Source organism: Cupressus sempervirens, chromosome 4 (assembly GCF_028749045.1).
Source record: "Cupressus sempervirens isolate cs-2001-9-10 chromosome 4, ASM2874904v1, whole genome shotgun sequence".
Lineage (NCBI taxonomy): Eukaryota > Viridiplantae > Streptophyta > Pinopsida > Cupressales > Cupressaceae > Cupressus > Cupressus sempervirens.
In genome coordinates, this window is record NC_143121.1 from 756,105,512 (window position 1) to 756,177,600 (window position 72,089).

At 32.7% G+C, this 72,089-nt stretch overlaps 1 pseudogene; it reads right to left on the bottom strand.

The window, feature by feature from the left end:
- Positions 1 to 33,320: 33,320 nt before the first annotated feature.
- On the bottom strand, positions 33,321 to 36,144 carry LOC149563567 (inositol-3-phosphate synthase-like; annotated as a pseudogene).
- Between the last annotated feature and the right edge of the window lie 35,945 nt (positions 36,145 to 72,089).

Genomic DNA, 72,089 nt, shown 5'->3' on the forward strand with positions numbered 1-72,089 from the left:
AAATTTCAAATATTTATTTTCTTTTTGGTATTATTTTTGGTATTGATTTGTCATCAATTCTAAATAGGGAGGCTATTCATATAAGATTGATTTTAAGTGAAGAACCTATAATGGAACAATCATTATTTTGTTAATGATGTCAAACCTACTACCTTCTGGTGAGACAATTTATTTTTGGTCCAAAAGCTATCATTTAGTTGATTGATGAAGAGGATTTGAGGAGAGGAGATAATAATAACACCTAGAAAAATGTAGAGTTATTTGGTATGTAAACAAAGTACTAAGACTAAGTAAGACATTGATTATATAGTTTATTATTTATCTACTTATAGTCCAAAATGAAAGAGTACTCAAGTTAAGAATCAAAGAAGGTCAAGTATGAAAAGTGTTTTCCAAGCCTTGCCAAGTAGTTAGTGCAAGCTGATCATAAATTAGTAGAATTCAAGTGAAAAAAGAAGTGGTGCCAAGGAAAGATGGAAAAAAGTTCAAACTGAGTGATTGTTAGTATATGCTGAGTAAAGTTTAGTTGATGCCAAGAATTAGTAAACTTTAGTGTTTACCAAGTGTACTAGTGTTGGCCAAGTGAAAGAATAGTATAAAAGATGAGTGAAAACCCATTGATTCTAAGTATCGGGTTAGATCAAAGATTTGACAAATCTAAGCTGATTATTTTCTTTCCTTAAATTGTGTGAAGCATGTGGAAGATAACTATGATTAGTTGGTGGCACAAAATTTAGGTTAAACTATTTTGATGTGAATTCAAGGAAGATTTAAGAAGAAGTTTCTAGAGGAATGAAATGAATAAGTGGGTAGATTCATTGTATCCTACCTATTCCTACCTAACCCTAAAATTGACGATTATAGTTAAGTGGAGAAAGATTTCAACTCTATCTACAGAGAGAGTTGGTTAGAATAAAAGGTTCTCATGTGCAAGAACCTCAGAAGGCTAAGGAGTCTAGGGTATTGCCTCATTCAGTGGTTGAATAGAAGAGACTACAATTGCCATGCAAAGTAATAAGGCTTAAGAGTATGAATGCTTGAAGGATGAACAAGCTATCAAAGCTAAAGTGTGTGAATGCCAAGTGGAATGGAGGATTGAAATAAAGATCTATAAATTATATGTGAGTTTTAATTTGTTATCAGATCCAACCTTACCATTACTTTCTAATAATTTTTTTAGTCTAAGGGTAAATCCTTTAGATTAAGGCTAACCTAATAGTCATTTGTAAATCCTTTAATCGACTGACATTTTAATAGTTCTAAAGGCCTCTAACAAGACTCACTCCTAATAGGGTGATTGAAATCATCTAAACAGGTCATTTAACAGTGTGTATTATAACCTATAATAGAGTTGGCCTTTTATAGGGAATCATTTTAGAATAGTCAGAATTAGTAGTATATTACTGGTGGTTTTTCCCAAAAAAAAATTCCATGTAGAATCTATTGGGACTCCAAATTGAAGCCCTAATTTTGAGTACCATTTAAAAAATCAAGCCCTATAAGTGCTTTCTAATGCATATGTAACCAACTAGCATTTCAAGGCCTAGGTGGTATTTCAATTATTGAACATCCTTCATTTAGTATATCCATGTGTTTCATATTGTTATTTTTTCATCTTGATTGATTCGATGAAGTCCTGTTTTGAGCTAGTGTCATATTGCACAATTTTGGCTATGTCAAATAGTATATAGTAGCCCAATTTTCCTTTGAATATCTCACACCTAGTAATATTTTATGACTCACTACTTTCAAATTGTTTATTGTCCATACTAGAGAACCTATGTTTTAGATTTCAAGTTGTTTCATTATGTTTTGACTAGGTTTTGAATGCCACAAAGTCAATCATTTATTGTTGTCATGCTGATATGAAGTGCTTAGAATTCTGGGAGGCTATGCTTGACCAGTTATAACTTTGACCTAGTTGACCAAAATAAGAAATTTCCTTTTGCATTACATTCTAGAGGTTAGAAACTTGTTATGTTTCTGATTTGAGCTGATGAAAAATCCATTTGATCAATTTTTTAACGCAATTCCATATGCAATTTATAAATTTTCACTAGTGTCAAGAAAGGAAAATTGGTCAGTACCCTTGTTCACAATATCATATCTCTAAATCCATGATATGTGAGATCAAATAGATTGTACCAATATGTTTTACTCTAAAAATACTTTAAGTGTACCAATTTTAAAATCTTGGCAAATCTGTCTGCACACTTTTCCATGTTTATTTCATTTACAAAAACCACTTTTCTACTAGTGTTTCCAATGTTGCAAATTTGAGTAGCCTAATTTGACCACTTGCCAAATGCACCCAGTTATTTTTCATGAGCCCAAATCCTAGATGTATGTTTTCCTCATGATAGAGAACCAGTACCCCAAATTTTGTGTCCCTAAGTGTTAGTTTACCCAATTTTCGAACCCAAATCCAAGCATGTTTTATGGTTTTCTGACATGTTTTCTTGTAGGCAATTTTGAAAAGGCAACTTTGATAGTCAATATCTATTGACTGAGAATTTTTCATGAGACAAGATTTGATAGGGTAAGGGTATGTGGAGAAGAGAATCAGTGTGTTTGATTTTAGAGCTTAATCAGTTGTTTTGGTCAACTTTTTAGGCCAATCAAAGGACCTCCTAACACAAAGTTGACAAGTTTGCAGAAAGATGTAAAATGATTTTTGAAATTGTTTCCAGTGGTTAAATTTGTTTCAAATCAGTATTAGGCAATTAGTGGATCAGTTTGAGAGGTCATAGGTTTGAATTCAATTTTTTTTATAGCCAAACCCACTTTGGGGTCTGACTAATCATGTCAGAATAATAGGGGATTTTGATAAATGCAAATGTTTTGATTTAGTAACCCATCATACATGTGTCATTCATCAAATATTTGATAGCCATATATGATTTCACATACAATGAAGGTTGCCAAAGGTCTTCCCATAGCTATAATTAAAACTATAATTCAAACTAATATAGCTCCTTAAGTGGTTTCAAAGGATGAAAGCAACAACAAATATGCATAAATCGGTTACCGATGAAGGGGCATGTGAAACCAGATAACCTTTTGGATGGAAAGGAAAAAATCCTTATAATATTAGCAATGAAAGGAGTGATAAAGTTATTTAATGTGAGTAGCAAGGCACATAGTGTGCAGAGCACATTTGATCTGTGAAAATCCAAGGGAGCAACAACATCGCAAGATTATTCTCTTAAAAAGGCTTTGTTCTTGACTCTAATTATGTTAATTTAGATGGTAAAATTGCAAGAATAGAGTTTCTTGTCACCTAGAGGTGAAATCAGAGATAATGTCACATATATTGATATTGTTTCATCATCACACTTGTCAAATAGTGCTTGTCATTCAATATTATTAAAGCTTGTTAGTGCAATTCTCTAAAGCAAGTCCTCTGAAGTATTGCAGAGACATCAATATCAGATCATGTTGTGTTATTTCTAGTATTTTCATGTCATACTTGATCTAGATGTGTCTTTAGGCACAATGCATGATTTGTTGATTAAAGGTTAGGATGGACACTGCCCCTATTAGACAATGATAGAGGGTTTGAGAGATGGTTCATTTCTATTGACGATGGATAATTTGGATAGTTAGGATAGGATTTTAGTGGTGTTTCTTTCATTATAAGATAGGGCACCTGCTATTAGAAGGTAGGTCACTTGTCATGCAATGGAGATTGGAGTTCCCTTAGCCTAAGTGGTGGTCATGATCACAAATCCCCTTTGAATATCATGAAAGTGGCAAGAGGATGGTAGCTAGATAGTAGCTCTATGGTAGAAGAGGAGGATGATGATAGAGGAACATTGACCTCCATGCAAGAGATAACATCCCTTGCTACAAACTTCACTGAAGGGTCTAAAGGATAGAGTTTATGTCTTGCTTGATTGCTTTCTATCATTCATTGATTGAGGAGAGTGCATAGAAGAGGAGAGTACCCCATTTTAAAAATGAAAATCATAGCCATTGAATAGGAAACATGTCCAATATAAGCCTGTGAAGCCATAGGTTAAGAAGTAAAAGAACTCACTGTGAAGGAGGGTCATAGAGATGTGTTCAAGAGAATTAATCCAACCTTTTTCATGTCTAGGTTCTTCTAGGTCTTTAAATATAACAATGTGCAATAGACTAAGTGTCTTGAAAGACACATGCTTTTGAAGCTCCTAAGGAGGGGCCTATCGTGGCCATGTGGAACCAAAACCAATGATTTTGGCTAGCTAGAGGAGCTCACTGAAAATGTTCTAGCTTCCAAAGGATGTTATGTCACCACTAGAATATCAAAGGTTTTCATTGATAGAGACATGGTGACCTCCCAAAAAACCTAAAAGGAGGTGGGAGTTTTGGGGGCCACTCACCATTTGACACATGGCATTATCTGAGCAGTTAAGGGAGGTATAAGGAGATATATTTTAATGACTTTTTTATTTCTAGTTTTGAGCATTCAAATATCCATGTTTAAAAGATTTGTTTTAAATGGTGATTTTTCTATAGTTTTGACTATATATATTTAAATTTTTTCAATTTTATTCTTTTAAACTGTCCATTTTATAGCCATGGGCCAAATTTTCAAATGGTTGCTAAATAGGTGAAATCAAATCAAAATATGGACTCCAATATAGCATTGGAATCAGAAAGAGATGAGCTATCCATTTTTGGAGCTAGTTTTTACATAGGTATTAAGGGATAGTTGTTATAGGGGGTTGACAATTTCTAGTGTGAGACCACATTGTTGGTTGGAGAAATATGATTCCACCATATTCTTCAACATATTTTCTCTTGTAGAACAACAATATTGAAGATAATATAGTTATATATAATATTTTATGCATTTCTATGTTTTAATTTCATGCATATGAATGTATAGTTTCAAGGATATGAATACAAATGAGTGAGAATCACTTTAGTTTCATTTTGATTCTCATCTACTTCCTCTATTGTCTACAATGTTTTGTGTGTAAGAAAAAAGATCTTAAAATCATTTGGAATCCATTAAGGTTGTATGTCTAGATAGGTTTTCTATTGGACAAAAGAACCAAGTAAATGCTTATTTACCTTGGGAGGGTTTCAAGTTCCACCAAGTGGATATTGCGTAAGTATGAGAGTTTTTATGAAGATAGATGTCTATTTACAAGGTGAATGGATAGATTAGATATCTTAATACATGAGTATATCTTAGGTATCAATGTATATATTTTGACTTAGCTTATGCCCAGTGGATAAGGCACTAATTAGCTATAGGATAAACTTGTTCTTAATGCTACATATTTGGGGTTTTTCTGAAAATCAACATCATTAATCAAATATCTTTCCCTTTAATTTTGAAAAAATGAAAAGGATTTCCCTCACTTAGCTTAGTTACTTATTTGACCATGTTATTAGCTATTCCATGTTTGAGACTTCTACATAACTGTTAGAAGATTTAGGTTTTTTATATGCTTTATCAAGATTCAGGTGTATGTTTTAGCATTGGTACCATATAAGTGAATTTGAGGTTCACCCACTTAGATTTTGTAGAACCTGAAGTAGAAGAAGGGTCTTTCCTTATAGTTGACCCGATGTCTAAAAGGGTATGTTGAAGATGGGACATAGCTTCTCCTAGATATATCTTGTTCTCATCAAGGAAATTTGAAACCATAGCATTTCAAAACACCAACAAAATCCTTGTGTCAAATGTGTTATTTACTCTATTATATTTCATTTTTACATTTCTATAAGTTGCCTTGACCTAGGATAGTAACCTATAAAGTTTAAGATTTGTATGATCTAATAGATACATGCATAATAAGGTTTTATGGATATAGGTCTACTAAGCATTAAAATTCTGTATTTGTACATTTGGACCTTGGATAATAGATTCACTCCCCCTCAATTATTCTAAAGAATTCCAACAAATTTCAACAGTCTTTCCTCATCCTAATCTTCCTCAAGTTTTGGATTAGTTTTTTCTTTCATTTCTTCATCATCACTCACAACATAAAAATGTACTCCTCCCCTTTGGGCTATCTCCAAAGCATCTAATATGTCTCCAATTTTTCTCAACACATCCATAATAGCAGTGTTAGTATTTCCTCATTCTCAAATAACCTTTACAAATAGGTTCCTGCAAGATCATAACCTCTACAATTTATAGGTCAAACCACTAGTTCTATAGCCCTACAACCAAATCCAACTTAGGGGTATACATGATCCAGTCTCCACAAGAACCAACATTAACCTCTCATACCATTTGATAAAAGAAGGAAAATGAATAACTAGGGATATAGGCACACCTAATTATCTAACACCTTGCTAAGTAACATAATGGAAGAAAACAACATAAACAACAACACGAGGTAGAGAAGAAATACTAACACTATATTGATTCATCCAACTATCAATATACATGCATAGTTTTAGGGTCTTTTGGGTTATGACTAAATACAATATAGCTTCAAGGTTGATGATCCCACTTCAAATTCATTTCCCAAAAATATTAGCTCTGAACTCTCTAATTTTGTACCTACCCTAAATGAAATACATGTATTTATACTTTCTAAAATGGATTAAAGAAGATTCAATATCGTTAGATAATAGAAAGGTTCACCTTAAAATGGTTTGGATACATCCCAAGAAAATATCTTATCATTAAATTCATCATCCAAATTATATACATAAGTCAACTCAAAGTAAGAGCGAATTACATAAAAACTTAATCAAATAAGGAATTAAGTATCAATAAATATTCGGTTCACTCTTCATATGAAGGAACACTTAGCCAACTGTAGACAACTCGACACATGCTAGAACTTGATAGCAACTCAAACTTGATAATAACTTGAACTTGGCAATAGTTAGAACTCAAAAATAACTTCTGTAATGAACAAAAGGAAAAGGATTCTAAGGTAACCTAGGATGATCCTACATCAAAATGATCCAATAATCAAAAGTATCTAGTTAAAGATATTGACCCTATTAAGAGTCTATTACATGCACATAGTGTCTTGGTCCTTGTTAGAGGACTCGGGCCATGTTAGAAGCCTCGACCCTATTAAGAGTTGTTATATACAAATATAGAATGTGTGCAAGAAGATCCCACTATGTTAACATGCAATATATAATGTAATTCCTTGATACAAAATATAGATATAAAAACCTCTTTGCTTGCTTTTGATATCTTCAATATTTAATAAAACACTTCCTCCTCTTTACAAAAACTCACAATCCTCTAATCATACGTCACAATTTTCATCACAAAAACTTTATATATTCTTCCTAAGAAGCACACTTTACTTCACATATATAAACTTTCCTTTATACCTTTTTAATTCATAAAACATTGTCCAGTCGACCTTCAAGCCTTCATGGGCCTTATAAAATTTATTATCAACTCTTACACTCTTAGGTTTAACATTTAGGATATCATCCCTAATTAGTAAAGTAATTATTTTGTTAAAAATAAAAAATCATTAACTCATAATTAACCATTTCCTATCATGCTCTATTATGTCTATATATTGCAACAACTTGTAGAATTGTCATATCTTCTTCCATAAAAACCATACTAACTTGTGCACTTGAACATGTTATCTTGACATCTTGTCCTATTTACACATAACCATGCACCTAAAAATAATATTTCTGTCAACTTCACACACTAAAAATGTATCTTCTCTTCAAGATAAAATAATCAATCCTTAGACAAATTTCTAAGAATGAATGTCTTAACTTCATCGCCAAGGTTTACCTATTTCATACTGAAGATATGTTTCCTAAAATGAAAAAATTAAACATCTACCTCTGCCAAATTGCCAACATCGTACCCAACTCATATTGAAGGAAATCTATGGTAAGATTGGCTAAGTCCCAACAAATTAAAACATCAAAACTTTACTAACATTAACAAAATTGGCCTTAACAAATTTTCCAAAATTCAAAACTTATGGATCATTAAATTTTAACCATATTTTATTATATCTCCTAATTAGATTTTACAATTCCATCGTTGACTTTAGTTCTAACTAATATATTACACCCCTTATCATATATCACAAATATAACTATATACAATTTTCCATATCTCCTTCCTTTGCCATCAATGAAAAAGGTGTAAAAAACATATATAATCAATTTAAAATTTAGATGTATAGCTTTGCATTAGATAGATAGTTGTGTCATATAGTCATCAAAACTTTTCTTTAGAATCTTGAAGTGATTCTCCCATGAATTTCTAACTCCCTTTGATAAACTCAGAAGGGTGCAAAGTCCATAGGATGCAATTTCAACTGCATTCAAGTTTGAATAGACAAACTTCTCAAATGATGTCTTAGCCTTAACATATTTCTCAACTTTCCTTTCTAGGGTTTCTATTTTGAAAGACATATTTTATATAAGAAGTGAAAATCTTTTAGCATTTCTCTCCTTTTTCATTTCAATAAGACTTTCCAATCCTTGTCTCAATATCTTCAAATTTGTTATTGCACTACTAGTCCTGATTTATCAGTAGTTCAAGTTCTTCATGTTTCTTCTTTAGCTCTTCATATTTTCCTTTACTAAACTTAAATATTAATGCACACTAGGTACAAAGTGCTTTTCCTTCTTGTTTGCATCTTCTTAGCTCCTTCATACACGTGTCAAAAACTATCAAGTTATTTATGATATTCTCACAAAGAATGTCAAACATCTACACATTTTGTTTACATCTTGTACTTTAATAGCTACAATTTTAGATGGGTTGGTGAATTCCACATCAAATGTACTATATATTTTTATTTGTCTTGGGAATGTAATTTAGTGATCTTTACAATCAAGGTTTTATGCAATCTCTATGTTACCTCCATTAGAGAACTTTTTAGACACATTAGCTTTTTGTTTTTCTCAATGAACTTGTTGATGAATGAGAATACCCCAGTCTGATCATCATCATCTAATCATGTTAATGTCACTAGGGTAAGGAGCATGCCAGATGAACTAGTGAAATGTCCCTTTACTGGTTTTGTATGATATTTCATGCCTCTAATCATATTTTCAAGATCAAATAACTAATATCACAAAGATCCACCAAATTTCTCAAGAAACCCCAAATCGGGTATACTGAAAATAGTGCCAAAAGCTTCACAACTTCACAAATTATTAATAAATCTGAAAATGGAAATTTTTAAAGAAATTTAATCAGCATAATATCATAGAAAATGAAATTTCCAAATCTTTATGGCCTTTACACAACAGCTCACAAATGTAGGACAAAAACTATGCTCATCGTGCTCCCAAAATTAACACAAAAATGCCTGGAAATACCACAAAAACACTAATAATCTATCTCAAAAGTTTAATCCCATCTCAATACATATATTCAGCTCTATTTTAACACCTTAAATTCTGAAATACAGCAGCAACCCAAACTGATATGAAATACTCAACTGAAAACACCAAACTCATACAAAAAACACACCCGAAAACTCACAAATCTGCACTGTTCAGCACAAAGGCAAACTCTATATGAGCATGCACATGGAATGGCTTCAAAATCCCATCCTTAGCCTTCCTAGAAACCTAAAAAATCCCATTCTTGGGTCTCCTTCTCCACAGGTTTGGCAGCCTCTGAAGAATAACAAAGAATGAGCAAAAATCAAGTTCTGGAATCAGCCCAAAATGCCTCCAACCCCTTAAAAGAGGGCATAACCGTAACTCACATCCAAGAGAGTTTAATGAAACATATTTTAATAATAATTTTCATTTATTAGTCCAACGGTTTCCAAAGATTAACCTCCTTTTTCTGAAACTTCACTTTCTTGGGCCTGCCTGCCTTAGCAAAGATTATTATTTTTTAATTATTTGAAAAGGGGACATGAAAAGTCCTCCCCTCCCAAATATTGCTTGTCCTCAAGCAATGGCTGAATGATAAACCAATCAATCCACCTGGATCCCAAATGTAGTCATGAACTATACTACTACCAATTAACACAGCCTCCTGCAATATCCTCTGCAATATGACCAAGAGGAATCCATAATCAAACTGACAATTATAGCTCAACCAAACTCAAAAATCACCACTACCATAGTCAAAAAACCATGAGACACAAACTCTTAGAACATCAGAACCCAAGTAAAGTGGACAAATCAAACTAGCAACATAGTAAATACCATCAACGCATCCCACTAGTCTATACGAAATGTACAATCCAACTCTACAACAATGGTGAATGCTCTCAAATGAAACTGTACCAAGTATGGAGAATCCACACACTGTACAACTCTTGCAGTCAACACAACTCTGCAAATCACCGGCCACTGTCTCATAACGATAGCTCCCATGCACCCCTGATGGTAAAAAACCATCACAAGATAAACAGCAAGAAATGGAACCCAACCCAAATTTTCCTTCCATCAACTCCTCAACACAAGGATCAAATGCTAACTGATGTACATACCCTGCAATATAATGTTGATAAAAAAAACCAACCTTAGTCAACAACTCACCATGAACAAGTGATACAACCCATTGTGATTGATCACCAGCTAAGTCAGGAGATGTCATAGCCAAAGGAGTAGAATCAATAACAACACCCGCTAAAGCATCACTCCAAAACTCCTTCTCTAAGTCATGTATTATCAAGCAATCAACTACAGAACCTATTGCCATGTCATGCCCATCACAACTCTCATCTTGAGGCATCAAATTGTCCCATAACTAATGATAAGCACTAGGAACCAAAGTACATCTTTGTATCATCATCTCATCAACATGGTCATCAAAGGTAAATTGATGAGCATACCTAACAATGTAATGCCGATAGAATTCACCAATCTCAGTCAGTGGCTCAGACTGTAATCTAGATGAAGCTAACTACAATTGATCATTAACCATGTTGGAACTGACTACTACCTTCGAAGATATCACCAAGGGAGTAGTATTACTAGCAAGAACCATGCCAACTACAGACTCACCAACATCACACATGATCTTTGATACATCTCTAGTCTCCATGCCATTAGTACTAGAGGCCATCACCATGTCAGGCATACAACAATCTGCTACAACACCCAACTCAACTGAACCTGACTCTAGTGGGAATGAACCTGATATGCCAATGTTAGTATCAAGGATGGATGCATCCCCATCTCCATTGTCTCTGAAAATCTAGGCCATGGACATCCTTGGATCACCAAACACCACATCTTGTGACTGTATAGAATCAGGTAAAGACTGTAGTCACTCTAACTCCATGGTCACCTTAGCCAAATGAAACTGTGACTCCTTGAAAGCCAACTGTGTACTCTCAAGAATCTCAGAAGTCACCTCAAGCTGCTCAGTAAGCTCACTCACCTCATCTTCCTTGGCCAACAATGCATCATATGTTGTACTGTCCCATGCCATAAGATAATCTCTGTCGGCTACCAACTGCATATAATTCTGTCTCAAAATCTGAATAGCCTCCCATAAAGAGTGGATCTCTATCAAGAAAAGATAACTACCTTCCCGCTCATCACTAGTAGGAGAACCCCATCCATAAACTGCTAACAACTGAAGAGCAGCATCGAAATGCTGGCAAGTGATAGCAATGTCTCGGTCACTAACTCTCAACTGATTAGACACATGATGGCACTAGCTTGACTATCTCCTACAAACCTCCTCTAATGCACTGTCTAAAGGAGTATCCTCAAAGTTACTAGTCTCTAGACTATTACCATCCATGTCTTGTGAATCAACTCTAAAGCTCATATCAACATACAGAGTATCAAAAACTGTAGCACTACTGTCCAAATCCTCTATACCCAAAGAAACTAAGTCTTCAAAACTGCCCACTACATCCTCTTGGATGTCATCAATGCCAATATGATCCTAGGACTCATCTGTACACACTGCCAAATATGAAAGATCATCAACACATTCCAGCAAGTATGGTCGACTGGATATATGAACAAAGCCCAACACCGATGTATAAAAACTAATACCAACATCGGACAAGCTGCTAGCACAAGAAAAGACAACATCGTGCAATCTACTAATCAAATCCATGATAGCACCCAAACAAACACTACTACCAAAAAGTGTTAAAGATCTCTTGTCAACTGAATCCCAAATGCCAATATAACAATCTTAAGTCCATATCTGTAAACGAGAATCAACTGGTAACTCAAGAAAAATCCTCACTTGAGTAATATGACCAATACCAACTAACTCCACATACCTATAATGATGAGATAATGAAGTCAAAATACTGTCTTCACTCACCTTCAGCTGGCAGGATAAATCATGTGAAGTACTACTTGCCTCAACCTCATGTGATGAAGCATCTAACTGTGCCTGGTACTCTTTCTCAGCAAAGTCATGAATGCTCAATGTCTGCTCATCTCTACCAAGTATCTCACCATCATGCACAACAACATCCTCATAATCATCATCTAAACCCACTACCTCCTGTGGCAGAGTAGAATTTGAGACCTCTGTCTGGCTATAAGCTAGTTTCTCAAACTCCTCATGCAAGTTCTTGGTAATTGTGTCGTCTGCCCTATGAGAAAATCTGCCAAATAGAAATCCAGTCAACTTATCCACCTTAGCTGGGTCAGACAACATGTCATTCATTATACAGTGGTGCTCAACCAACTATTCAGACATGTTATGCCTTATTTTTATAAGTTTATCTTGAATGTCTAAATAACCATCCTTTCTACTGTTTTGACTCTGGATATCAATTGTCCAAGATCGTGTCCTCTCAAACTCTGTACTATACCTATCCATTCTAGATAAAGTAGAGTGTAACCCCAATAGGATATAACTTCTTCAAACACCAAGAACTAACATGCAAATGATTAGAAGTAGCATGCAACCATAGATTTTGACATGCAACTGATTAGAAGCAACATGCAACCACCAAATTCACCAAGAACTAACATGAAAATGATTAGAAGTAGCACGAAACCATAAATTTTGACATTCAAATGATTAGAAGCAACATGCAATCATAAATTATGACATGCAAGATTTGGGTAGTTGTCAAAACTGACATGCAAGATCTGGGTAGTTGTCAAAACTGTCATGCAAGATCTGGGTAGTTGTCAAAACTAACATGCAAACTTCTACAACCATCAAATTCACTAAGAACTAACATGAAAATGATTAGAAGTAGCATGGAACCATAAATTTTGACATGCATCTAATTAGAAGCAACATGAAATCATAAATTATGACATGCAAGATCTGGGTAGCTGTCAAAATTTACATGCAAGATCTGGGTAGTTGTCAAAACTGACATGCAAGCTTCTACAAACCCTCAGGCTGGCAAGATCATGGATCTGATACCACTAAAATGTCCCTTTACTAGTTTTGTATGATATTTCATGCCTCTAATCATATTTTCAAGATCAAACAACTAATATCATAAAGATCCACCAAATTTCTCAAGAAACCCCAAATCGGGTATGCTGAAAATAGTGCCAAAAGCTTCATAACTTCACAAATTATTAATAAATATAAAAATGGATATTTTTACAGAAATTTCAGCAGAATAAAAGCCTAAAAAATGATATTTCTAGATCTGTATAGCCTTTACAAAACAGCTCACAAATGTAGGACAAAAACTATGCTCATCGGTCTCCCGAAATTAACACAAAAATGCCCAAAAACACCACAAAAATACTAATAATCTATCTCAGAAGTTTAATCTCATCTCAATACATATATTCAGATCTATTTTAATACCTTAAAGTCTGAAATACAGCAGCAACCCAAACTGATATGAAATACTCAACTGAAAACACCAAACTCATACAAAAAACACACCCGAAAACCCACAAATTTGCACTGTTTAGCACAAAGGCAAACTCTGTATGAGCATGCACATGGAATGGCTTCAAAATCCCATCCTTAGCTTTCCTAGAAACCTACAAACTCCCATTCTTGGGTCTCCTTGGAAACCTGCAAACTCCCGTTCTTGGGTCTCCTTCTCCACAGGTTTGGCTGCCTCTGAAGAATAACAAAGAATGAACAAAAATCAAGTTCTGGAATCAGCCCAAAATGCCTCCAACCCCTTAAAAGAAGACATAACCATAACTCAAGTCCAAGAGAGGTTAATGAAACATATTTTAATAATAATTTTCATTTATTAGTCCAATGGTTTCCAAAGATTAACCCCCTTTTTCCGAAACTTCACTTTCTTGGGCCTGCCTGCCTTAGCAAAGATTATTATTTTTTAATTATTTGAAAAGGGGACATGACAACTGGGTACACTTTTCTTTTTCTTATATTCCTCTTTTTTCTTCATCTTCTCTTCTTATTTTCTCTTCTTCTCTTCTTCCTTCTTTCTTTTTTTCTCTTCTTCTTCCTTCCTTTTGTCCACTTCTTCTTGCTTTCTTTTCTTCTCTTCTTCTTTTTCTTTCTTCTCTTCTTCCAACTTCTTTCGTTCCTCCCCAATTTTCTTCTATTTTTCCTCCTTCTTCTTTCCATATTCCTTTTCTTTCTCAAGATTTATTTTCTTTTCTTATTCTTCCCTCTCTTTTTTTCCTCTTTCTTTTTCTTCTTTTCTTCCTCTTATTTTTCATATCTTTCTTTCTTCCTCTTTTTTGCTATCTTTTTTTTTTTTTCTTCTTCTTTCAATTGGTTAATGGCTGAAGCCTAAATTAATTATGTTATTATTATTATTAATTAATTATTTCTATCTGTTAAGCAAATTTGAACCCAAGACCTCTCACATGAGAGGCTCACAAGTTACTGTTGTGTTATAGGCTCTTGCCTAATCACTTTCTTGCTTTCTTCTTCTTTCCTTAGTATTTCCTTTTTTTCCTCCTCTTTTATCCATTCTTCTTCTTCTAGCTTCTTCTTTTCTTTATCCTCTTCTTCTAAGCTAGTATAGGTGGTTAATTTGCCAACATTAGGTCTATAATCCTTAAATGGATCTTATGTTGTGTCAATTGTGACCTTTGTTCTATCGATCTACATTGTGTCTATGCCAATGGTAATCTAAGTTGGTGTTGTTTCATTATTTAGATATTTCATCATTTGTATTTTGGATTTTTTTTTTTTTTTTTTGACTTCTTGATAGTTGTCTCACATAATCAATATGCTTCTAGTCTCTTTCCTAAGGTAGATATCAAGACTCTTTAGAAGACTTGCAAGGTTCTCCTCATTGTCAATCTAACATAATTTTCAAAGATAATTTTATCGTATTCCTTTGTTTTCATCTACTACTATTTTTCTTATGCTTATTAACCTCTAATAGGGAACTTTAGGAATCTCATCCTTAATGTCATGAAATCTTTTATTAGACAATATCAAGTGCATAATAATGAAATTATCAAGCTCCAATCTATCAATTCCAATGTATACATGATAAATCTTGTTTAATTTTAGAGAATTACCTTCATCAATAATTGTGTTCTTTATCTTCTCAATTTTAGGATTCCCTTCCTTTCTTCATATGCTCATAGCTTCTAATTGCTTCTCTACTATATTTTCAAGATTTTTTTGACCTCAGATCTTCTTCTTAGGTATATTTTTCTTTCTTCCTCATGTCTCTTTCTAGATCCTATTACAAAAGATTTCATCCTTTTCTTCCATGAAAAATGAAGGGATTTTTTTTTATTTCAGCCAATATGATTGATTTTACTTTGACCTTAACTACCTCCACTTCTAGTTCTTTTACTTCTTTAGATGGCTTAGATAGTGGAATGACATGTATAATAGGTGATTGATCCTATGATACAATTGCATAAGGTTCTATGGGTGTAATTATAGATGGAACTCCAATGGTAACACTATCAGATGGTTCAATTGATGCCAAGGGTGGTACATACATTGTCCCTTGCTGACTAATCTACATTATCCCTTTTATGGTTCTCTTCATAGCACTTATTTATTCTCCAATCATTCCTTCTTTCAGCATTGACTTCTTTAACACCCAATCAACTTTCTTTAAATATGACTTCTCTAGTGATGTTTGACCTGTTGATTGTATCAATTCCTCATATGTTCTAATCTTGTCAAACTCTTCATCCTTATCAGATTTATGGATTGTTTCTGGATATCCCTCAATTTCTTCTTTTATCACTTCATATCCAAGTGGGTCAACATACATCATTCTAGACTCAACTACATATATATATATATATATATATATAGATATACATATACATATACATATACATATATGACTTCTCTAGTGATGTTTGACTTGTTGATTGTATCAATTCATCATATGTTCTAATCTTGTCAAACTCATCATCCTTATTAGATTTATGGATTGTTTTTAGATATTCCTCAATTTCTTCTTCTATCACTTCATACCTAAGTGGGTCAACATACATTATTCTAGACTCAACTACCTCTATATATATGTATGTATGTATGTATGCATGTATGTATGTATGTATGCACATACATACATATATATATATATACATACATACATACATACATACATATATATATATATATATATATATATCTATATATATATATATATATATATATATATATATATATATATAGATATATATATATATATAGATATATATATATATATATATATATATATACATACATACATACATATATATATATATATATATATATATATATATATACATACATACATACATATATATATATGTATGTATGTATATATATATGTATATATGTATATATGTATGTATGTATATATATATACATACATACATATATACATATATACATACATACATATATATATATGTATGTATGTATATATATATATATACATACATACATATGTACATATATATAGATATATATATATATATATATATATATATATATATATATATATATATATATATACATATATACATATATGTATATATGTATATATATGTATATATATGTATATATATATATATATATATGTATATATGTATATATATACATATAATCAAGTATTAAATAAAAATTATATATTTACTTCTCTACCATAGAGGGTGGAACTTTGTATCTTCCTTCGATTTCATTCTAAAAGGTCATCATGGTAAGGTTTGCATTGTGAATGATCTTATCAGTACGATGTGTATTATGCATCTCTAATATATTCTCCATTGTACACTTGTCACCATTAAGTAACTTAGCTACTAACATCAAAAGAAATATTTTAATCAAATGGAAAAACATGTGAGTTATCAATAATTGAGAACTCAGTTGAGTACTCTTAACATTTTTTATCCTTTCAAGGTTCTCAACCAACTATGCTCTTAGAATTTTTTCTTAAATTAACTTTTCGTCTCTCACTGCAAGCTTTCTAGGCTAGTACAAATTTGGTTTCCATATCATTAGTTCTTGAAATAGAACATAACTTTATTGAAATAATTCTTATTGCATCATCTTATTTCATTTTGACTATCATTATTCAAGTTCTATTATAGATAGATTTAGAGTTATCTATTGGAAGATTGGAAGATTGGTTTGACGATGACATGGTACATTCATGACTAAGTTTTTTATTTATGTCACCGTAGCATGTTTGATGTCTTATGTGGTATCTAACAGAAGAACATCAGAAAGATTAAGTTGGTATCGATGGCTAGTTGAGCATGATAACAACTCGAGGTTATGGCAGATACTTTGGAGTATTTAGTATATATAGTTAATATTAGAAGTAGAAAGGACAAGTCTAGAAGAAGATATGTAATTTTTGGTGATGTCTATTCTAAGATAGAGTTACAGAGGTATGTTCTAGTAAACTTGTTATATCTCGTAGCAAAGTTGATATCTTGAGGATTGAGGTTGAGGACATGGAGAAGACATATTGAGGATGATGTGGGTAAGCACACTCATCATAATATTGCATGTGTGGAAATTTATTCAAGTTTCAAGGTAGAAACTTAAGGTTATCACTAAGTGTAACATGTTCTTAGTGAGGTCCTATAATAATTAATTGAGAAGCACTAAAACCCAAATCATAAATTGTTTTATAGACTCGATATAAAGGAAAGAAATTTTCCTTTATCACGACATGTATGGATATGGTGATATGTGAATTGTGAATGTTTAGAAAGCAATAGAGAATGCAGAATGCAAAGTTGAGCAGAGCAAGGAGGACGTGAAGGGAACTTCATTGCTGAGGTTTTTCTGAGTGATCCAAGGTTTGGTATTTGGGTTTGAGGTTCATGATTTGGTCTAAAAGGTATGACAATGATTGGTCTAGTTGGTAGGATAGAGAAAAGTAAAAAGGAAAGAAGAAGATACCAGTAAATTACTTGTTTGAGTAGTGAGCTCTTCTTGTAGTTGAAATTGTATGTTTGAGTATTGGGCTCTTCTTGCATACATTATACCACAACTCCTAACAAGGTTGGAATCTCCTAAAAAGGATTCAAAGTCTCCTAATAGGTGCTGATTTTACTAAATATTGTAACAAACTCCTAATAGGGTCCATCCTCTAACAAGGAATATTGCTATTAGTACATCATGTTGTGGGCATCATTCCCACCAGGGTTTTCCCTCTAATCAAGGTTTTCCCTAGTCAACATATTTGGTGTAATTGTCTAGATTTCCATCTTTGCATGGTTGTTTTTTACTTTAATTTAATGATTATGTTAATTTAATGAAGATAATTGGTTTAATTATTGGATAACTGATTCACCCCCTTGCTCTCAGTTATCTTGGTGGACTATTGTTTCTAACAATTAGTATCAGAGCATCATGTCCTTGAAGAAAATTTTTAACAACTTTGGGAGATCCATGTTGAACATGTTCAAGAAAGATAATCTAAAGTTTAATGGAATAAACTATGACAAATGGGGAAAAAAAATGAAGACCCATTTGTTGTGTATGAGTTCAAGATATTGGATCTTGACAAAATCAGCAAAGAAAATCATCGAAGAAAAGGATTTGGATACTTGCACTAAGATAGAAAGAGATCATTTCATGTGTGACATGAGAGCTAGAGAAGCACTATTGACTGCAATTCCTAAAATTGAGTATAATTAAGTAAAATCTCTTCCTACTTCACATTTGATTTGGAATGCTTTGGAAAATAGTTTTGAATATGATGCACATTCTAAGAAGTTAAGGCTACAAAGTTGGATTTGTGCATTTCAAGATGATAAGATGATGGAAGATGAATCTATAAAAATATATATAGGAAGGATATCAGAAATTACTGCATGTATTAAAGCTCAAGGTGGAAACAAATAAGATGATGAGGTTATATGGAAGATATTGAAGACTTTAACACTACCATTCAAGCTAGCAGTTTAGATGATACTGTTATTAATGTCTTGTACCAAAGATTTCACAAAGGAGGCATTACTTAGAAGACTCAAATTAGTTGAGAATGAGCTTAGAAAATCTAGAGAATTGACCAGAATAGAAAAAATATTCAATGCCTTGAATATTAAACCTAACCTACCAAGGAGCACAAGTGCTAAAGGAGATTTTGCTAGCAGTAGCAAATCTAAAGAAGAACGAAAGATTGATGAAGCAGTAACCCTTTTTGTAAGAAGGGAAAAGGAAGTTAAGAAAATCTTTAAGTGATGGAATTATAATGAATATGGTCATTATGCATCTAAGTTTCCTAAAAGGGAGAAAAAGTATAATGAAAATCATAAGCCTAGAAAAGATAGAGATTTTTTGTATGCAAATGAAAAAGATGATTCTGATGATCAAGCATCAGGTGCTAGTGATGAGAAAATTGGATTTGTGGCAATTAAAGAGGAAATTCTAGAGAAGATAACTTTAGTATCACAAGGTGAAAAGAAATCTAATTGGATAATTAATAGCGGTTGTTCACATCATATGATTGGTTATATGAACAATTTTCTTGACTTCAAAAGTTAGGATGGAGGAATTGTCAAAGTTGGAAACAATACAACATGCCAAGTAAAAGGTATTGGATCTATAACTCTTGATGGTAAAACTAATAATGAGGATGTATACTTTCTTGATGTTTTAAAACACAATCGTTTGAGTGTTGGACAACTAGTAGACAAAGGTTATTAGTTGTAGTTCATAGAAAAGACTTGCATGATTAGAGATAAAGATGGAAAGGTAATTGGAATAGGAACTAGATCTAGAGGTAATATATTTCAATTAATCCTACTAGAATGACATGTTTAGTTGTAAAGGTAGATGACAGTTGGTTATGGCATAAGAGATTCTATCATATAAACTTTGATAGTATTGTGAGGATGGGTAAAATTCTTGTTGTTAAAGAGTTTGTCAAAGATTGTAAAGCCTACTAACACAATTTGCAAGGAGCATGTTTTAGCAAAGCATAACAGAACTTCTTTTCCTAGCAAGAAGTTTACCACTATAGTGAAGTTGGAGATTGTATACACAAATCTCAATAGTCCTACAAAGGCTAGAGGATTCTATGGTGAAATGTATATTATGATTCATGTTGATGATTTTTCTAGAACGATGTGGGTTTCATTTCATAAAGAGAAACCTAAGGCATTTGACAAGTTTAAGATATTCAAGAATATAGTTGAAAATAAATTTGGTATGAAGATCAAATGTTTAAGATCAAATTGAGGAGGAGAATTTACTTCAAATGAGTTTAACATGTTTTGTGAGGAAAATGGAATTAAAAGTTAGCTATTAGTTCCAAGAATCCCTGAATGGAATGGTGTTGCAGAGAGATGAAACAAGTATGTAACTAATGTAGCTAGACCTATGTTGGCAAAAAATAATGTATCCAAGACATTTTGGAGAGAAGCAGTGAATACAAAATTCTACACAATGAATAGAGTTCAAGTCAGGAAGGATACAAACAAGAATTGAGACAACAACTCCTACTTTAGGAAAGAACATGATGAAAAATCACCCATCTAAACAAATCATTAGAAGAAAAGATAAAGGTATGATAACAAAAAATAGAGTTAATGAAGAACTATGCTTGATATCTCAAGTTGAACCAAAGAATGCAAATGAAGCATGTAAAGATGGTTACTTAAAGAAAGCTATAAAAGAGGAATTGGATCAGATAGTAAAGAATGAGACATAGGAATTCGTCCCTAGACTAGAAGATAAAAATGTGATAGGAACCAAATGGGTATTCAAGAAAAAGATGAATGAGCAAGGAGAAGTTGTAAGAAACAAAGCAAGATTGGTATGTAAAGGTTACTCATAGAAAGAAGGAAGAGATTATGGGGAGACTTATGCTCCAATTACTATAATAAAAGTCATAAGATTATTCTTTGCCCATGCAGCATAGAAGAAATTTAGAGTATATCAAAAGGAAGTCAAGTTAGCATTTCTGAATGGAGAACTTGAAGAAGATATATACATTGAGTAGCCTAAAGAATTTTCTTTGATAGATGACAAGGACATAGTTTGTAGAGTAAGGAAAGCATTTTATGGATTGAAGTAAGCACCCAGAACCTGGTATGGAAGGTTGGATAATCATCTAACAAAGTTTGGATATAGTGAAGGTATTGTAGATAGTAATCTATATTGGAAAGAAACTAAAGATAGTTTGATGATTCTAGTAATATTTTTAAATGACATTATATTTGGAGGAAATAATGAAGAAAGTAAGAAGTTTGCAAAAGAAATGAAAAAAGAATTTGAAATGAGTATGATAGGAGAGATAAAATGATTTTGAAGATTGTAGATAGTACAGAATAAAGAAGGAATCTTTATTTCTTAGACTAAGTACTTGAAGGATTTGTTAAAAAGGTTTAGTCTGGAAACATGTAAAACTATTGGAACACCTATTGTAATTAGAGACAAGTTATCTATAAAGGATGAGACACCTTCAGTTGAGTCAAGGAAGTACAAATCTATGATCAAAGGTTTGCAATATCAGACTTACAAAAGATTGGATATAGCAAATGCAATTTGAATTATTACAAGATTCCAAGCTAATCCCAAAGAAGCACATTATGCAATAGGAAAAATGATATTTAGATATTTGAAAGGAACTTCAAAATTTGGATTATGGTGTGATAGATCTAACAATTTTACTCTACATACTTATATTGATGTAAATTTGGCAAGTATTATGGATGAAAGAAAGAGCACTAGTGGAGGAGCTTTCTTTCTTGGAGGAAGATTGATTTCTTGGTTAAGCAAGAAGAAGGATTGTACATCTCAAAGTATAACAGAAGTAGAGTATGTTGTAGTAGCAAATAATTGCAATCAAGTAATCTAGATGAAGCAAATGTTGAAGAATATAAGGATAGAAATCAATGAACCTATTGTTATACATTGTGACAATACAAGAACAATAAATATGTCTAAGAATCTAGTATAGCATTCGAAAACTAAGCACATTTCTATTAAGTATCATATGCTGATAGAAAAAATTGCAAAAAAGGAAATTAGATTGGAGTATGTGAGCACAAAATAGTAGATTGAAAATATATTCACTAAGCCTCTTCCCAAAGAGACTTTTGAGTATTTGCAAGGTATGCTTGGGGTTATGCCCCTTCCTACATAAGAATAAGAAGATGCAAGAGTGTATCAATCTAGCATAACAAAACACCATTGTTTGTCTAGACTAGATGCTAATGCTTCCTATATGGGGTAGTATCTGTGATGGATAGAGTCACTCAGGACTCTTATTGATGTTGTTGATGCAAAGATGTTAGTTGCAAAATATTTTGAAATTGATGTCAATGGGGGAGAGTTTGGCGTGAAAAACATAGCACTATGGGAGAGTTTCACATGAAAAACAATATACTCTGGGGGAGAAGGTTGCAGGAAAGTATTATACTAAGGAGAAGTTTGGTACTAAGAAAATTGAGGTATTGATGTTTGGCATTGATGTCAACGTAGCATGTTTGATATCTTCTATGGTATCTGACAAAAGAACAATGAAAAGATTAAGTTGGTACAAATGGCTAGTTGAGCATGATAACCACCAAAGGTTATGGGAGATACTTTGGAGTATTTCATAAATGTAGTTAATGTTAAAAGTAGAAAGGACAAGTCTAGAATAAGATATGTAATTTTTGGTGATGTCTATTCTGAGATAGAGTTTATAGAGACATGTTCTGGTAAACTTGTTATATCTCTTACGAGAGATGATATCTTGAGGATTGAGGTTGAGGACATAAAGAAGACATTTTTAGGATGACATGGCTAAGCTTTCTCATTATAATATTGTGTGTACATAAAGTTATTCAAGTTGCAAGGTGGAAGATTAAGGTTATCACTAATTGTAATATGTTGTTAGTGAGGTACTATAATAATTAAGTGAGAAGGACTAACAGTTGACTAGGGAATTATTTTATACTCTTAGTATAAAGGAAGGAAATTTTCATTTATCATGACATGTTTAGATATGGTGTTATGCAAATTGTGAATATTCAGAAAGTAGCAAAGAGTGCAGAATGAGAAGTTGAGTAGAGTAGAGGGGAAGTGAAGGAAACTTCATTACCAAGGTTTTGTTGAGTGATCCAAGGTGTGGTATTTGGATCTAAGGCTTGTGACCTAGTCTACAAGGTCTAATAGTGATTTTTCAAGTTGAAAAGACAAAGGAAAGTATAGAGCAAAGAAGAGGATACCAATAAATTACTTGTTTGAGTAGTGAACTCTTCTTGTAGTTGAAATGTCATGTTTGGGAAATGGGCTCTTCTTGCATATATCATACCACAACTCATAACAAGGTTGGAATCTCCTAACAGAGATTTAAAGTCTCCTAACAGGAACTTGTTGAACTAAATGTTGTAACAAACTTCTAATAGGGTCCATTCTCTAAGAAGGAATATTTATATTAGTACACCATTTTGTGGGCATCATTCCCATCAAGATTTTCCCTTTGATCAAGGGTTTCCCTAGTCAACACATCTTGTGTAATTGTTTATGTGCATCTTTGCATGGTTCCTATTTAATTTGATTGAATGGTTAATTTTTTTTAATGAAGATAAGTGGTTTAATTATTAGATAATGGATTCACCCCCCTCTCAGTTATCTTGGTGGACTATTATTTCTAACATTATCAAGTACCATCTTCTTAACATCTTTCGCATTTACTAGTATACTTCCCTCATTGCATAGAAATGTAACTTCATCAACTAGGTTCACTGAGATCTCTATTACATCATCCCCTAACCAAAACTTCCCATCATGAATCCTGATAAGTATTATCTTATTCCACTCTTCATTATCAAACTACAAAAAAACAAGAATTTAACTAAGTAATTATTCTTCAAATGTTCAAAATATTGATTAAATATCATATCCTAATTATAGATTAGGTTGAACTCTTTGGGAACATGTTCTTCTCCTACTATTTCAAATTTACTTCTAGTATAGCTACTTATATCTTCTAGGTGAATTATTTTCTCTGAAACTTTTGAGAATGCAACACTAGTGTCATTCGCTAAGGGTCTCATTGGTTAAAATTCAACTTATGTCTTGCTTCTTCCTTAGCATTATGAATCAAAGTATTATTAATGATCATCACAAACTATAATTTCAATCTCATAGATGAGCTTTAAAAATTTCATAAATGTCTTAGTTTCACAGAATGTAGGTTTTCCTAAACTTCACACTTCAATTCACCTTCAATTTTCTCTTTACTTCTCCTTAATTCTTTGTAAACTGAAATGTACTCAAGATCTCATTCAAATCCCTTAAATCTTACCCAATCAATGTCTACATTAATTATGCAAGTACACAATTTGTGAAAAGTTGTTTTTTGTTACCATTGGATTTGTTTTCTTCTATGTACACACATGCAATCTCCAAAGAATATGTACTCTTAACTATAGCTTAAACTAATCATGAACTACCTCATACTAAATGTGCAAGTCATAATCTACAATTTACTACTTTTTCTACCTCTATTTTGCTAATTTTAGCTATTAAAGATGTTCAATTTGAATAGGATGAGTTGAATATAGTTATTGACTTTATTCTACCTTCAAGTACATCAAATGGATATTTTTCTTTAAAAAATACTTCTTTGAGTACTTCCACATGCTCTCTCAACTCTTCTTTCTAACTATAATTGTTGATATTATTCCTTCTGACATTTCAATTGTTCCTCCTTATGACATTTGGGTTCCTCTTGATATTCCTCATATTCATTTTGCAAAATATTACTATATGACTAAAGTTATTGAATAGTTAACATACTGGTTCATTGCTTCTATAATTAGGTTTAGGCTGGTTAATAGGTTCTCTACAATTTCTAGTAGTGTGTCCAAAGTTGTTACATTTGTAACACACAATATTGCTTCTTTCCCCATTAATTCCTTCATTAGATATCCTTCTTTCTCCTACAAGATTAGTGCATCTTAACATTCTATTATTGCTATTATTTTTATCAAATTTAGTTATCTTACAATCAATTTCTTTATAACTTGAACAATGACAATTTTAATAAAAAATATTAGAAATAGGTTTTAATGACTTACCTATACATTCCCTTTTTATATTATCAATTTCATTACATGAAAATAATCTACCTCTAAATTCATAACTTGATTCCTTTGGTGATTCATCTTTCTTAGGTTCATTAATTTTCTCAAGTTGATTTTCCTTCTTAACTTCCTTTGTTGCATCTTCATATTGACTTGATCCAATCTTATTTTAGTCATCTTTCTTATGTTCAAAATGCTCAACAATTGGATGTGGTTTGTTGCTTGGTTCAAATTACTTGGCTGACTTTTCTCCAATAAAATATCCAAGACTAGTCATATCAGAGGAAGATTTCTGAAAATATAACTACTCATTAATTATCATAGTACTAGAGTATGACTTTTATACTCATTTCTTATTCTAGATTAACACTTCTTTCACAAAAATATTATATTTTTCAAGTTTTGCATATTGTGACTCGATGGATTCAAGTTCAGGTGTAACTTTTGTAAGATGGGATCTTAGATCTACATTCTCAAATTTCAGATTTGACTCAACTTTACTATCATCTTTCTTCAAACTAAGCTTCTGTTTAGTGGTCTTCAACTCATTTTTGAGAATCTGATTTTCTTTCATCAATATTGATAGTTAATAACTATCTTTTGTCTAATTTTTAGGTTCCTTTCTATATTTGAGATGAGAAATCTTATCTTTTAACTTCCTAATGCAGTCATTTGCATCTTCATATCTTTCTTTTATGTTATGTCTTTCTTCAGTAAGAATGCCAACCTATTGAAGAGCTTCTTCTGGGTTATTCTATAACTGTTTCATATCCATAGGGATCATAATTAAGTTGTTAATCCTCTTCTAAGTAACCCATCTCTGGTACCAATATTTAGAAATAGGGAATATGGAGAGAAGGGCTAAATCAGTACTCTACAAAATTTATCCCAAATTTGGATATTATTAATTTTCTTGTAGCTTGCATAAAAAATAAAACTAATTATACAAAATAGTAAAAATAACCATGCAATAAGAGAACTCATAACACCATATTTTGTTAACTAGGGAAAACCTAGCCAAGGGAAAATCACAGTGGGGATGGTGCCAAAATAATCTACTAATCAAAAGTATCTAGTTAAAGATATTGACCCTATTAGGAGTTACTTACATGCATATATTTTTTTGGTCCTTGTTAGAGGACTCAAGCCTTGCTAGAATCCTCAACCCTATAAGGATTTGTCATACACATATAATATATGTATACAAGAAGAGTCCACTACCCTAACATGCATTATACAATTCAATTCCTTGATACAAAAAGATAGATACAAAAACATCTTTGATTGCTACTGATATCTTCAATATATGATAAATCACTTGTTGCTCTTCACAAAAACTCACAATCCTCTAATCAAACACCTGAATTTGCATCATAGAAATTTCTCATAGTCTTCCTAAGAAGCACACTTTACTTCATATTTATAAACTTTCCTTTATACCTTTGTAATTCACAAAATATTGTCTAGTTGATCTTCAAGCTTTCACATGCTTACCAAAATGTATTATTAATTGTTTCTCTCTTAGGGTTAACATCTAGGATGTCATCCCTAGTTAGTTAGGTAATTATTTCATAAACAAATGAAATCCTTAACACATATCTATTAGAGTAATTATTTTCTCTAACTTATTAATTAAATCACTTTGATTTAATTAATTAAGTTGCCTATTACTCTAGTTTTCTTAAGCTATCTTGTAGGTGCATATAATTAATATTTTATTAATTATAGTGTGCAACCCTAGCATTTTTAGGCTTTAGTTTCCCTTTTCGGGTTTCGTGATTCCTTTATAAGGGTTCACCTCTTTGTATTTTATTAATTCACTTATTGGATTATATGAGATATTTCTCTTTGTATGTCCATAAGATGGATCTGGTTTTTTGGCCTCCATGATTTTTCCTTGCCTCTGTTCTTTGCTTCATCCATGTGACAGGGTTATGCATGCAAGTGTTCTTGGGAGATTAGTTTCAGAAGCTGCATTTTTTGGAGCAGTGGGAGGCCATATGAACAACTTTTTTTGGGCCACTTTGGGCTCAAACAGACGCTTCCATTGGATCCAGAAGGCTGTTTGCAGTCAAAATCCATATAAAATTTGTCCATTTTGGACACCGTTGGTCTGGGAGGTAAATTTTTTTTTGTCTGACAAGGCCTTACGGACCCTTGCACGCATTTCGAGGCGAGAAATATTTTTTAAAAAATTTAAAATTAGTTTTGGCCACCGCGGTTAGTAAAAACCACTGGCGGTCATCGAAACCACTAGCGGTTGCAGTTACCGCCAGCGGTCCCGCAGACCGCCAGTGGCTCGATGGCCGCTGTGGCTCCACCATTGCTCGGGAACCACCCTTCCTCCCCCTCTGCCAGTGCAGTCACCTCCAACCTCCGCTCTGCCACCACTGCGGCCGCAGCTCAGCCAAAGTGCCACTCCGCCGCCGCTCGCGGTGGCCAGAGGTGTTTTTTTGTTTTTTTATTATTTTTTTTATTAAATTTTTTTTTTTTTTGCATTTTCAGTGGCCCTGGAGGTTTTTTTTCTGTAACTTAAGCATACTGATGTATTTTTTCAATCCGAAAAATGCACTGAAAAGCTAGTTCCGAGATAGAAATGCTGGTAAAGGTGTTTTTGGGTTTTGATGCAATTTGATTGCCTATTTTGGCAGTCAAAGCTGGATGTTCTATTTTGCACTCTGGGAGGTGTATCTTGAGCTTCCGATCTACGATTTTGGACTTCTTTATATCACTAGAAAGCTCTTTTTGTGCTCTTTGTAGTGATGCTGGTTGTTATTTCAGATTTTGTTCCAGACACATCCTATTCAGTCTTTTGCATTTTAGCATTTTGGTGGATATTCTGTTTGTTTCAGGTCCAAAGATTGATTTTGTTGCTTCAGTTGCTTCATTTTGGGCTTTACCTTCTGTTGTTTCAGCCTTATATTTTTTTTTGATCATTTTTTATAGTCATTGTAAGCATCTTTATGCAATGCACAGAGATAAAGTGCCACTCTTGAGTTTCGGGATCCTTTTCATCATTGTGATTCGTTGTACTCGCACTATTTTATAAAGTGCCATGGGGGGGATAGTTGTTTGCTGCTTATAGGCCCTCTTTCTCTAATTCCTCATACAGTGTCGATGACACGTGCCTTTATTGGTGTTTTGTATCTCACTCTCGATGTGTATGGCTCCTGTGTTGTAGGAGATTCTTGGCCCATCTTTTCAGCTACCTGTCACCTCACCTGCCTTAAGGGGAGGTTATATTGTTGTTCTATGCTTCTTTGGTTGATGGTTCATGCCTTCTATTTCCATGGAGGTTCCTTTGGTTGATGGTTCATGCCTTCTATTTCCATGGAGGTTCTATAGATCAGCATTTTGACAGAGTTTTGCGGTTCTTCATGCTTCAATGATTCTCTTCTAATCTCTTTGTTCCTTCTTCTGGAACATTCTTTGCTATCTCTTTTTGGAGTAGGGTTTTTCCCATGTGGCTTTCTCTATTTCTCCTCTTTATAGAGATTTTGTTGTGATTGGGTACCTGATCTGGCCTTGTTGCTGGGACCCAATTCTCTTTCATAGCTGTGCTAGGTTAGCTTCCTCCCAAGCTTCACTTAAGGGGGGGTGTTAGAGTAATTATTTGTTCTGACTTATTAATTAAATCAGTTTGATTTAATTAATTAAGTTTCCTATTACTCTAGTTTTCTTAAGCTATCTTGTATGTGCATATAATTAATATTTTATTAATTATATTGTGCAACCCTAGCATTTTTAGGCTTTAGTTTCCCTTTTCAGGTTTCGTGATTCCTTTATAAGGATACACCTCTTTGTATTTTATTAATTCACTTATTGGATTATATGAGATATTGCTCTTTGCATGTCCATAAGATGGATCTGGCTTTTTGGCCTCCATGATTTTTTCTTGCCTCTGTTCTTTGCTTCATCCATGTGATAGGGTTATGCATGCAGGTGTTCTTGGGAGATTAGTTTTTCACCTAATCTAACAATATCTAACCATTTCTAGTCATGCTCTATTCTTTCTATATACTACCACAACTAATAAAACATTTATATCCACTTATTTACTTAGTGTACTAACTCATGCTCTTGAACATGTTATCCTAACATGTTTTCATGTTTGTACCTAACTATGCACATGCCAATAATGTTTCTATCAATTTCTCACATTAAAACTATATCTTCTCTAGCAAATAAATTAATAGATACTTAAACAAATTTGAGAGTATGAATTCCTTACACTAGTAGAATTTAGCCAAATAAATGACTACATGACTTAAAAATTTAGTCATGTGACTAAAAGTTTTAGTCACATGACTAAAAGTGAAAAAAATGTACTAATTATTTGCAACTAACAAGTATAAATAACTAAATTAATGTTGAATTTGGTCATTAAGCAAAATCACAACCAGATAATGGCCTAGATAAGTAAAAGTGACTAAATATATGATCAAATAAATGGTTATTATTTCTCTATTATTGTTTCTTTCAAATTTGATCATAATTAAGAGAGTTTAAGATCCCTTGTGGAACCCTACCTAAGCGACCTAGTCCAATTTTCTTAGTGGACCAAGAATACCTATTGCATGAAAGACATTGCTTCTCTCAGTATACTTTTAAGACCACCATATTTTTAATAAAAAATCTAACATTTACATTCTTTAACTTTTAATAATCATTATGTTAATCAATTATTAATTTTTTTTTAACTATGATTTATAATAAGTTTGATTTCTATATTATGGAAACATGTCAAATATGTTTTTATATATATATATATATATATATATATATATATATATATATATATATATATATATATATATATATATATTTATTTATTTATTTATTTTTTAAATTTAAAGTACGTAAAAATATACACAACATGTGAAGGAATATTAAAAATATATAAACATAAATATAAAAATATATAAGTATAAATAAATCAGACGGGAATTGATAAATTGGCGAGAACTGAGAACTGAATCAAAGAAAATAGGTCTCCTTATAGGTAGTCTCTGTGGGGCGCACCACCGGATCACCCTCCAGCAGTCTGCTCGCCATCTATGCCTCCTTCAATAATCTTCTCACTTATCTACCCATCAATGCAATTCTTGAACAGGTAGGGTTTTACTATCTTATTTTTTATTCCATATTTTTGAAGATCTTAGGGTGAATGCGAGTGCGGATGTTAAGCATTTGGATATGATACGATTCCATATGTTAAATAAGATATTCTAGAACACCATTGACATTATATCAAAGTTGTGTACTCAATTAGTACTCTGGCCAAACCTACTGTAATACATTACTCTGGCATTCTATAGATAGACTGAGAGCATACGAATCCTCTTAACAATCGCTTAGAAAAGTTAATAAATTTATTTGTGACAATTAATTAGATGTCATGTGTCAAATGGATGAAAATAACAAACATTTGAGTCGTTATCTCTATTATTATTTCCTTCTCCACTGATTAAACCAGATGCTCGTGATTTCAGTAGTGCTTTCTTCCATCCTTTCTGCTTCATCTGAATCAAAGTATTTAGTGAAATAAAATAAAAACTTTGTTACTCTATTAACTTTGGTTTTATAAATAGAATTTTTTTAAGCTAGACTTGAATGGAGGTGCCCCCAAAATATAACATTATATTTTAAAGATCTAAACATCAAAAAAGTTCATAATTTTGGATTACATTTTTCATAGACAAATAAAATATGGCACCTACTCTTCTTCATCAAAGTGACCATTATCATCAATATTTTCAGTAGCACTATGTAAATTTCCCTTCGCTCTCACTTTGTTTCTTACCACTTCAAGGTGTACTAACTGTGCACCTAAGTCATCAATTACTATAATATTTTTAAATTTTAATAGGACCTTCGTCAGTCCCTTCATGTTGTACTTGTAAAATTTAGAGGTTGGTAGATCTTCCAGGTGCAACACTAAGGGTCCACACACCTGGAGAAGCTTTTAGTTTCCAATAGTCCAAATTAGCCATTACAATGGTCATAGTGTCAACCATATGTTGTTTCTTCTTTAATCCAAGAAGTAATTGAAGATCTTGAAGAGAGTCGTGGTCTTTTAATGAGCAATGACCTGCTTGGATAGAGAAAGATTGTTGGGATGCTAATTATATTATGTCAATTAGAAATCAAATAGAAAAACCCTCACAAAATACTTCCCAAGTATTTTAGTCCAGACATACTTTTATGATATTAAAATTCCAATTAAAACAATGGTCTCTAGCTCAAATATAACCTGTAATATCGTTGCCTCTCCAATTCTCAAGAACAAGAACAATATTATCCAAATCATGACTATACAAATAGAACATATCAAACTGGGAATGAATAATGTTCACAACTATAACTAAATTTTACAAGAATAACCATTTTCCAAATTCCCAGTTGCTCAAATGGAAAAAGCTACAAATGATCAAATTGTGTACATAAATAACAATCACAGGCTCTAAAAGCCATAGGCCTGAAACATCCAAATTCATGGTTAGTGTTTTAGACAATCAATTATTAAATTTTATGTTCAATGTAATAGAAAAATAAAGGAAAATATAAGAAAATTCCATTCCATACAACCTACACAAGTAATTCTTAAGCACAACCACTTCTCACTTGTAATGTATTAATTACTAACTGAAGACAAAATTATCAATATGTCGGCTTGAATCATCATGGCTATCAGACCAAGTTTTACCAGCCTTCATTATTGGTTAAGATCATTGATGTCTACACCCAAAGATAACCTTCCAATACACCTAGGGAGCATTTAATTCATTCAAAAGAAATTCAAGCATGAATCAAGTCAAAATAAATGAATAAGAAAAGGTGTGATTGGTCTGTATATGCAACAAAGCATTATGCCAATCATAAATAATTGATTTTATGATTTATCCTAAATTGCCCGAGCATCCCATTCCATGTCTCTTTTCTAATAGAACCTTTCAATATTGAATTCATTCCTAAGGTTTTACTATGATTTGTTCACTTCCAAAAACCTCACTCTAAATCATAAATCATTCAGATTACATATCCCCATGCCTAAAAAAACACATGTTCAGTTGACCACAAAGTTCTTACCATGGGATTCATAATGATCTGCATGCTAGGTTGGGACCTTTTCTACATTAGTCAAAGAAGAGGAGCAATATTTTGACCAAAAGAACTCAAAAGATCTATGCCATCATCTATGTGTACATAAGCATTCTCCTTCCCGAATGATAACACTATCAACATAAAAGAAAATTGGTTCATTGAAATCAATCCCATTATAACAAGAATAAGTGTTTAGTTAAATTACTAAATTCAACATATTTTCTCAGTAACCTTCAATATAGAAAAAAATTAAACTAAACGATTCTTAGATAAACCGATATTTCACTTTTCAACAAATATGTGTATACAAGATGAGATGTTGTGTCTTGTCAAATGATTAGTTGTAAAGTTGATGTTGGTAATGTGGATCACCCACAAGCTTTGCAAATCATAGTCCCTAAAGAAAGCAACAACATTCTACAAAAATGTAGCAGCAACGTAGGGAATAAAACCATATTAAAATAAAAAGAAGAAATAATCAGCCAAATCTACATGAAATTAAATTTGAAGATTAGAAGGGATGGATGGAAGGATTTAATTTTTTTGAAGGGCAACATTTTTTTTAAAATGTAAATATTTATATAACTACATATATCATCACCAAACTTTTTGTACTATAGTCACCAATTGTAATGGAAACACAATGTCAAAACAGACACCAAATTTAGTTCTATAGTTCTTAGTAACAAGAGAGGAGCCATACAATGAGGAGTGACAACTGATTGAAAACTGGAGAAGTAAACCAACTAAAATGGAAACATTGATACTGGTCTTGCTTTTAACATTCTTAACAACTAGAGAGCCACATAATAGGGTGACTAAAATCCAGAGAAATAAAGCCTTTGCATGCATGTCTCTGGGGCCCGAGTTGTTCTTCATATGCTCATGCCTTTTCACTTGTACTCTAACATCATTTTATTCTTTGGTGTCAATTCCATGCATGACCTTATTATTTTCTCAAGAACAACCATCTATTTTCTAGGGTATTCACCACAAGAGTACCAAGAGGAATCAATGGGGCTTTGGTGAGGTAGCTAATTAATATAGTTTAGACAAGGTTGAAAGAGTGGAATTGGCATTTTCTTCTTTCTTAAAGAGAATTTTTGTGCTATGTTCAGTAAGTTTTACTAGATCCAAAATCAAATGAGATACAAGAAAAGAGTCTTCATATGTGTTCAAGAGTACAATGGTGCTCTTACCTCCCATGAAATGTGAGAAGTGTATTCGTCCATGGCTCTTTTGTCATCTCCATCATATGGCACATACTTGACGACAATGACATGGTCAGACTGGTGACTAGGCCCATTCAAAATGGGATTGTTGGAAACTAATTCATCTACAACAATGCTTTTTGAAATTTCCTTAGAGTATAAAGTTTGTGGAGCTGACAGATTCATCTTGTCATTTTTTCCTAAGTGATTGTATCTTATAATGGTAGTTGGCTTGATACTCACACCAAAAAGGAAATCAACAAGTATAGGTTACATCTTCATCTTACCACTCTTGAATTTTTCTTATCCAATAACATTGTTCTTCTCAATGGCCAAATCTATCTGACCTGGAACAGATGTGTTCTGAGGACTGCCATTGATGAAGGGAATGTTTTCCTCACCTTGGTTTGCAGCTATAAAATCATAATCATAGATGCCCAGAAAAGGTACCATGTCTTACATGTAGGTTTGCTACTGCTTATGAGGACTTCCATTGATGAAAGGAATGTTTTCTTGAATACATTCTAGAGCATAAAGAGATGAGGATGTGATTTCAAGCTTGTTCTTTTGTAGAGATGCCAAGAAAGTTTCCTTTGTGTGATCCAGTCTTACCATAACATTATTGTATCAATTTGTATTAGAACTCCAGAGAACAACAACTATGTCCACCTATGGTGCTGATAGATTCATCCTGTTGTTGTTTCTTGTTTGATTGTATCTCATAATGGCACTTAGTTTGATACTAATACCAATAAGGAAATCCACAAGCACAAATTGGGTAAATGAAGTTGAGAACATCATATTTTGGTTTTTAGAATCATTTGTAGTATAGATTACACATGAGTTAACTAGATTGATGGACAAAAGTGTTTGATAACTGAAAATGAACCGAGTTGGTTCTAGTAGTGATAGATATTAATAAATTTTGAAAATGTTATATGAAATTATGCAAACCATATATTTATTCGCTTAAATAAATGCTAGCTAATAGAAAAAACTAGTATGCAAAGTCATTATTTCATCAAATTATCAATAGGAGGTGATCCTACAAATTAGTAACAACAACATCCATCTATTATTAGTAGCATAAACCAATATTCAATTGGTTTTCTATCTAATTTACATGGGTGTGGTTGGATCAAAGAATTGATTTGTTTTCGTAGATGCTGCATTTCATTTAGGTATGGGAAAAATATTTGGTTGTTATCAATCATTCCAATTTTAGGATTGGAGTAAATTTCAGCTTTTGGCTCTAAAAAATAATCTTGTAACACAGTTGTATACAAGGAGGTTTGGATAAGTTATATTGATGAGTACAAAAGTAGTTGTGGGCAGAATGTTGAGTTAAATGTAGATCAGTGCCATTGTTTTGTTACTCTATATTTTTTCTGTCCTGGCACACATCTCTAGAACACATATGAGCTAGTTAGGATTTTTAATTAGACAAATTTTATTGACCTCTCTATGGAAGACCACATTAGGATATTCTTTTGAACGAACAAAATGAAATGGTTTTGATTCTTTTGAACCAATAGAATGAAATGGTTTTGATTATTTATGTATATCAACTGTTTGTCAAAAAGCTGAACAACAAGTAGCCATGATTTTTGTATTGATTTCCTACAAAGCAATATTTGTTGGCCTTTCTAATACATATTAATGCTTCAATTATCTGATAGTATTTCAATCAAATTTGGAGGATAATTCCTGTTGATTGTACCCGTAGGAACAGTGAAAACTAGAATTGTAGAGAATTTAAATTCTATTCATAAAAACTTCCATGTTTGGTTCCATTACATATTGAATCATTATAGATCATGTCTCACCACTCTAATCATGTAGAAGAAAACTCTTAAACTAATCTTTAGACTCATAAAAGGTTTAGTGACAACCTTTATCACCCTATAACCTTACTAACCCAATTGACTCCATTAAGCCCATTTTAGGCAATTTTTGCCAGTATAGGCAATTTACAAAATCTCTACACTTTTAGTGCTTTTAACATCATTTAGAGGCTCTATTGGCCTTATTACATCACTTAAGATCTTTATAAGCCATTTCTATCCACCCCTAACCTAGGATCAATCCAAATCCATTCCTAGTGACCCCTAGCTACCTTTTAGGCTCAACAATGCCATTAAGGCTTACATTAAAGCTTTGATTACAATATGATCAACATGTGATCAAAATACCATTTCAAGACCATTATAGGCATTATTACATGTCTTGATGACCTTTGAAGGCCATTTGTCTTCCACTCCTCCCAGGGATCCATCAATGTCCCTATTGCTCGTCCTACCTCCTGCTTGTGATCTTGGTGCTCCTGCACCATACTCCCCAATCTAGAAATTGTTCCAACTCCTCTTGGAATTATCTAAAAAACAAAAATTTCCAATTGAAGCTCCATGTCCTTGCATGTCTCTTGCACACTTGGACTTTGTCTGTGCATACTCCATGCCACTTTGTCTTCTTGAATGCCTTGTGACTGAACCTTCATCTTTTCCATGTTTATCCATGCTTCTACCTTGTTCTCCACACTGATTATCCATGTGCTTATATACCTTTTGGAAGTGTATACCCTGTACCTTCCTTCTAGACCTTCTTTTCTTCTTCTTATGCTTAAGATCTAGAGACCAAACCATTAGAAAGAAAAATGCATAACACAACCCACCTATTGAAACTAAGATTTATAGTGAGTATTGTTTTGAGAAAAATCTAGTAGAATCTGGGAGTGAAATGGGGGTTTTGGAAGAAGATGAAGCCTTAGCAGGTGACTATGATCATGCATATCCACAATCAACAAAATATAATAGTGGGTGTCTTTTGAATACAAAAGGCACTCATGAAAATCAGAGAAGTCCTGATGCATTTTTATCTTCGAGGCTTCTTGCTGAGATGTCAAAAAAAAATTTGTACCTCTCCGAGCAGGATAAATTCATCACTTCAAATTGAAGATAAGTCGGTTTATACTTCTATAGAGCATGCAGACATTGATGATGTATGTGGTCCTAGTGCTACAACTTTTAAAGCTTGGGGTGAATTATTGAAAGCCATTAAAGTTCTTAACTTTCCTTAAGATAGTTGAACCTCACGTACCACTGTGTTAAAAACTAAACCTATTTTAGTGAATGTAACATGTCAGAAAAAAATGATTTTTATCTTCCATTTGTATCCTGGAGATCTTTTATTATAAAATTCAGAGCACCACTCATTCGTGCCATAGTTCATCTATAAATGTAATGAAGGTTAGAAATAAAAAACTAGGTACACATCCAATTAGACATGCTAGTGTATCGATTGGTTTTTATATCAATGATTAGTTCTAGTTCATGTTTTAAGGAACTTTGAATTGCAAAAGCTTGTCTCTGCTGCTAGTATATGTTTGGAAAAAATATTTGGGCAACATAAATTTCAAGCTTGCTGTAATAAAATTCCAAGCATATGAATGCATTCCAAGTGATTCCATGAAGGAAGCTATCAAACTTTTCATTGAGATTGGCCATAGCATCTAAAGTGGCCAATGCACAATAGGATGCAACAAAAACTTCCCTGTAGAAGATTCTAAGTTCATTACTTCATCTAAACCAGTGGTCTTATAGTGTGCCTCAATTGGTCATAGGCAGAACAAGCAATCTGGGCTCCCATGTAGTCGAAGCCACCAGTGTTCTTTTTTCTTCTCTCTATTCAATATATATCTATAGCTGGCACTATGATCACCTTAACTTCCTAAGTCCCAATATCTTTTTCTTGGCATCTATGTCCAAGGGTTCCCTTTTCTACATGAAAGAGGATTGACATGTAAAAGTGTTTGGACAAAAAAGCTACCAAAGCAACACATCTGTTGTGTAGATATTTCTAAGGATGATAAATGGAACTATTTGAAAGTCTCCAAATCCTCTTTAATATTTTTGTCTAGAACATTTTGGAGCTCAAAGGTTTCTGGGGTGTGAATTTGCTCGCAGTTATGTAAAGCCTTTCATTGATCATGCACATAATTGATAGTTTATAAGATAATCCACTTGCTATGTTTTCCTAACTCTCTATAGATGGTATTCTGATCAGTTATACACAACTCATCTTGGTCCTTAAAGTTGTCATTATTTTTATTCATTATTCATCTGTTGGCTAAATTTCTTAATTTTGTGATAGTAGTCAAGCTGAATCTAATTTATTGTCTAAAATATTGAGAAGAAGTAACAAGGAAGCATAATAGTAACCTTATAAAACTATAAAACTCAAAAAATCAGTAAAATTATAAAACTATTTGTGTTCCAAGAGAAATTAGAGAGTTCTGAAATTTAGGAGCAAAGAGACATCATTTCTATTGACATCTCATAACATTTGTATACTTAACAATGTCGTTTCTCCCACTTTAAGTTTTCTACTTAAAATGAATCAAAGAATCATCTATTTCACATGAACATCATTTAATTGATAACCATCCACACTGAGCTCATCTTCTCCAAATTTGGCCTTCTCATGTTTCTGCAATCCCAATATTTAATGTCCAGATTAGTTAAATATATATTTGGAAAGGAAAGAAATCAAAAACACAAATGTAACAGTTTGTGATATACCCAAATATATTATTTTCAAATTCACTAGAGTTTACTATCGTGATATTGTTTTCTATAAAATAAAATAACTAAATAGACAATGTATTTTTTCACAAGAGAAACAAAAAAGAATCAATGTAAAAATATCATTTGGAGTATGTGAAAAATGAAAATAATTGCTTATTATTCTAAAGTTTTACAATTTTATTCCTATTTTTTGGTTTAAAAACTAGATTTTTTTAGTATGGATTTATATATAATAGAAAAATCTTCAAAATATAGAATAATGTATGGTGTTACATTAAAAAAGAATGAAAATAAACAATTGAGATTTTTAGTAAGTATTCATATTTAATACAAAAAAAATAATCTTAAAAAATAATAGGATGTTCTATTAGAAATGCAATGATTTTTTTGAGATTTTTTTAGTTATTATTCATCTTTAACATAAAAAAATCTTTAAAATATAATAAATTTAGGGTTTTATATAAAAAATGAATGAAATCAAATATAATTTTTAAAATTTAGTGATTAATTCAATAACTGAAATGATAATAGAATCTTGATTAGATCAAGTGTGATATTTTTTTGGTATAAACACAAGCTTTGATTAAAAAACTAGTCAAGATAGAAAGTGATATCATTTTTGAAATCATTTTGATATTAAATATGATATGGGGATCTATTTTATTACTTTAAGAAAACATATTTTTAAAATAGAAGATAGTATATTATTTTTTTGTTGTAATGTGATTTTTGTTATGTGAAAATAGAAATAAGATCTAATTTATTTTTAATACAAAAGAATAAGGGATTACATATTATTTGTTATTTATTTCAGAATTTTTTCCAATCTAATAATACTAGAATACCATTACATATCTTTGGGAAGTTTTCTTTGAAAGTATGCTTATACAAGATGAGAATATTAAAATATATACATTCTTTTTCTTAGCATTAATGTGTGGGTATGATACACATAGCTCAACCAATGTTAGTCATTTATAAACTTTTCAAGAAAGAAAATGTTAATTTTTTCATTGTAATTTTTGGGCTTTATAAATAGTTAGCATTACACCAATATAGATGTAGTTATAGATTTATTTATTTATCTTTTTATTTATATATTTGTTTCTTTTTAGTATTATTTGTTTATGCATGTAATATTATTAATACTATTCAAGTTATATGAATCTTTTCTATCTTATTAGAGGATTATGTGGTGCACCAAGAAGTTAAATCTAGCTTATTAGGGCAATAATGCAATAATTTAGAGAAGCGTAATTGACATGCAATATAATTTTAAAATTCTTCAACATAAGAATTTAAAATTGTTGAATTGTTATTGATAAAGATTTATATTATTATTTTTCATAATAACTAAAATTTGTGTTCTTTTAAAAGAGTGTATCATGTTACAGTGGCCATGATCATGGTAGATCTAATGTTAGGAAGACAACTTTGTTAATTTTTTGCATTATTCTTTAAAGGGTACTAGCTTAATGGAAGAGCACCTACTTTATAAGTAGGAGGATGGTGGTTCAATTCCATTGTGCCCTAATATGAATAAATTAATGATTAAATAAACTACCAAATAAATTACTAAATATGTTACCAAATATACTACCACATATACTACCAAATCAACTATCAAATATACTACCAAATATATTAACATATATACTACCCAAAAAACTACCAAATGTACTACCAAATAAACTACCATATAAACTACCAAGTTACAACAATAAACGACTAAATCAATGACCTAATCAATGATTAAAATAGTTTAGTCATAAATTTGGTCGGGAGATAAATGTCTGGCAATAAACTACCATTGGTCATGTGATCAACATTAGTCACATATCTACAATTTTTAGTAGTTTATTTAGTAATATATTATTGTTTTTGTACTAGTGTTAACTTCATCTTTAAGGTTTACATTCTAGATATCAATGATATGTTTCCATAAATGAGAACATTCAATATCTATCAAGTAGCTAGATTTCTAACAAAATATTTTTTCTTAGAATATTTCAAGCTTTTTCTTATTCCATGGACACATTTGCCTACATGTGGTAGATCTTTAAGTCAAATTATATGTTAATTACATATACTTGATACATGTCTCTATTGTGCAAAATTTTCAACTAAGAATTTATCCTTTTAATATTTCGATCAAGATATATTTGAATGTGGATAGGTGTCATTATTTTAAAACCTATCTCCAAAACTTATTATCCTATAACATTTTGGCCCAAAATAGAATTTTTACTATTGATTTAGGATCATCTAATGGTTATTAAGAAAATGCTATTACTTTTCAGATGATAGAAAATTATGGTTTCTAGGATTTTCATACTTTTGGTCATGAATTTCTTCAATACTTCTAGATTTTCCAAGACTTTACAGAATTTCCATACGATGAAAAAATTGCCAATGCAATTAATTTTTTTCCTAATTTGAAAAAAAATCACTAATAAAAAAAAAAATTTCCCCATAAAATTATGTTGGATTCACAAGGATTATACATCTTTGTCCAAAGGAGGGTTTCTTAAACTTATCCTTGATCCTATAATGCATACAAAGATAAAGCATATTGAGACAAACTAAGAAGAGATGTAACATTTCATTGAATATTGTTATCAAAATATCTTACATGTTGATGTAGGAGATCACACTTTAGGATCTTCCTAAAGCTGTAGAGTGTTGAGAAGTAGTGAGTTGAGATGATATATAAGTTTTCACCTAATGATTGAGGAAGAAATATTGTAGATGATAAATAGATTATATTTACATAAGAATATAGATTTATTACAATTAAACTTATATGATGACTAACATGTCTTTGTTATTTTTGTCAAAGAGGGAGCAATAACTATGGTGGACAAGAGGAAGAGTATGAACTAGTTATCATACAAGTGTTATGTATGGAAGTTACCAATCATATCAATAAGAGGGAGAGAAACATAGTATGTGTTGAATTGATAGAGGGAACATATTAAGATTGCATTGGATGAGAATCAGAATAAACTTAAAAATAGAGAATACAAACATAAAGGGAGATGAACCATGAAACACTTAAGGTGTTCATCACTTTTTGGATTGGCCTATAACTTGGAATATGTTAATTTTGAAGGTGTTTCCATCAATGAAAAAGAGGGATATTATTGGAATTAGAAATTTGGAACAATTGATATATTGTCATTAATGTCAAATCTTACTTGGTAAGACATCTACTAATAGTGTAGAGTTTCATATCATTGTATTGATGAAGAGGATTTAAAAAGAAGAAATTGTGAGATGACCCAGCAAAAGATTTTTTTGATATGTGGAAGTGTAATAGAATTCAATGGGATCTTGATAAGGTAGTAATTTACAAGATAATGTTTTCTTTATTCATTATAAAAAAAAGGAAGAATATCTAGTTTAGAAGAAAAATAGTTGTCAAGCAACCGAGTATCTGAAGAAGAAGATTAAGGATTTTCAAGAAGAATTGTTTTTTGTTGAGAATCAGTATTGGCCAAGTGACATAGAATTCCATGTGATGGTAAAGACCAAGCTATACATTGTAAACTAAGAGAAAAAAAATAGTGAAAGCCAAGTGATCTAGTGATGAGTAAGCAACAAAATGTAGTTATGACCAAGTGGTAACAAAATGACAATTTGAGAAAGATTCAAGATTTGTGGCTCACATAGTTGATTTCTCAAAATAATCAAAATTTATTGACAATAAAGATTGATGAGATAAATTATTTAATGATTGGAAAAGATTAATTGAGTGATCAAAGGATAAGATTTGAGGGATGTTTCTAGAAGATTCAAGAAGGAAGAAGAAGGGAAAAAGATGGGTTGATTCATTGAAATTGTTGAATCTAATTGTGTCACTAAGATATAAAATTATGTTTAAGCACAAAAATATTGAGGCTACCTATTTAAGGAGGGAATTGTAATTTTTAAGAGCCTTGTTGGATTGGAATTCATTAAGACAAGTGGAGAATACACTTGTAAAATATAACTGAGAAGTTTGTAATGTAGGATATTGCTTGAATAGGTGCCTAGCATATCTCAGTTGTTGAGAGAGATGGAGTCTAGTCAATAAACTAATATTGAATTGAATGGAGATTTGAATTTGTAAAGTGAATTTTATGTTACTAGATCAAAACTAGTTTGAAAATATGGCCAACATGAACCCCCCAACAAACTCTATAATTTAGTGTGAGTGCAAAAAAACACAATGATATGCATGATACCAAAAATACAATAGAGTGGCACTTTGTCTAGGTGTGTTTACAAAAATTCAACAAAAGGATGTCAACAAAGATCAAAAGAGATATAATGATTTTATAAGTGATAGTATACCTCATGAAAAATCATCTAAAGTAATGAAATCAATGCTAAGATCAAAAACACCCAAGATATCCACTAGAGTACAAAAAAAAATTGAATACAATGTGTCTAGAGTAGAAGGTGGAAAAACAACCAGCATTACTGGAAAGAGTACTAAAAAACCTTTATGATGATATAAAGAATTATCAAATCAGAGATTGAATACTCAAGATATGTCTTCTAGAGTGAAAAATAGAACACTTTCAAGACTTTGATAGTAGCAAAAGCAATAAAACATGCATCAAAACTAAAAAATATACAACGGTGATAGGCTCATAACCAACTTTTGAACAATTTCTTGTTTGCAAAGAACAAAGTCTGTATGCCCAAGATATGAGGAAAATATGAATGTAGATCCAATTAGAGTCAAAATGATACTAAGAAGTAAAATACCTCATTTTCCATGCCAACAGTGTTGATTTTTGTATTAACACACCTTAGTTTCTATACAAATGTACCTGAAATTCCTTACCAACTTTAACAAATTCCCTCAAATTTTATACCAAAATCTCAAATTTTGTACAAACGTGCCTTGATTTTCATGCCAAAAATTTTGATTTCTATACAAAAAAAAAAAACTCAATTTTAATGCCCAAAATTTTTGATTTTTTGACAAAAAAACCTTAATTTTTATGCCAAAAAACCTTATTTTTGTGTGAAATTTTTATTTTTTTGTGCGTAAATATATAGATCACTAACTCAAGAAATATCCCCAAGATGGGAGAAATTTTAGTTTCCTCAGACTCTAACTGTGTCTAAATTGGATATGTATTATATAAAAATAAGGGTTATTGGGTACTACAAGCTCAATAGTGGTGTCCATTTTTCTCAATGTGCATCAATCAGTGACCCCTAGATCCAATACAAAATACCTTTGAAAAATGAAACCCTCTCAAAGAAAAAATAGAGATCTAAATGCCAAGCCAAACCTCTCATAAATCGAACAAGAGCATGAAGATCTCAAGATCCTATACCATGTTGATGTTGATTAAAGATGAACCCCACAACTCCAAAGAATCACTTGTATGCAAACACCTATCATAGAAATAGAGACAAAATGCTATGGAGGCTAGAATTTCCTAATCTATAGATGAGACACTCTTTTTGAGTGAAAAAATAGATTGCTATTATCAAAAGTGAATGAATAAATTAGAAACAAATAAATCCTTGTAAAAGGAGATCAAGACCCCAACATGTAACTAACCAGTAACCTATGTTGCATGATAATGTAATTAATAAAAGAATTACTTAACGTATATCTCTTGGTTAAGAGTTTGTTTCCTCTTTTTTTTTTTGTACCTCAACTCATGACTTACCCTATGGAGAACAAATATATTAAGAATAGAATAGGTCAATGTAGTAATCTATCAAGGACCCATCAATTGAGAGGTACATCTCCCTTTTGCATGCAAGATATACAATAAATTTTTTTTTAGGTTTTGGGGCTATGGTATTAATCAAAGAATAGAAGAGACGAATGTCAATTTGCTCAAAACTTTAAAGAAAATAGGAAAATTAAAGAGGGACTTAATTACAACATGAAATATATTCTAACCTAGGTGAAAGAAATGGAAACATGCATAAAAAGATAAAAGAATACAAAGAAAGGAAGAGATGGTAAAATAAGTAATTCTAGGATTACACAATTAGTTGATGTTTAGACAATACCAGGATTATTTATCCGTCAACTACTCCACACACTATTTTTTGGCTTCCTTATGCAACAAACTATACTAAAGCACCAAACTAAAATGTACAATACAAAGAACAAACAATATCCTTATGATGAATAAAGTAAAACATACAATCTGCTAAATGAAGAAAACAAAATCAAGTTCATTTAAATTCAATCCATACACTATACTCAAAGTCAATGAACAATAATACTTGAAACGGACTCAAAGTCACACACAGTAGTCCAAGCTATAAGGGTTTGCCCAAAGTAAATTTTGCCAATCTTATTAACTTCATAAAAGGTTACATTTATAGGCCTTCTCAAAATGGTCAATTAAATGGATGATTTTATTCACAAAGAATCTCTAAATAGGAAGACTACAAATAGGAAAAGGTTGAATCATTGTCTATTATAGAGATTGAAAAAGTGCCAAGAAAGGTTATATCTAAGAAAGAGAAGTGACAGAATGACAGATGTCTAGAAAAACATCAAAACAAGATAACTTTTTAGAAGTAACTTATTTAGCTCTATAATCTTTAATGACTTTGATTACATTGTCCATCTCTTCAAGATATAGAATGATGATTTTGTCATCTTAGAGGTCATCTAGTACTAATGCATCTCTGTCAGTTCATATGTTCCTGTAATCCTTGATTAGAACTTCTTTGTTTCTCTCCTGATGATTGCGTCCACCACTAAGAGTTCATGGATCATGGATGCTTGTAAGTTGAGTGGGTCAACTACTTCATCAAAAAATGCCAAGAACTTTGAATTCATTCTCTCAATGTCCACAAGATTTTCATTAGAGGACACAAAGGACTCCGTGTAAAATTTCTTCAAATATTAAAATAACTTTTCAATAACCTTTTGCACTAGGTCATTCACATCCTTGAGCTCATTCACATATCTCATGGAGCTTTATATAACAAATTCCAAGAATTTTTTCCAATGAAACAATGACTCCTTTCCTATCTTCAAGATACCATGAGAAATGGTAATATTTGTCTTCATGTCTATTACTTCTTTTAGAAGGATCAACTTCTCTATCATATTATTTCATTCCTTCTATATGTTTGACTAATGATTTGAAGTCACTTCCCTGAGCTTGTGAGTATCCAATACTAAGCTTCCCAATGTTTCAACTAGCGGGGACCTTGAGCCTTGATTTGATGTATCCATGCTCGTCCAACCTGCTTGACTTGTATTTCTTGTTGTAGCTTTAGGAGTATATTTTTATTCTTCTTGGCATTCAGGTAAAATTGACTTGAAAAAGTACTCTCGGGTGCATAACTTATGTTTTCCACTAATTCTCTATTCTAAGATTTCAATATTTTCCTTCTCTACTCTACTATCTTCCAACTTATCTTTGATTTTCTCATTGGTATACTACCACATGTTCACAATGGAGTCACAAAATGGAATGCCAAGATCTTGTATCCTAATCTAGAAGTCATCCTTGGAAAAATCATGAAATATACCTTCCATCTATGGGTCAACAACCTCAACTAGCATATGGCCATTTTTTGAATATATAGCCAGTGCAACAATCTATTAGAATATATAGTCCACTAATGTAACTAAGAGGTGGGGGTTGAATTAGTTATCCAACTATTAACATAAACATGTTTCTTAAACAAACTTAACCATATGAGTAATATAAGCTAAAACCACAACAAGATACTCATGCACAATTAACACCATATATGTTAACTATAGAAACCCTTGATCAAAGGGAAAACATTGGTGGGCATGGTACCCACAAGATGATGTACTAATATAAATATTTCTTGTTAAAGGATAGACCTAGTTAGGAGTCTATTAAAACATTTAGTATGTATGAGTCCCTATTTAGAGATGTTGAATCCCTGTTAGGAGATTCCAATGATGTTAGGAGTTGTGGAAGAAATTTGGACCCACTATTAAATGATCTCCATATTATTCCTTGTAGAACAATAATACTAAAGTGTACTTCCTTCCTCTATCTCTATCTTTGTCCTATCAAGTGGACTTCTTCTTCTTCATATCTTGTAACTAGATCTCATACTACACATCTAATCATCCCTTGGATTGCGTACATGCATTTAGTGAGCATTTTGCTCCTCTTTGCACTTTGCAACTTTACTTCACACTATGCTTGATATTCTCATCTAGATCCTCACACTCCATATTAGAACTAAGGAAAAAATATTTCCTTTATTCCATATCTTCATAATAATTCCTTGAGTTAGCCTTGAGGCTTTCCTAATTAATTAACAATTACAATAGTACTATCAACTTACAATCTATACAAAATTGTACACATGTGATACTAGGTCTTGTGCACTTGTTGACATCACCACACATCTATCCCTTATCACTTTGTAACTACACATCTCTTCATTACATTTCAAATGAAAGAGAGCTATTAATCATCATAACATTGTTTTCCAATTCTTTTTTTCTACATCGATCTTCATAAATTAGGTATAACGTTCACACATCATCAACTTAGACTCTGTGCACTTAACCACATCATAAAAAGAACCTCTAGAACATGTTCTTAACTTTGCATCACCTATACCTTCCATAGTTATTGTGAAACATAAGATCTCTGACTACTATTCTTCCAGTCTCTAACAGAAACACTACTATGTTGACATTAATGACAAACATTGTCATGAATACAATATATCAATACTCTCTAATGCATAGGATACTCCCGCAATTTAGTATCATAAGCATTCATGCTAACACAATAATCTTTTGCTTCTTTTTCTTCTTAGATGGTTGAGAGGAGGTGACTTATGTGATCAAATCCTTTGATGGGGATGCATCCTCACATCTCCTCTTCTTCCTATCAATGTTCTCTTAAAGCCATGAATATGTAGAGAGCACATTGATAATAGATTGCAATGCAATGGGGTCAAACAACTTCCTTTGGATTAATGGAGTTTTCTTTTTCTATGAAGCAAGAGGGAAGGCATCAGCCTTAGTTACTAAAAGGGCTAAGGTATTCCCTTGCTTAGATGAATCATGTTCCTAGTCATCCATAGGGTTAGTGTCACCATCTAAATTGATGACTCAAATAGGGGAAGATGGCTTGGCCACTAATTTTTCCTACTCTTTCCCCTTATCCTTGCCATCCTCCTTCTCCCCAACTTTACTAGTGTTTTGAACAAATCAAACTCCATAGGTAGGAGTGAGTTGCCCATTCTTTTCTAGATACTGGTCTCCACCATGACCAATGGACTATAATGGCCTTGTAGATGTTGATGTAGTGCTTGTTTTGGTTATTTTTGTGGTTGACTTGATAGCTCGAAATGATACTCCACCCATAGAACAAGTACTTCTAGTCCTTTTCCTACTTAGTCAGGGTCACTCCATGCATTTTTTTATTCTCTTGATTATCCACTACATAAGAACCTCCATAGAGTCAATCATTTGATCTAGAGGTAAACAAAAATGGGGTACCTTTGATCTTTTCATAAGATGTGGTGTGCATGTAGGCTTCATCATCTACAAGGTCAGAAACATAAACAAAATCATTATATAATTTAATTTAATTAATTTTTAGTCATGACCAAAATCTCTCTCGAGTTTGGTACTTCTTGAGATACCCAAACTAGAAGTTTTCAATATTTAGAATATGCCTATAGACATATCATACCTTCAAATAATTCCTTACAAAGTTAATTGGATCATATTGAGGCCTCAATACCTCACAGTCTAATAACTTAATTTTTCTCTCAAATCTTTTTACCAAATTTCAAGAATCTAATCTAGAGGCACATAAATATAGACCAACCACTATAGGAAATAAAATCTCGGCTATCTTCTTCACATTAGAACATAGGATGTTCACTTAAAGGATTTGTTGACATTGGTCAAATAGAAACACCTTGTCTTTTGAATAGCTTAGAAACCTTTTGGGAAATCCATCATAAGCTCCTATTCACAAATAGGAGAAACTCAAAAATTGGATGAATGAGCATCCAAATTGGCATATGGATGAAATTTTCTTTGGCAAGAATCTCTATTCAGGGCACCCTTGCAACTCTCAGCATAACCTCATTGTGAAAGCATTATTAACATAAACATACTCTTCATATATTGTTGGTAACTACATATGTGGGTAATATTTTCATAATTTGGTGCACTCAACATAATTCAAGATGCTAGGGAGGTTAGGCTACAAGTGGTGAGTTGCCAATGCATAGATTAGATATGAGGACATGTAAAAGTGCTTGAATCATCTGGAAAAATTCAACCATGAGGTAAGCTCATCATAGATGATTTGTGTCTAGTCAACCTACACATCCTTGGTGCCTATAGCTTGTACTAGGAAGAAATAGTGCTCGATGAACTCCAAAATCTCCTCTTTTTCTTTTAGTTTGAGGAGGAGCATGAGAATATCCATAATCTTTATGTTGGACAAGGTCTTTGGCAATTTTCTCTTCTTTGAGCAGGCAGTACGAAACTAGGTCCTCTACATGTCTTCCTATTTGAGGGTCTTCTTCTCATTGAACATAGATGTAGAAGACCCAAAATCAATGTCATAGTACTACTCCTTCACAAGAATCTCAAATGCAGACTGCATCAGTGCCTTGTTGATTGCGATGAGAATACATTGACCAAAAAATAGAATCTAGTTCTCTTTTGGGTTCTATCTTTCTATGCATTCCTTCACTAACTCAGGTGAATGAACTACCATTAGAAAACTAGCTACTTCAATCAGCCCACTCTCTTAAAGTTTTTGAGTGATTGGGTAAATGGGTTGAGAGTTAAACCTTCTATGTAGATTACCCAAATAATAGAATTTGAAAGATGTGAGTGTAAGCTCTTTTACCTCTCTCTAGGACAATTAACTTATCATAACTAGTAGCTTTGATTACTATTCACTATGATTTCATAAGATATAAATCTCAGTAAATAGTCATTTAAATATCCTTGAAGAAGCCAATTACATGCAATTCCAATGAAATAGGTATAGGAATTAGAATTTTGGTGCCACATGGATGAAATTAAGTTTGGCCAATGATTACAATTGTAAGATTTGTATTTAATTCCATGAGTAACGACTATATAAACTATCTATCCATTTTCATGTAGAATACTAAATTCCTAAAATCTTTCTTACTTAAAGTAATGTGACATGAATAAGAATCACTTAATAACACAATCACTTTATACTTTCAAGAAGTTCCTTACTTTTTTTTGTAACCCAGAATGTCAATATACTTGATAATATTAACATATGCCAAAGAGAGAGAGAGATAAATTTATCTTTTCTATAAGCCAATTTTCCTTCTAGTCAAGATCAAATTTGTGCACTTCATCCTTTCACTTTTCTCCTAAATTATTTAACACTACATTTCCTTTATATTGGGGTCGCACTTCCATCAATAACTTTTCTAAAAGTATCTTGTAGGCATCTCTAAGTAATATTTTTATTTCAAAGTAACTTCTCTTTCTATTCTAGATGAATCTAGACAAGTGACCTTTTTCATTGCCTTGGGACAAAAAAACCCCTTTTCAACAACATTTACCAAACTGAAGCATATAAAACAACACTCAACCTTTTGATCACAATCTGATGGCTACTAAGCTAGATTTCAAGTATCCCTTACTAATTATGAGCTAAATATGATTCATTCAATATCATGTTCATACTATTCAATAATTGGGACTAAGATTTGGCTCAAGTGTATATAGCTTTGGAAGAAGAACCAAACAACTTCTCTTCCATGAAATGTAGAAGGAAACCCATGGACCTATGTTCCCTTGTAGCATTTAATCATATCTATACGAACTTGAATGAGATTCACCCAAGCTTTGATCCATAGCTTCGTAGGCCTTTCAAGCATAACATAATCATATTCTCAGCTTTTTAATCATTGTCATAGCTCTATCCTTTAGATTCATACTCAATATGTAGCTTTATCAAGGAGAAATTTAGTTTGAAAGCTTGGAATCTATGGGACATGGAATATTAGTGAAAGATAGTAGATAATGAAGTTTGAAAAACCTACTTCTCATCAGGAGGATAGCAAAAGACACCCTAACCATGCCTAGATCCACTTAGACCCCGCACACACTAGAAAATTAGGAAGCCTGCTTAGATGGTGGGTAATGGTAATGAAATGGATAACCAAAATAAGTGAAAGTAAAACACTTAGAAAAGATGAGAAGTAAATGATATAAAAGATAATTAGACATCATACTTGGACACACACTCACTTTTATACCAAAAGACTTCAAGCTTTAGAGGGGTAAGACTAAAACTTTGCAACAACTAGCTCTGGTTGGGGACTTAGGCATTGTAAATGTTTGGAAGGGACCCAAAATCTTTGGTTTTACATAGTCAGAATAGAAAATTGCAATGGGAACTAAACTAAGAATGCAACAAAAAGGAAAACTAACCTAGGGAAGAAGGAAAACAAGGTGAGTAAAGACACAAAGAAAACCTACGTAAAATAACACTAACTTTATGGGTTTGCTTCTTTTCAATTATGAATTTTATACAACTATAGATCTTGGTCATTGTAAGAAAATGGTAGAATCTCTTTAGAAAGATACAATAGAACTAAATAATTGTTCTACTTTTCCTACATAATATTCAAAGGACCCTTTCAAATAGAATCAAACTTATGATGCATACCTTTAAGTTTGTGCCTTCTATCCCATAAGAGGACTAGGTTTCCCTCCATGAACTTCCTTGGTTTGGCCTTCTATCAAAGAATGTGTTCACGTAGTTTTGATATTTTGTGATATGATCAACCATCCTTTTTTGCTCTTCTTCCAACTTAGTTGGGTACACAATATGCTTCTACAATCCATCTTGTAAAATTAGAGCTTTGATCATTTGCTATAGTTTATAGATGGAAAACTCTAACGGGAGTGGAAGACTACCTTTAACTCTGTATACTAGGTTGAATGGGAAAATATTCATTACCTTCTTAGGTGTTACTCTGTCTTCCCAAAGTGTACCATGCAATTTCTTGTGCCAGTTCTTTTGGTTCTCAAAAACCAAATTCTTCATGATATTGATCAAGTTTCTATTGCTTGATTATGCTTGAGCATTTCCTTGAGTGAAATAGTATGATGAATAACTAAGATGTATGTTATTGTCATAACATAATTATGTAACCTCTAAAAAAGAAAACTAAAAGGTTTTTTCCATGACAATATTCATTGGCACCCCAAACCTTATCAAAATGTTGTGCTTGATGAACTCATAGACAACTTCCAAAATTCACTTCTTTTAGTTGGCTTGGCCTCCACCCATTTGGTGAGGTAGTCTATAGTAGTGATGAAATATAAATGACCAAAAAAGGAGGGAAGATTGATTGGTCTAATAAAATCAATTCCCCACTACTAAAAGAGGCCTTCAATCACAACTAGCTTTAGAGGAGGAATGACTAATTGAGGCTTGCTAGAGAAAGTCCTACACTTTTTCGACTTGAACACCCACTTATAAGTATCCTTGAACATGTTGGGCCAATAATAGCTTTAGCTCAAAATCTTGTATGTTGTAACCATTGATGAAAAATAACAACCATAGGCCTAATTGTGGAAACTATTAAGCAACCTTTCTTGGTGAGGTTTATCCACACATCTCAAGAAGGTTTTGTTTATTGCACTCTTCTATAGTTAGTCATAATATATGACATAATTAGTTGATTTAATTATAAGGCTTCAGTTTTTTTTTTTTATGTAATTACATTAGGGAAGTCTCTGTAAGTTAGAAAATAGGCAAAGTTTGAGAACTAGGGATCCTAAAAACTGACCATTAGTGCCCTTGAAGATTCATCTTCTTGGCTCAAGTATTTATTTTATGCAATTATCTTGCACAATCCATTTCCTCACACCAATTTTTTTGGCCTTAGGTTGATGTCTTACTCTTGAAATTTTTCTACCCATGCCCCTCTAGTGTTTTAACCTATCTCTTGTTGGGTCAATATGCTTTAGATGACTAAATTAGGTACAAACACAACAAAATGAGAGTATAATACATAGAACCTAAAAATTTTGAGTCCTCTTACCATTGCATATGAATTATTTTCCATTTGAGATTATCTCAATTCATGCTCTTTAAGGGGAGTACTCATGAAATCATTTATCACTTTGATACCTTCTTTGTTTTCTTGCATGAGTATTATAGATAGTGTATGGGATGGGGCATAGCAATACAATATGAACTCCTTAGTATAATTTGGGTGGACTAGAATGGGCGCTTTGGCTATGACATATTTAAATTCATTGAAATATTGACATCCAAAATAATTCAATTTGAAGCTTTGACTTCCTTTCATCCTATCCACTATACATTCAGTGATTTCTAAAAAATTAGGGACAAAAAAAATCAGAAAGTTCACCTATCCAAAGAATGATTTGACTCCAAATATGTTTCTTCACAAATTGAGCTACTAGATGGCTCTAACACATTTTTAGTCAATCCTAATGCCTTCCTATGAGACTATGTGACCCATTAGTTTTCCTTTAGTAACACAGAAGATTGATTTCTTAGGATTGAGTGAAATTGTATGTTCCTTGTATCTTTTCAACACTTTCTAGAAGTCCTTTAGATGATTTTTTCTTTTCTTGGAGAAGGTTGTTAGATCATCCAAGTAGATAATGATGATTTTATCTTTTAGATCAATGAAGGAGGAATCCATAGCCCTTTGAAAGGTGGCACCAACATTAATGAGCCCAAAGGGCATTCTATTATATGCAAACATTTTCCAAGGAGTGGTAAACATAGTCTTGAACTGATCTTTTCGATTTACCTCAATTTTGTTAAAACCCAAAAATCCATCTAACATGGACATTATTTCAAAGCCAACCACTTTTTGCATAAAATGATCCATGTTGGGAAAGGTATAGTTATCCTTTAGAGATGTCTAGTTCAAGTTCCTAAAATGCACACAAATTCTAATCTTCCCAATCTTTTCTAGATTGGGACAATGTTAGCTATCCATGTTGAATGGTTCATGAGGTAGATATGTTGAATACAATTGTTCAAATTGTGTGTTGTCTTTGATGTCACACAAATGTCATATCAGTCATCAAACAGTGTCTATCGAGCTCAGAAGGTCAACATGGTAAAGGATAGTGTCTACCAAGCTCAGAAGGTCAGCAAGGCAAAGGATAGTTTCTACTGAGCTCAAAAGGTTAGCTAGACAAAGGATAGTGTCTACTAAGCTCAAAAGATCAGCTAGACAAAGGACAGAGTCTACTAAGCTCAAAAGATCAGAAAGGCAAAGGATAGTGACTACTGAGCTTAGAAGGTCAGCAAAGCAAAGAAGTAGTTCTTATTGAGTTCACTCAATCATCAAAGGTAATGTAGAAAAAGTAGTTCTTACCAAGCTCACTCGATCATCAAAGGTAATGTGGAAGAAGCAGTTCTTACCAAGCTCACTCTGTCATCAAAGGTAATTTGGTAGAAGTAGTTCTTATCAAACTTTCAAGGTAATCAAAGAAATTCAGTTCTTACTAAGTAAATTCGATAGCCAAAGGACCTTAAGGATGTTGCAATGTTAACTGAGTCAAGATGGTTAACTCAAGAAATTTCTAGAGGCAATATTTACCAAGCAGGGTTGGCCAGTAAAGGATTTCATTATTTTATGAAACATCATTTATTTGTTTAGAGTAATATCTATAGCTGACAGATGTACGATTTATTGGTAAATGTAACATGTAAATGGGCCAACTTGACAATCTGAATAGTATAAGTAAGAGGTGAAGTTGTGAATTCTAAGTAGTATGAAATGGAAGTGGAATTAATAAAAAATGAAGATTGATTATTGTAGAAGAAAATTTGAAGGATGATCAGAGATCATTAAGGAGTAGCAGAGCCAAATTTGATCAAGGAGGATCTAATGATGCTAAACAGAGACCTATAACTAGAAAATTTAGTTGCATCTTGTTTAGGTCAGTTCATTGTTTCTTTCTAACCATTGTAGCAGTGATTTCAAATCTCTTAACAGAGCTGGTTTAATAACCATTTTGTAAATCCTCTAAGAAGGTGACAGTTTAGTTGAATTGCTCTAAAGACCTCTAACAAGGCCACTCCTAACAGGGTGATTAAATCCTCTAATAGGGTCACACCTAATAGTGTGTATTGTAACCTTTAATAGGGTTGGCTCCTAATAGGGCTCACTTCAGAAGAGTGAAAAATTGGTAACTACTTACTTGGTGGTTTTTCCCATATTGGGTTTCCATGTTAAAACTGGTGTCTTTTGTGTTCACTTTGTTTTTAGTTACATGCATGAATGCTTGAAGATAAGTAATAATTTCATTTACCAAGTTACAACATTTTTTTACTGAGTATTAGTAGTAACTAGATCTTTAAGACATCTAAGGGATCTGTGGATTAATTTTTGTGAGCAACTGATTCACCCCCGTCTCAATTACTCTATCTTTAATCCCAACAAGATAATCCTTGCTTCTAGCATCTTGTCACCTTTCTAAAATATGGCATCTAAGACCATATGATTTTAGTTACACTACTCTTGCCTAAAGGGATTGGCTTTAGACTTAACGGGAATTTTGTGCTTGAACTCACCATTCCTAAAGGTCTTTAGGTTTTTATATCCACAAGAAAATACATCTTAGTATTGTAGAAATAATTCTTTTTCTTTTTCCCTTTCTTCCTTTGAGCAACTACTACTGATATTGACCATCTTGGGTTTATATTTAGTGCCAATGTTCATTCCTTCATACTCTTTGTAACTTTCACCCTTTATTCCCCTCTCTCTTCTAATAAATACATCATGCCTATTGAATAGTTCCTCAAGGGAAATAAGATGTTGATGGATCTTGTTACCTTCTCCAAGCTCCAACCCTTTCTTGGTGTCAAGGGAGAAATATTTTCAATTACTTTCACTCCCTTCAAAGTACAGATCTGTAAAAGGTTCAAATACTTCTAGGAAACACTTGATATTCTTATCATTATTGAACACTCGCCATGTCTTAACATTGTTAGGAATGTTTGGCCTAGACAAGACTTTGATCTTGTATTGATTATCTATGAAATCTGGATGGAGAAGTAGTAGTAAGCATGATGTGGATAACAAAGTTTTCCCTTTCATTTTGTTCCCTTGGAACAACTTGAATTGAGAAGGTGTTCGCATGTACAATCTCATCCCAGACCCTATTTTTGTAATTTATGAACCTTGTATTCTTCATAGTTTACTCAGCTCAAACTTTATTCACTATAAACTATATGTCTCCTTGACATCTAAAGATCTTGAATCCTCTCTACTTTTTAGAGGTGATACTTCATAACAAGACTTCATCCAGGCTAGCTCCAAATGTAGTAGTAGCACAAATTCCATCAAACTCTAGGCTCTAAATCTTTGGGTCACTAGAAGGCTCTAGCTATACCTTAGAACAATTGAAGTCAAAGAACATCATGTAATTTCCAAAATCCATTTCTTGATATAAGATTTGTGCCTTAGGATCATTAGACTTCAAACCATGAACTTGGCCTTCTCCTTAGGTTCCAACTTGATTTTCTTGTTACCCATGGGAATTATAACATGAGATTAATCCATCTTAATTTCCACTCTTATGTACTTGCAAAAGCTTCTACTCAAAAGCATATAGTAGCTTGTTAGAATATTTTCTCCTAGGATGGTTAACTTAATTCTCTTTATAGGATGGGGAATTAATTCTACTTCTACATCTTTCACTTGATCTATTAGAGGGACTTGCTTTGCATCCATAAAATAGTAGACACTTGGTAAGGGTCAAGCCAAGGAAGTGAGAAATTGAAGAGGGCATGACATTATTAGGAGCTCTAGAATCAATTATGTAGTTACTAAGCTTATGGCCATTTACATTTAAGGACACATAGAATGGGTTAGGTATCAGACTAGGGGAGGTAGCCAGAATTGATGCTTCTTCCTCTTTCAAGAGCATAGGAAAAATGGGCTCTTCATCAACTAGTGATACATTATCCAACTGAGGTTGTTCATTGCTAATGGTAGATTTAACATTAGGCTAACTTTTGGTATTATCATCACTTTTACAATAACCTACTAGATTTTGCAATTTGGTAGGTTGATTCTTGAGATAATCAAGGGGAGACACCTGGATAAGAAAATCCTTACAATATTATATAATATCAAATGAGGAATCAGGCTTACCACTTGGTTTGAACCTTTACTAGTCCTTCCTCCAAGATGAGGAACTGGATGCTCCATCTATAGTTAGTGAATGGCCAGTGATTGTGTTTTAAGGAGGAACAAAGTTCACTAGATTCTTCTCTCTCTAACTTCTCATAACCATGGTTATCTAAATTTCATCCAAGGTAGCAAAGAACTTGCTTCCAACCTCTGAATCTAATTCATACTCCAAATAGAATGTTCTAGATTCTCCATGAGGAGGAAAATCATCTTCACTTTGAGGATACTTGATGGTTAGTGTTAGAAATAGATAATACTGAGGGGGGTGAATCGGTATTTTCAATCTTTTTACCCACAATTGGATATTATTAAATACTTTAATACATGCATAAGGAAGTAAACCAATAATGCTGAATACGATAAACAACCATGCACAAAGAGAGCTCATAACACCATATTTTGTTAACTAGGGAAACCCTAGTTAAGGGAAAACCCGAGTGGGAATGAAACCCACTAGATGATTCACTATATGAAAGAATCTGGTGAAGGATACTAACCCTATTATGATTCTATGAAGAATGTATAGTGTCTTGAGTCCTTGTAGGAGACTAGGCCTTGTTAGAAGCCTCAACCCTATTCTTTTCTACTCAATATATTTATTGATGGATTCTCCAAGGAAGAATCTAAGTCCAGACTTGTCATAACTAGGTCTCTGTATCGATATTTGTTCTTCAATCTTTTTACTGCTAGTATATAATTTCTCAAGTTTCTATTTGGTTTGCACCAACTCACCTTTCACAATAGTTTTGTATTTATCTAATTATGCATGCTCAAACTTGATAGATTCCAATTTAGATGTTACCTTTCTTAACTATGATCTTACATATGCATTTTTGGCTTTTATTTTAGATTCATTCTTTCCTCCATTTTTCTTAAGACTTAGCTTCAGTTCAATTATTTTTAACTCCTATTTCACGATCTCATTTTCTTTGTTTAGATCTTCAATATCATTATCACTAGTTTTCTCATTAGGTCCTTTTTGCTTCAGGTCATCTATCTTGTCCTTTAGTTCACCAATGTAAGCTTTTCCATTTTTATATTTGTCTTTTAGGCCATCTCTTTCATTAGTAAGGAGATCAATTTGTTCAAGAACTTCTTTGATATTCTTCTTCAACTGTTCCATATCCATAGGGATCTTATTCAATCTGTTAAGCCTTTACTGAATAAGTAGGCTCCAATACCAAATTTTAGAAATAGATAATACTGAGAGGAGGGGGGTGAATCAGTAATTTCAATCTTTTTACCCACAACTAGATATTGTTAACTACTTTAATACATGCATAAGGAAGTAAACCAATAATGTTGAATAGTATAAACAACCATGCATGAAGAGAACTCATAACACCATATTTTGTCAACTAGGGAAACCCTGGCCAAGGGAAAACTCTAGTGGGAATGAAACCCACTAGATGATTCACTATATGAAAGAATCTTGTTAAGGATATTGACCCTATTAGGAGTCTACGAAGAATGTATAGTGTCACAACTCCTTGCTAGGAGACTAGGCCTTTTTAGAAGCCTCAACCCTATTAGGGGTTGGTCGATCACATACAAATGTGTGCAAGAAGAGCCCACTACCCTAACATGCAACTATACAATAAGTTCTTCAAGAGAATAGGAATACGTACAATAATGGATCACTTTTAATGCTTTGCAATTCTTCTGATTGTTACTTCTTCCCATAAAGACTAACTATGCACATATCAATTTGCATCTTATGTCGCATAACAGTGGTTTGCATCACATATCATAATATTGCATTTCTTACTAACTTCACAATTGAAGTTCTTCACTTATAGTAAACATATCAATAAATTCTTCCTTAGTCAGCTCACATATCATCCTTAGAGTCAGTTCATCAAGATTTAGCAAACAAAACAATTCTACAAGTCATACAAGTCAATTTGCTGACATGCTTTGTACTACACTGTGAGGTATCTACATTAGTATTTCTTGCATAACATGAACTAGGTTCATTGTACGGACATGTGCACTGGTATGCATCATCAAGATGATTTCACACATCTAGGATTAATTTTGCAAGAGAATATCCCAAGGGAATATTCTACTATGAACAAATCTTGTCATGCTAGTGTAACATTGTCTAATACTTCAACAATTTTCCTTCACAAATAATCATGACTAAACTACGAAACAAATGTTTCCATAAATAAAAACCACATATCTCAACTTTTTTGATTGATTGATCATATTGCCAATAGTTATCTCATTGGTAGTAGTGTTTTTCTTATATCTATTCATTTCTAAGAAGGTATCACCATCATGATTAGCTTGTACATGAAAAATGCACATATTTTTCTTCTTGGGAGGTGCGTCAATAGAATTTTTTTTTCTAAGCATATGATAATTGCAATGGTCTACCTTTGTGAGGCCTTCAATGAATATCTTGATATGGTTGTTAGAGCGAAGAAATGAGCATTCCCATTTTTCTTTTCATGAAAATCATTCCATTAGAAAGATTCTAAAACATTACTTCAGTATTGTTAGTTACACTATGGGCAGAGCTTGTTGAGGCTTCACTCTGAATTTATCTTTTCCATTTCCTGAATGCTATTAGATCATCCTCCATTTCAATTTCCAAGGCCTCAACAGCCAAAAAATTAGCCACATGTGCATGCTTAATTTGAAACCTTATGTTAGGGGGCATGGAGCTAATGTAGAACATCTTTTGGTTAATAGTAGTAGGTTTACTTGCAACTAAAATCCTATTGACCAATTTATTAAATTTCATGATGAAGTCTCTTATAGGAACATTGGGTTCCTTCTTTATCTAGGTAAGTTGAGTCAACAGAGTATCCTCATCCTCTGTTCTCTTATAGAACACTTCAAACCAATTTCACATGTCATCCCAGGTTGTGATATATCCTACCAAAAGGTGCTTAAAAAAGTCAGTTGCATTATCAACCAAGGTTTCCACAAATGTCCTCACTATTATGTCCTCATGTTCACAACAAACAACACTGCATGCAACAAAGAAAGCCACAATGTGCTCATTAGTAGAGACCTTCCTACCACCATTGAGTTTGGGAAAATTCTTTTGAGAAGCTCTAGGAAAGTCATTTTTGGTAGCAAGTCACAAAGGGCCAATAGCATTACCCCAAGGAACAACCATTGAGAGAAGGAGGATTACTGGTATAGCCTAAATAGTGACAATAGTAGGGGTAACTATGTGAAGAGAGAGGGTGTTGTACAATGACAAGATTTGAGTTTGAAAAATATGAGGAGAAGATGAATGGATACATATATGGGAAATAGGGTGATGTGGTGAGAAAAGAGAACTACAAATATCCTAATATACTGGATCTTAAGAGTGGGCTCTCCCTCTTCCTATAGGATCTTCTAATATAGGGAACTCAACTTGCAACCATTCTTTGATTACAGGGTCAACTTGCCCTTTACAATGAGCACTAAGGGTATATGTAGAATCTAGGATGAACTATGTTAGCTCACAATGGGCATGCTTCTCTTAATCTTATTTCCCATAAAACTCCCTCCCAATATTTAGCGTTAGCTTCCTCTCTTTCAAGGATGAAGCTTACTCTTCTATATTGGTCAACGGACTCTCAACTTTTGCAGGTGAGGTTATTCTACTAATTTATTATCTACTCTTGTTCATTATAGAGACCAAGGTTAGGTTTTACTACTATGATTTGTCCCTCATGAGGCAACACCATTTCTCCTTATGAGTTGTTATTCATGACTAAACTACTTGAGTGCCATAGAGATGATCTCTAAGTTTCTTAGAGAAGACATAGACAAAATTACTTAAGATAACTTAGTGTGTATGAGTATTTTCCTAGTAGAGTTTCGTAAAATTATTAGTTAATAGTTTGCTTCCTTATGTTTTTGCTCTATCCCTTGACTTTTAACTTTCCCTATGTAGAAAAAATATATTTTCAATAGAATAGGTCAATGTGGTAACCTATCAAGTACTCCTAAATTGAATGGTACAACTCCCTTTTGAATACAAGATATGCAATGAATTTGTTTTTTGGGTTCTGGGGGTATGCTCTTAACTAGAGAGAAGAAAAGAAAAATACCAATTTGGTTAACACTTTAAACAACTGAGGCAATTGAAAGGGGCTCTAACTCACAACATGAAATATATTCAAACCTAGATGGAAGCAATGGAAACATGCATACACAACTACAATAACTAGAAGAGAGGAAGAGATGGTAATATAAGTAATTCCTAGATTACACAATTAGCTAATGTTTTTACCATAGTTGGATTGTCTATCCCTCAACTACAACATGCACTAGTTTCCAACTTCCTTATGCAAAAAACTATACTAAGCCACACAAACTGTGGTGTATGGTATAGAGAACAAATGATATGCTTATGCTGAAGAAAGTAAACCATATAATATTTTGAATTAAGATAAAAAACCAAGTTCATTTACATTCATTCAACTGTCAACATTATCACATTCATTCCATACATTATACTAAAAGTAAATGAACATCAAAGCTTGAAATGAACTCAGAGTCACACATAGTAATCCCAACTACAAGGGTTTTCCCAAACTAAATTTTGTCAATCTTATTAACTTCATAAAATGTAACATTTATAGGCCTTCTCAAAATGGCCAACTACATGGATAATTTTCTTCTTAGAGCATCTTTAAATAGAATAACTAAAAATAGGACAAACTTGAATCATTTTCTGTTATAGAGACTAACAAAATGCTAATAAAGGCTATATTTAGGAAAGAGAAGTAGGAGAATGATAGATGTCTGGAAAAGCATCAAAACATCATGTGTTTTTAGAAGTAATGAATTTTTCTCTATAAGCTTTTATGCCTTTGGTTACCTTTTCTAGCTCTTCAACATCTAGAATGATGATGTTTTCAGCTTAGACAATCCAATAGTCCTACATCTTTGTTAGTTCATCTATTATGGCAACCATTGACTAGAATTTCTCTATTTATCTCCTTATGATTGTGTCCACTACTGAGAGTTCCTAGATCTTGGAAACTCTAAATTTGAGTGGGTCAACTACTTCATTGGAAAATGCCAATAACTTTGATTTCATTTCGTTAATGTCTACAAGCTTTCTATTACTGGACACAAAGGATTATGTGTACTATGCCTTCAAATATTGAAACAACTTTTTGATGACCTTTTGCACTAGGTCATGCATATCCTTGAGCTCATTTGTAGATCTCATGGAGCTTTCTACAATCAATTCACAAGACTATTTCCAATGAAATTTTGACTCCTTGGCTATCTTGAGGATACTATTACAAATGGACACATTTTTTTTTCATGTCTATTACTTCTTGTAGAAGGGCCAATTGCTTTATCAGATTGTTTGTTTTGTTCTATATGGTTGTCTGATGATTTGAAGCCACTTCCCTTAGTATGAGAGCATCCAATATGATGTGAGAGCATCCTAGGTGTAAGGGAAATCTTGCATCACCCATAAAAATAAAAATCATCTTTTCTATTTTAATAAGGACTAGTAGACGGGGTGGCTACTATTTATAGGAACTTACTATTTTTAGTAAGTTTGTCATACGAGCTCAAAATGTTCTCATTTTCTAAATGAAGGCTCATTTTAGAGTTATAATCCTACCATAAAAATCCTATTGCTCTTGCTAAAGTATAGGAGAAGTTATTGTGGATTTTTGGTGGAAAATTTGTAGAAAAATCTTCAAACTCACTTTTGGAGGCCTTAGAGTACCTAGGTGAGGTCTAAAAACTTGACAAAAGGATGCTTACACCATTTTGAACCTATAAATCATAAGCCAGCTGGCATTTTTGAAAAGTCATTATAACAACCAACCAGAGCAATGGTTCGAGAGTTATGGCCTTCCAAAGTTGGGTTACCCAACATATCTAAAATAATTGTCAAAGATTTATTTGATAGACTTTATATGTTTTGTTAGGATTTTTTGGCCTTAGGTATTAAGTTTGAGCATCTAGAACCTTCCCACAGTAGCTCTAGGTGATAGTTCATAGCATGTCTTACAGATTATTGCAATGAAGGCACCCATTTGGGTTAGCATATTATACTTGTGAATTATATAATTCCACATTGGCAGTGCAAATAGGAAGTCTATATCATGGTCTCACATTTGTTGTTGTTTCTTTGTTTTCTATTATGGTTTATGGTATTAAGGGTAGCACCCTTCATCAAGTTCTATCAGAGCTAAAGTTCTCGAGTGTGTGGATAGTGTTGACAATTTGCTAAATATGATATGTAATTTTTGTCATTAATGACAACACATGATCTACATATTGATAGGAAACCTCAAAAATAAAGATACTTCATGTTTGGTTGTCAAAAAATTGTCTAAGTATAGAATTTGGTTTATAGTAGTGTATTGTTTTGTTTATAACATGTTGCAGACATAATATTATGAAAATAAAAGTTACAAGGAGATGGAATACATGTTGGTGATGATGTGTATGACCTTGGAATTTTGTATGGGCTATATGGAATAGAGTTAATCATGTTTTGATGAAGTAGGACAATGGAATTGAAGGAAAGAATTGTTTTGGTCACAAAACAAATACTTGTCCAATTAGGGTTGACATCCTAGATGTTTATTCTAACTTAGAAAAGTGAATTGTGGTCTTAGCCAACCCAACAATATTTTATGTAAAGGCATGACACTTATGAAAAGTACTTCCTATGATAAGAAGTGTGCTATTATGTGTATTGTATCAAGTATGTGAACTTGTGAGAAAAATTTTGTGAAAGCGATATATGTGAAGTTTTGTATGAGCTATCTAGTAATCCAAGATCAACCTAAAGATTATAGATCAGTGAAGGAAGGCAACTAACAATAGATTACTTGATTGAGTAGTGATCTATTTGTCTAGCTGGAATTGCATATTTGGGTAGTGGGCTCATCTTGCATACATTATTCCACAACTTCTAATAGGGTTGGAACCTCCTAATAGGGATTCAAAGTCTCCTAACAAGGACTGTTATACTAAATTTTCTCACTGATTCCTAATAGGGGTTATACTCTAACAAGGAACACATATATCGGTATATTATCTAGTGGGTATCATCTCAACCAGGGTTTTCCCTTGGCCAAGGTTTCCTTAGCTAATAAAATATGGTGTAATGAGTTATCTTTGTGCATTGTTACTATTATTGTTAACATCACTTTATTTCTTTTTTATGCATGGTTTAAAGTAAGTAATAATATCTAGTTGGAAATTGAAGTTTGTAGATTACTAATTCACCCCCCAAGTTATCCTTATTTCTAACAATTGGTTTTAGAACTTAGTTACTTTGAAAAGGCTTAATATCTTAAGTAAGATCCTTATGGATATGAAACAAGTGATAAAGAACCTCAAAGAAGCTCTTGAGAAAATTGATCTCCTTGTTGAAGAAAGAGATAAGCTAAAGGATAGATATGTAGACTCCAAAGTATACATTGGTCAGTTGAAAGAAAAGATTGAACATCTAAAATCCAAGCTTGAATCTGTTGAATTTGGAACTATTAATGATGACTATTCAAAGTTGAAGATAGAGTACAAAATCTTGAAGCATGAATTTAAGATTACAAATCTAAAGTTGAATTTAAGAGATTTGAAGATGGAAAATTTAGATCTAAGAACAAGTCTGGGAAAGAAAACATATAAGTTTGAAACATTGAAAGAAGATCATGAAGAACTCTATAAGTACAATACTATTATGAAAGGTGAGTTGACACAGTGCAAATAGAAGCTTGAGAAACTTTATTCTAGAAAAGGAAAGCTTGATGATTCTATGTCTATACAGAGACCTTCTTATGACAAGACTAGTCTTGGTTATTTAGTTAGCATGTCTATGAAGAAACTTGAGATTAGATCAGATCCAAAAGAAAAAATCAAATCTGATGATAAGATTGAATCTATTCAATCTTCTGAGAAACCTAAAGAAGTTGAGAAAAACAAGGAAGTTGAAATCTTGGATGAACCAAAGCAAGCGAAGACTCCCAAAGAAACTAGGTATGATTTTAGAGATAATTTCTTTTTATGTAATGAAATAGGTCGTATGGAAAAATATTGTACTAATAAGTCATTTAATCATGTTAAGGACATTTATTGTCATAATTTTCATGGTATGGGTCATAATGCAATTGATTGTAGAAACCCTAACTATGATAATGATAGAAGAAATAGTATAACATCTAGAAATATGAATGCCATAGATAGAAGACTATCTAATGAAAGGAAATTGACAAATAGAAGATCTTATGATGATAGAAGATAGATCATGTGTGATAAGTGTAACAATTTAGGACACATTGCCCAAAATTGTCATGCACCTAATGGTTAGAAGAATCCTAGAAGCAAAACATCTATATGTCAGTTATGAAATAACTTTGGACACACAACAAGGAACTTTAGAATGGACAAAAACTTTAGAGATAGAAGGAATAATGGAAGAAACTTTGGGAATAGAAGGAACTAGGAAAGGAACTCTAAAAATGGTAGAAGGAACCAAGAAAGGAACTCTGGAACTAGTAGAAGCAATGAAGAACAAAGAAAAATTGTGAGTAAGCTTTGGGAAGAACTTAATGAAGCATTTGTGAAAGGAACATATATCTCAAAAGAAAATTTAGATGATGATACAAAAAGATTGAAGTAAATTGTTGAGTTTGATTCAATTAAGTTAAATTAAGGTTCTTTGTAGCGTCAAAATCTAAGAACTTTAGATAAAGACTAAATTAGAGGTAGAAAAGTTGGAAAATGGTGGATCTAGTTGTGTTTTGATGGTACCTAAGCTTGCTTGTGATTTGGAGCTCATCTAAGCAAGTTATGATTAAATTTAGAGTTACTGGTATTACAGTAAAAGTTGATTTTGTAATAGAAGGACAACTTTTTGCAGAAAATTTCATGATGCAAAGATTTGAGAATAATTTTCATGATGAAAGGAGGTATAGTAAACCTTGGATGACATTTGAAGATTGGACAGATGATTCTAGATAGTTATCTGATTGTAGAATGCAAATAATAGCCTTTTTATATTTGCAAAATATGCAATTAATGCAGTTTCAAGTTGATGCATAAATAGAGTACAAAACTAATTTTACTTCATTTCAAACACATTCAAAGTAAAAAATATTCAAAAGCTACTTTTTAGAGTGAATTTGAAGCAAAAACTATTTTTGAAAAGACTTATTTTATCATTTTTCAAAAAAATTGTTCAGTAAAAGATATGTTGATAAGAATTATGGATATGTCAGTTGTTCTTAGTGTTGAAAATGGAGATAGACCTAAGTTTAAGGTAGTATCCATTAAACCTAGTGATGGAAACCCTAATTCTGCATTATCTATCACCTCAAATAATGTAGTCTATTTTGAATGCTTAGAAAACTATTTGAACTGCAAGTTTGAGTCAATTGGAAGTGAATACGTGAATAAGGATATGGAATTGGTCTTTAACCACAAAATGATGGTTACGGCCGGATTTGAAAATTTGAGTGAATTAGACTTGTTTAAGTATCATTTCTATTGAGAACTAGATACAGATGAATGGACTCAAATTATATTGAGCAGGATACATGATGGATAGTTATGGATGCAAGATAATATAGTAGACATCTCAATTGACCTTATACATGAGGTAACTGGTCTTACCAAACAAGGAAGTGTACCCATAGGAGAGAAACTGGTCAAGAAGAAAGTAGAAAGCTACACTTTAAGGCAATTTACAATTGGAAGGCATGATAATCAGCTCCATCAAGTAGGATGATGTGAGATTTCTTAGTGGAATAATAGCTTATTCAGTTTGTGCAAGCTCTAAGATAGATGAACTTTCTGCAAGTTTTATATATGCAACTTACAAGATTTTTGTTGAGAAAGAACAAGTGAATTTTAGTGAAATTCTGAGAATGCAACTCTTAAAGAACCTTTAAAAATTTAAGAGGACAAATAATGATGTATTTAGATTCCAATCACTGATAAATGACATATTCTTCCATGTGTTGAACAAATTCCCCTAGTTTTCAGTAATAGATAGAATGAATAGTGATAGATGCTCTATGGAGAAGATATTACAGGTGTACACAAGACACCTTGTAGACAAGGTATTGGACACTGGTAATTTGACTATGTGAACATTCCAAAATGAGATGAAACAGAGATTTATGATCTCACCTTCAATTGTGGATAGGTTTAAGGAAGAAATATGTATGTTAGTTGATATTGACTATACCTACATTCAAGCAATAGAACCTTGAGAAACATTTTTGGATCCTTTGAGCGATGAGATAAGTGATGATGTTATAGTTAGCTACATAGATTTATTATTGAATTCTAAGAAAGTTAAGGTGAAATATAGATTTGGCACATTTGATGAGATCACACAACATGCTCATCAAGCAACCTTGGAAAAAGCATCTCACAAGAAAGTTGAGTCAATAATGAAGAAAGCATCATCTGAGGTCATGAGACAGACAATGAAACAAGATGTGTTGAATATTCAACCCTTGTTAGTTTTAATTGTAGAGACAACTTCGAGACAAAGTATACCATATGCAACAGCATCTGATGTTCAACTTAGTGTACATAAGAGAAAATAAAAAAGATTAGCTAAAGTAGTGCCTACAAAGACCAAGAGATTCAAACATATGGCTTCAAGACCCAACAAGAGGCAAAAAGCATTGTTGACAATTGAATCCAGCAGTAATGAAGATGTTGAGGAATAGGAAACCAAGCAAGTTGATAAGGTGACTCCACCTAAATAAGTAGCAGGAAAAGCTTGGTAATCATGGAAGCTAAAGATTGAGAAGATTAACACAATGATTGCTAATGAAGGAAACTTTGTTTAGATGAAATTTTTTTATCATCTTTATAATAATTTTGAGAAGGATCAAATTGAAATATCTACTATAATAAATATCATTGAAAATGATTTAAGTATGTGTTGGCACTAAAAATTTGCATGGTTAATTTTGAGCACTTTTGAGAAAATTAAGCCCTATAACTGCTTTGTAGCGCCTGTGTACCCAGTTGTCATTTTGACGCCCAAGAGGTGTTTAATGTGTCTAACACCTTTCATTCAGCATATCTAAGTGTTCCATGATGATAATTTTTCATTTTGAACCATTCAATGAAGTCTCATTTTGAGAAATTGTCAAATCTGCATTTTACCCTTAGTGTCTAAAAGTGACAGGAGGCTGTGTTTGTCTTTGAATATCTCGCACCCAAAATAGTGTCATGATTCACCACTTTGGGAATGTCTAATTTCCATACCTTAGAACCTATGTTTCAAATTTTGAGTCATTTCAAGTTCATTTGACTAGGTTTTGAATCCCTCAAAGTGGTCAGTTATTGTTTTCATGCTTTTACAAATTGCACACATTTCTGGGATGCCCTGTTTGACAAGTAATAACTTTTGACCAGTTGGCCAAAATGTTAAATTTCCTTTTATGTTGCATTTTAGACATCAAAGAATTGTTATGCTCACTTTTGAATTCTTGATGAATCTGTTTGATTAGTTTTCAAACACGATTCCAAATGTAATTTGTAACCTTTTACTGGTGTCAGTATTTGTAGATTTGTTATGACCCCTATTCCTGATGTTATAACTTGAGATATGTGATTGCCTAGATCAAATGGATTGTACCATTGTGTTTTAATCTAAAAATACTTCAAGTGTGCTATTTTTTAGGTCATGACGAATCCGTCTGTACTCTTTCCAAGTCCTTTCCATTCGCAAAAAGTGTTTCCTGACATTGTTTCAATCTACAAAAATCCAAATAGCATACTTTGACTGATTGCCAAATGCATCCTATGATTTGTCATCAATCCAAATCACAGATTTATAATGTCCTCATGATAGAGAACTAATGCCCTAGTTTTCATTTCCCCATGTGCTCATTTGCCCAGGTTTCAAGGTCAAATCCAAACGTGTTTTATTACTTTCTGACATGTTTTCTTGCAGCTATTTCTAAGAGGGCAACTTTGACAGTGAATATCTTTTGACTAAGGATTCGTCATGAGACAAGATACGATGGGGTGCAAGTATGCAGAACAAAGAGTCAGTGTGCTAGTTTTGAGAGCCTAATCAGGTGTTCTGGTCAGTTTTTAAAGCTAGTCAAAGGACCCTCTGGCATTAAATTGGTAGTTTGCAAACAAGTGATAAATAAAATGTCACAATAGAAATGCAATAATGATAGATTTCACCACAAATTTGAGCAAGATGATAAAGAAGTGCAAAAGAGAAAATAGGATGCTGTTGAAGGTGAAGGACAAGCGTGGGAAGTGTCATGGTTGCTCTGCCTCTATAGTTAACACCTATCGTGGCAATCTCAGGGGAACGTGTTAACAACAATAATAATATTAATATCAATAGAAAGGAGGATGATAGCAGAATTCCTCAATGGGGTTTTCATGAGACCAAAGAATTCATTGTAATTAGGGCCAAACTTGAGGATGTTTTCATACAGACAAAGAGGAACAAAATTCTTAGGGAGCTCACTACTACCAAGATAAAAGAGAAGGAAGAGGAGACATCATGATGAAGGAGCAACCACATCAATTATGATAGCATTCCAAGTTTTCAAATAGAGCAGATTTAGAGACATGAACAAGGTGTAAAAAAGGAGACCCCATGCATTTTCAGCTATCCAAAGTCTTAATGCTAAAAATAAAGGGAGCCTCACTTGATGTCAAGAGTAGAAATTGTGCATGGGGCAAAGGAAATGGTGCTAACAGAGTGAGGGAATGAAGCTGTTGTATCACATAAAAGAATCTGTCCGATGCATAGAGGATGTTGAAATGAGTACTCATGCAATGAAATAAAAGATCACGCAAAAGTAAACAGGGAATGCCCATAGCAATCCATGGCTTAAAGAAAATCTACATGAAGAAGAACCAAGCCACAACATAGAGCAAGTTTCCAGCAAGGAAATTAGAGGAGGCATTTTACAATAAGGTGAAATAAACATGGCAATACTCATAGGGTCAAAGCAGGAAACCACACTATTTCAAAGAATCAAACCCACATCATGAAAAGAGCTTTGTCCAGACAGCTAAGAGAAAATAAAGATACGAGTTTATCCCACATCAAGGGTGTATGGAGACTTTAGTTATTTAAATACAACTCAACTCAACATTATAGTGTCCAATGCAAAGAGGATTTTGGAAGCCATTGAACGAGCATGGGACCCCCCCAATCCACATAAAATGTGGATGAACCTAAATTTTAAATGAAAATGCAATGAAGGGATGATGATGTCATCATTTCCTAAATGATCAAAAAGTCAAAAATTTGGGAAGGCATTATGGCACCATCAAAAAATGGCAAGGTTTTCCAATGGAGACATAACACCCTACTAGAAAACCTTGAAATCTGGTGAAGTATGTGGGAAGATAGGTGGGTCTCACTTGAGGTCCTTAGACAATTAGAAAAGGACAAGTGGTAGCCAAAATAGTTTCAAAGTGGTGATGTGGCACTTCGGAGCAGGTAATGATTTGGCAAGATTGCAGACAGAATGAGGAGATTGCGACACGTGGAAGATCCTACGGTAGGCGCTATGTCACCAATGGAAGTTGCTGAGAAGTTAACCATAGCAACATAGCACCCTTGCTGAAGTGTTGATTTTGTCAGCGATGAGTAGGCAGTTCGTGAGCTAGTAGGGAGTTGCCACATGGTGGTAGTGACAGGTCCGAAGGTGAATGAAATGTGGTGAAGTGGGCAATGACATGGCACGTAAAATAGAGGACCAGTGAGATGATGCCACATGGCATCTAAATGGAGTAGTTAGCCAATCACGTGCAGACATGTGGCAAAGTGGTCAAACCTAGTTGACCCAAATGAAGGCATATTGGGAAAAAATAAAATGTTTTTAAAAGGTGATTTAAATTAGCTTTTCAAAAAAAGGGGGTATGTACGTGCAGCAATGAAAAATACAAAAGGTATTTTTCTAAAGTCCAAACTTTAAAAATTTTTTAAAATTTTGTGAAATTTTAATATCAAGAGTTGCATACTTGAGTTTTTCTACCTGGGACTATTTTTTCAAACTAATTTTTTGGGGTTTCTAGTACTCAAAACATAGACTCCAATATACCGTTGGAACTAGGAGAAGCTAAACTTTCCAAATTTGAAGTCAATTTCTACACAACAATTTATTGGCTCGTACTATAGGTCAATTTGTATTTTTTGGGGCATTGGCGATAGAACAGGCATAATTCATCATTGAGTATAAGAGATGGTTGCAGGGCAGTTTTGGAGGCTTGGTAAAGTTTGTATGTAAGGAAAATCAATTCTAGAGGGTTTCCTTGGTTTGTAGAAGTCAGATTTTAACTGAATTTCACTTTTACCATGGGTAAAGACCAGGCTTCAAATCAATTATTTCTTTTAATCATATGCTTCAGATATTTGGTGTTGGTGGAGCCAAAATAATGAAGATTTGATTTTTAGTTAAGGAGAGATGGTAGAAAGATTATTTCCAAGCTTCTTGGAAAGGAATTCTAGGGGTACACATGTCAGTTGCAAATTTAATCTAAGAATTATTTCCTTCCTATATCATTCTTCTTCTTCTTTTTTGTAAGGGGTTGTTGGCAATTTGGCTCTGGGTAATACCAGTAGGGTTCCAGTTCTACTGTTGAAACCACAGTTGTAGATGGTTTTACTTCTTGACTATGGAGCCGAGCTCTAGCAGTGAAGGCCATACATTTGTTTGTGTGCAAATTTTCATTTCATTTCATGCATTGTTTCTGAGATATGATAATGGATGCTAGATTATGTGTATTATCTGGAGCTCCATTTAGTCTTACTAGTTTAATGTATTCGATCTTTTCATGGATGAATATACAAAAGGGGATTTACAAGAATTATTTGAGTTTAAGACATTTTGGATGAAGTGTGTATCAGATCTTTGTTGCTTTTGACTCAAGTAGTCAAGTAAATGCTTCATAGTTCTGATAGGGTTTTTGGGTGCATGAAGGGGATATTGCATAAGTATGGGATTGGGGAATTTTAGTTGATAAACTTGATTGTAAGGCAAGAAAGTTAGGTCATCCTACTGGTAATGACTCTATGTTTCAATGGATAAGGCACTAATCACTAAATCAAATGCAGGCTAATATGAATGGCATTTGCACAAATATTTTATTCAAATAAATTTAGTTGTTCATGTTTGAAGTGGGCATAATTGTTTAATGCTCACTCAGCTTTTGAGACTCATAGATCTACACCTAGCTATTATAGGCCCATGTCATTTCATGAGTTACTAGGAGATATAAGGGTTTCATCTACTTAATTGATTCAGGGATTTTTTTTTTCACTGGTACGGTATCAATTAAATCTCAGGTCTACCCGCCTAGGTCTAGCAGAGCCTGAAGTAGAAGAAGGGTCATGCCTTATAGTTGGCCTATTGTCAGAAATGGCATCTTGAAAATGGGAGTTAGCTACCCCTAGACATGTCAATTTATTAGTGGGATAATTGAAAACCCTCTAGCATTTTCAAACACCAACAGTATGAATGATATAAAAGGAGTAGTGAACCATATGGTGTATGAGAGAATCATAGAGAAGAAGACTCTAGCAAGGGAAGAAGACCTTGAACTTTGGAAGTCTATGCTAAGGACAATCTACAAGACTGATGATGAAGATGAGATAAAGAGATTATTGAATAACCTTGCACTATACTTGAGAAACAAGTTAAGACCATTCTTATTTATAGTT